At 48.5% G+C, this 51322-nt stretch overlaps 1 protein-coding gene across 1 annotated transcript; it reads right to left on the bottom strand.

Annotated features, from left to right (window-relative positions):
• Positions 1-3917: 3917 nt before the first annotated feature.
• LOC147913703 (uncharacterized) lies at positions 3918-48219 on the bottom strand. The gene is made up of 4 exons (XM_087448808.1): positions 48085-48219; positions 6144-6380; positions 5094-5158; positions 3918-4253 (listed from the first exon to the last, which is right to left on the bottom strand). The coding sequence occupies exons 1-4, from the start codon at positions 48140-48142 to the stop codon at positions 4194-4196; spliced, it is 420 nt and encodes a 139-aa protein (XP_087304934.1). The 5' UTR covers positions 48143-48219; the 3' UTR covers positions 3918-4193.
• Positions 48220-51322: the final 3103 nt, after the last annotated feature.

Below are 51322 nucleotides of genomic sequence, written 5' to 3'. Positions count from 1 at the left end.
AACCACTACTCCAGCCACCTCAATGGCAGAAGTGTGTACAGAGCAAAGAGGGAGGCGGGGGAAGAAGTGAATTACTTGGGGTGGAGAGGAGAGCGTGCCCAGGAGGGCTTCACGGAGGAGGTGGCAGCCTGAAAGAGGAGGAGTCGGGGGAGCACAGACATCCCCTGCAGTCCTGAGGTGCCTTGTCCACATGAGGACTAAAGCTTTCCAAACTGGACCACAGTTGCTGGCCTCCGTTTTCAGTTTAGTTCCTACATACACTTATTAAGTGCCTACTGTGTGTGCCTACGCTTATTAAGCACAAACATAAGTCATAGTTTTGGCCTCAATATGCTCCCCGTCTCTGGAGGAGAACAGAACCCCCAACAGGATTTCCAGCTGCCCTGAGTGAGCGAAGGTGATGGGCGAGTGAGGGGAGGCCCCTGGCCTGGCGTGTTTGGTCCTGATGCTCAGGAGCCATCGCCTGTGCATGACCCCCAGGCTGTACTGTGGGCAGCGGTGCACAGGAAGCAGAAGTGCGGTGGGAAGGGGAACGCTGTCCTCTGGTCCCCCACTGCGGGAAGTCGTTTCCTTCCTCCCCACAGACTCCTGCACCAGGAGGAGCCCACCAGTTGGAGGGCCCCTCAGAAAGACCCTCTGCACGGGCCTGGCGGCTGAGGTTGACAGCTTCTCCCTCCTTTGGTCCTTGGGGGTCTCTGCTGCCCCGGGGGTTCCAGGGGTGGATCCATCGGCTCCTTGTTTCCTCCCATCCTCTCCCTCAAGCAGCCTCGCATTGGAGAGGGCGTCCCCTCCTCCCTTCCTAGCAACTCCCAGCTTTGCCTTCGGGGTCCCCCTTTCTGCACCATGAGGGGTGCTGACCCCTGCACCTCCCTCTGGCAGAGGACTGGGACAGCCCTAAGCCAAGAGGTGTGATTCAGCCCCTGAGAACAGGCTGTGACTCTGTGGAAGGAGACCCATCTAACGGTGAATGGGGCCAGCCCACAGTGGACGCCTCCTTTCTGGGGAGGGAATGGGCTGTCACTGGAGGTGTGCAAACCCACCTGGAGGCCGCCCGCCCTGCACACTGTTGGGAGATTCCTGCCTGGGCTGGAAGGCTGACCTGGCCCCATCCCCAAAGTCCCTTCTCACTTCAAGCTGCCCTGTATTCTCGCCTGTTTATTAAGTGTCTGTTTCATGCAGACACGGTTCTAAAGGCTTGTCGTGTATTGACTACTTCAGGCTTCCCAGAAACCTCGTGGGGGTGGGTGCTACTATTGCCCCTGTTTTACAGAGGAGGAACTTGAAGTTCAGAGAGTGTAAGCCACTTGTCTGAGGCCACACAGAGAGTAAGCAGTGGACAGGGACTTGAACTCCCGTGAAGGCCCTTCGGATCACAAAGCTCTCCCGCAATTCACTGATTCTCCCAGCAGGGCTGATTCTACAACCTTCATCCCACAGATTTAGTGACGGAGAAAAATAGAGAAGGTGGCCTGCTTGGGGTCACAGAGGGTCATCAGAGGTGTAGCTGGGACCAGAGTCCAGGGTTTTCCTATTGGACACACACCCAGAATTAGATAAGACTTTCCTGGCTAACTCTGAGTGTGTGTCAGGGCGGGGGGGTGGGGGCGGTGGGCAGCAAGGAGCTAGTGCCCCTCCCCAGCCCCTGTCACACTGAAAATAATCCTGAAGATCTGAGAAAACAGAAGTGGCATTATTTTTCAACATTTATTCCATGTTCACCAGGTGCCAAGGCCTTGTTAGGTTTAGGCCCTTGGTACAACTGGTCCCTGGGAGAGACAAGCACCAACCATGAGGCTTGTCACTGGAGGTCCTCGAGTGGCAGGTGCCAGAGCTTTGAGGGTCCGGCACTAAGGGTGCCACCCCCTTCCCCTCTCGCCCGACCCGCACAGCCCGGGTTGTCCTGTGCCAATGGCGCCACCTGGTGGCACACATGGGAACGCTCTCCCCTGAGATGCCTTCCTCTCCGGCTAGGGGTCCTGAGCTGCCCAGAGGCCACGACCCGGCAAGGTCCGGCCAGGGCTTGAGAGGCGACGTGATGGAGTAGTGGAGGGAGTCAGGGGCAGGCAGGACGAGGAATGTGCTGGCTGGCCTGTGGGAACGGGGTGCGAGGTGTGCCGGCCGTAGGACCCCACCCCGCCTCTCTAATCCCTTCCTGGGCACCCACGGGAACCTCCTCCAGAGCACGCCCACTCTGTTCTAACAAGCTGTGTTGATGGGGACACTTTATACACGCCTCTTGGGGAACCTTCTTCTGAGCTGGTTATTGGCCCCCAGGCCAACCACTCCCAGGGCTTTGCAGTGACAACGGGGGACTTTCTGGACAGAGCTCCCCGTAGTGAGTTCAACCAAAGGAAAAAATTAGCCTCCCCTGAGGCTAATTCACACACTGTCACCCCACACAGCCCCACGTTCTGTGGGACAGAGGGCCTCGGTCCCAGGTGGGAAGTGGGGTGTGTGTGGCAGCTGCTAATTATGCACATTCCTGGCCCCGCCCCAGAGATTCAGCACTGGAGGCTTCGAGAAGCCAGGGGATCTGTATCTCAATAGACCCTGGTTCTCACACTTGAGAAACTGTCCGAAGCAATTCCTAAGGCAGATTCCCAAGGGGCTTGGGCAGAGCGATGGCGGTTTTCCAGGAGGCCTGCTCTGAAGGGGCCACCTGCCAGGAGGAGCCCTTTAAAGAGATGTAGTCCTCCCTCCTTCGTTCCCTCCTTCCTCCCTCCCCTCTCTCTTTCCTCCCTCACTTGTCCTTCCTCCCCTCTCCCTCCCCCATTGGCAAGCCCGTGGCGTCCTGGGAATCTAGAGAGAGCCCCCTCAGTTTGCATCCCCACCTTATCTCCTAAGCCAGTGGGGGCAGGTCCCTCACCTACAATATGGGGGTGAAATATCTACCTTGAATGGATGTGGTGAGGAACAGTTGGAGGAACAGAGGTGAAAGCACTTTGCAAAGAGTGAGATGTTGGTTGAAAGTTGCCGTTCTGCCTTAAAGCTTTACTGAGCCTGTGTAGGTCTCCTTATGAGGGGCCTGGGGGATTCACAGAGAACGACAGGGTCCAGCAAAGGGAGACAGGGCAGGTGCAGGCCCCGAGGGTGTGTGTGAAGGATGAGGAAACCTGTGGGGGGCTTCAGGTCTGGGGGGGCAGCAGGGAGACCTTCGGGAAGGGGGAGAGTGGAATGGGAGGAGGGGTAGGAGGGGAGGCCCTCCAGGTCCGTGGAGTCTGGTCCTGGAGCTGGCCCCTGTCAGGGCTGCTGAGGCGGGTGCGGGGGGCTGGGTGGAGGCAGGGATTTACGTGGGGACTCTCCAACCAGCTTGGCCGATTCCTCAGGGAAGCTCTGCTCGCCTCCCCTGCTCTCCCCTCTCTGCCCAGCAGGTTCTTCCTCTCACTTCTCTTCCCATTGCACTGTGGCTGGGCCAGCTCCCTCAGACCCCATGGGGAGACCCGGGTCAAAGTCAGAGGCCTTAGGTTCGCAGAGAGCAAAGAACCGGGGCCAGCACCTCTAATCCCTACAGGAGTCCTGAAGTCCCTCCAATGACCCACAAGGAGCTTTGTTCATTCATTCAACAAACCTCTCCAGGTTTGTTGACTCACTGCTGTGGGCCAGGCCCTGTCCTGGGCGCCCTCCACCTAGGGCAGAGCTTGACACCCACACATCTAAGTCACAACCTAGTGGGAACCCGGCATGGAGGGGACACAAGCCCAGAGCAGGCCATGCCTGCCGTGGACACCAAAGCCACACATTCCCAAAGGCTCGGTGAGAAGCTTCCAGGAGTGGAAGAGAGAGGCCAGCAGGAGGGGTTGGGCTGTCAGGTCCTGGCTGAGAAGCTGAGGCAGGCGTGGGGCCCGGGGGGCCAGATTTGGAAGGCCTCCCTTCTCCCCATCCTCTGATGAAAAGACCTTCTCTCTCCAGTGTCAACAGTCAGATGAATAAAACCATTTATTTTCCTGTTAAAAAATTACTGGTATTGCAACTAGAATCAATTCCTACTGTTTTCCTTTCACGTGAGCAGATCCTCAGCCGCACTCAAGTTAAGCAGCTTTCTGGCCGTTCCTGGAAGCCGGGCACCCTTTATGATATGGTTTCCGAGTGGAAAGACTTTCTCTGGAAGACAGCTCATCTGGAAGTTAAGAGACTTCTGCCTTTATTGGAGTGAAAAACTCGTTCTGTAGAAAATGCCCTGCACTGGACCACTTTTAGGACCAGAAATCTCCAAGGGACGAGCTGACTGACAACAGACACAGTCTGTCCTTCGTCTGGAAAGAAAGGGAAAAGTCAGCCGTGCCGTGTATTTCCACTCGGTCCCAGCAGACGAGCAGCCGCCCGGGGCCCGAAGATTTCCTGCACCCAGGAGCCTCCTCGCCGGGAAATTCCTCCACCCCCTCGGCGGACCAAAGGGAAGCTTTTTCAGGCTTTTTCCTCTGACTTGGGTGAAAGGATTCCTGAGCAGAGCCCTGCCTGGCGGGGAGCCCGAGCCTGAGTCACGGCCTCCCTGCGGCCTGCTGGCCATTACTCTTCCTTTCTCTCCTCCGCGCGCCTATCTGCTGATCGTTGTGTCAGCACCTTCCGGAGATGAGACGCACAGAGGGCTCGGCCATCCCTGAGCTGCCGGTGGGACTGGGGCTGGGCTCCTTGCCAGATGCAGCTGACTTCAGAGTGGGCGGGAGGCCCTTGTCCCCGGGCCCAGGGCCTGGACCCAGGCAGGGGTCCCCTCACTCCTCACCACAGCCTTCCTGCCTCCTCTGACACCAACACCCTGCCGTGTCCAACTGCCCGCTACTGGGCCTAACCAGTGTCTGGGGGTAGAGGGGTGGGGTGGCGCAAGGATGGGATGGAAACTCATCTTTGCCAGATGCTGGGCTTCCCTCCATTCCCTCAGCTACCCTGCTAGCAGGTTCTATTGTATCCACATCTTGCAGATGGAAACAGGCTCAGAGAAGGGAAGTCACTTTTCTAAGGCCACATAGCCAGCGAGGGCAGAGCGGGGGTTTGAACCCAGCTCCACCCTCTCACAAGAGCTGCCATGTAACACCGCTGGGGCGTCTGCACTCCCGGCGAGACTGTGAGCTCTGCAGCCTCCTCTCCCAGCAGCTTACCTGCTCCCCCTCCAGGGGGATGACAGCTCCATCCCTGCAGGTACTCAGGCCAAGCACACGGATCTCTGGAATGAATGAATGAATGAGTGAGAAACTAGGAGAGGAGTCCCTGCGCGAGGCCCTTTCCCTTAACACTGAGGTGAAGAGGGCCCCACAGGGAATTCCAATCAAATCAATAATAGATAATGTGACTTTGGTCACATTACACATTTGTAGAAAATGGATGTCAGCATCTGAAAGCACAGACTTTGGCCCTCCTTAGGAAAGAAGTGGCCACCATGGGGAATTATAAAGTGACAGGAAGGCTGGCGCCAGAACAGAGTGCTCCCTTCAAGTCAATTCCGCAGGGGTCTAACGGGTGCTCCGGGGACAGGGCCCTGTGCTCGGTGCTGAGAACACCGCCCGACGCTTCCCTTCCTCTCGGCGGGATCCCTGACCCCCAGGTCACAGACATCACCATGTCACTCCCAGGGACACAGTGCAGTGTGGAAGGGAGGGAAGGGGTCAGGCAGAGGTCAGCAGGACTGTGGCCCCTCCCTTGTTCTGGACAGACGCCTCCCAAGAATCCCCTCTGAGTTGGGGATGCAGCTGACCAGCTGCAGGTTGACCCCCTGCTACAACCCTCTGTGCCCCAGGAAGCCCTTCCGTCCCCTGGGCACGTGGGGCCACCCCAACGTGGGCCCTCTTTCATGGTAACCCGTGATGCTGACTAATGTCTTCTGCCCACAGGGCCGAGCCCTGTCCTGCCCCTCCCTGAAGAGCCCATCGGGATGGCCCCGAGTGAGAGGGGCTGCTTTGGAAGACCCGCTCCATGTTCCCTCCACCCTATCTTATCCCAACCCCCTGCATCATTGGCTGAGATGGTCCACGGGTCATTTTGACTTAGAAAAAGACTCTCCAAGGCTCTGGGACCTGCTCTGTGAGGAAGCTCAGAGTTTAGTCAGGGATAATGCCCTGGCACTTAGCCTGGCCTGGGGGAGGAACCGAAACCATCTTTGTGGGACCCTTTTCCATCAGGAAAAGATGTGGGAAGGGGACCAAGAACGGCACCTGCTAAGGACTCAGGGGGCCTAAAGGCACTGCACACACTCAGCCTGACAGCTCCCAGGAGGGACACGATCATTCGACAGGGAAAGAACCGGGGCTGACAGAGGCGAGTCAGCCAGCATCCCAGAGCGAGGACGTGGCGGGGCCGAGCCTGTCTCTTCTCTAGGAACTGGCTGTGTTCAGCAGAGGAAGTTGGGTCTGAGGCTGACACAGTGTTGAGGAGGCTCTCGCTGCAAAAACCTACAATTATAAAACCAAAATTAGGTGTGACAGTGGATATTAACTTCCCCTTCTAATGAGAACAGAACTCACAAGTTACACATTTTAAAAGACTGACAAATACCCCAAACGTCAAGCAACCGAGCAAAGTAACAGGACGTCTTGTATTAAGTGACCAGCCAGCTCTGTAAAACACCTTCCCTGTGAGTTTGTACATGCCGATCACCTCTGCCAGACAAGGATTCCGGAATGCCATGTTCCACAGACGGAATACAAACTCTGAAGGACCACGTTTCTTTCAGAGATGAGCAGTAAGAATTCAGGGCATGTCCAGTCTTCTCCTGCAGGGGCTGATCTAAAATGCTCCTTGGATGGAGGACATTGGTTACCCAGTGTGGTTTCCATGCCTTCGCTGTGGGGACCTATTAGGAGTTTTGTGTTATCTTTGTTGATGTCAATATTTCATGTCAAATCAGCAAGAAATTTCAGTCTTTTTCCATCATGTTCGTAGGGTTCACTCTTCTGCGTTCATTGAAGGGAGGATTCTTGGAAGCCATCCACACCCACGACAGCCCAATAACTGAACTGCACATGGATGTAACTGTGAGCCACATAAACGATCCCATAATCCCAAACTGAATGCATTCCCATATCAACTTCCCCAAAATGCCCACGGCCAGCCTAACACCTGGAAGAGAGGTGGGGAGGAAGGGGATCGGAGTGGAAAGAGATTTAACTAACTGAGGTTAAAATGTCTCACATTTGCAAACTTTCCCGAAACCCATGACCATGTGAACACGTTGCAACCACTTATTGCAATGCAGTGGCAAAAAAAAAAAAAAGAATTTGCTTTTACTGAATGGCACTGACTTAGCAGGCACATGCAGGCAGGCGGAGCCAAGCCACTCTCTGGCTGTTCCAGGGAAAGTGCCCCAAAGAGGATGCAGCAGCCAAACTCCTGCTAGTTTTTGATCTCACTCAGAAGGCCCAACCCTTCCAGGCAGGGGTGGCCTCTGCCTCACAGGAACCTGAGTCTAGACTTGGAAGCAGGAGATCTGGGTCCAAGGCCTGACCCTGCCAAGGCCCCTGTGGGGCTTTGGGCCAGTCGTGAGCCTTCTCGAAAGGCTGATGGGAGAGGAACTGTCATAAGAAGCAGAAAAGCGCCTGTGAGTGTAAGAGGCCATGGATGGGTATGGGACCCTTCTCCCTGGTGAGGCCGCCAGCTGCTGGCTGGGGAATACTGCTGTTTAGGGCTCTGCTGGGGGGCCCCAGGATCCTGGTTTGGGGAGTTCATCTATCTCCCCAGGCATGGAGAAGGGGTGGTGTTTCTGAATCAGGATTCTGACCCAAACTCCAAACTGGGCTCTGGTTTACCAGCAAACTGGCCCCCCAGAATCCCCATGGCCCTGGCCCGAGCCTGCCCCTGCACACCGTGGGCGCTCTGGCCGGCCGGCCCATACTACACCAGCATCCGGGCTCGGAGAAGGAGAGACGGAGAGGCCTCATTTCATTTTCCCTTTCCAGCTTGATGGATGACGGAAGACTCCTCCTCCAGCTGTCAAGAACTCCAGCCCGCACTTTGCCTCCAACTTGATCGTACAGGACCCAGCTCCTTTTCATCCTGGAATCAAATGTCTATTTGATGAGCTTTTCATCCATTTTCCAAAAATGTGGCAATTTAGGATGTTCTGAATCTTGCAGGACTGTATGTGTTGCACCCTGACAATATACCAGTGGGGCCCCAAACCTGACATTGGTGGATGCCTTGCTCTCTGCCAGCCCCTTTATCCCCACCCCCACCCCTGGCCCCCATGGCCCCTGGCTCTCTCTGCTTTGCCAGAGCCTTGGTGAGGGATGGAGGGTCAGCTGAGTGCTCTTGGCAGAGGGTCAGGAGAGGCGCTGGGTGGAGATCTGGTGCCCTGTGGAGGTCAGACAGGAAGGGCGGGGTAGGAGGGGAGGGCGTTGGGGTGGCGGGGAATAAGATGGCATCAGTCCTGACATCCTGGATTCCAGGGCCCCTACGCTCAGCCTTCCTGACAGTAAAGGAGATTGATTGAATGCTGGTTAAATGTTCTGCATCCCACGTCTTCAGTAATGAGCTTTCTCGTTTGGTAGCAAATCTAGTTTTACAGAGCATTTTTTCAACCATTTTCTCCCTTGAGCATAAAACTCTGTGGGGTGGCAGCTCTCTGTATTTTCAGAGAAGGGAGCTGGGATCTGAGAAGCTGTGCCAAGTTCGTGAGTCACTGTGGGGGAGGGCCACAGGGTGGTCAAGCGACAGGAAAGGCCAGGGGCACCGGAGAGGGGACCTGCAGGTGTCAAGGCCAGGGAGCCAGGGGCCCTGGCAGGCAGGGCTGTGGGTGGTGGGGGTGGACCCTGGACCAGGGCTCATGATGGAAGCCCTGAAATTCCAAGGGTGAGGAAGGAGGCGGAAACCAAGGGCCCAGTGAGGGTTGCTGGGGGCAGAGCGAAATCAGAGCTCAGAAAGTGCAATAACCAAAGATCCATAAAGGAAGAGCTCATCGCCCCCTCCCTCCCACAGTAGTCTCTCTCCCCTAAAGGTGTCTACGCCCTCAAGCTCACCTGCAACCTGCCTCGCTCTTCTGACTCTGCAAACACACAAAGCCTAGAGCCACAGCTGGGGAATCTGGGCTAGTTTCTCTTACTGCAATAGGGCCATTTGTACCTGAATGCATCCTGCTTCCCCTGGTGGGCAGGCCACTGTCAGCTAAATCAGGAGGAAGGGCCAGGCAGGGCTGCAGAAGAGCAAAGATCTGCTCACCACCTGCAGTGGGGAAGGAGAGAGGCTGGCCATAGGGTGGGAGGCAGACGGCAGGGAGCTGAAAGAAGCCAGAGGGAGGAGCTGGGGGTGGGGACAGCCCTGCCTGACTAAATGACCTCAGGGGGACAGGAGCCCCCCACCGAGGGGACTGTCCCCAGGGGTGGGTGGTGGGCGGTGGGGGAGGATGCTGGGCAGGAAAAAACTGGCAGAACTGCTCCACTCATAAAAGGATATATTTTTGTCAGGCGCTTTTCTAGATCCATAATCACCTTCCTCCCATTTCTCCAGTCAGAGGCCAGTGGGGACATCGCTGGGAGAAGGAAGGAGGGAGAAGCAATGGGGTTCATGAGGATTGGTGAGTTTGTGACTCTGCTGCTAAGTGGCAACTCCCGATAACCTCCTCCAACCCCCTCCCCCAGGCCCGACAGAGGAGAGAGGGCAGGGGAGAGCGCGGGGCAGCCTGCCTGAGGTCTAGGGGCGACTGCAGAGGACAGCAAAGGCTGCAGGCCCTGCCCGCCCCCCCACCCCCACCCCGAGCACCAAGGCTCCAGCTTGCCTCTGCCCTCTCCAAGCAAGTCTTACCGAAATGGGTTGAATTGTGTTCCCAAAAAGACGTGTTCGAGGACTAACCCCCTTTTCCTGTGAATGTGACCTTATTTGGAAATAGGGTTTTTGCAGATATAATTAGTTCCTTTCATCTCGAGATGAAATCATCTTGGATTTAGGGTGGGCCCTAAATCCAATGGCTGGTGTCCTTATAAGAAGAGGAGAGCGAGGCCGGCCCAGTGGTGTAGCAGTTAAGTTCGAGCGCTCTGCTTTGGTGGCCCGGGGTTCGCAGATTCAGATCCCGGGCGCGGACCTACGCACCACTCATCAAGCCATGCTGTGGCCGTGTCCCATATAAAGTAGAGGAAAATGGGCATGGATGTTAGCCCAGGGCCAATCTTCCTCAGCAAAAAAGAGGAGGATTGGCAACAGATGTTAGCTTAGGGCTAATCTTCATCACAAAAAAAAAAAAAAGAAGAGGAGGGGACATACAGGGACACAGAGGAGGAAGGCATGTGAAGACAGAGGCAGAGACAGGAGTGATGTAGTTACAAGCCAAGGAACACCTGGGGCCACCAGAAGCTGGAAGAGGAAAGGTAAGATTCTTCTCCAGAACCTTCAGCGGGAGCACGACCCTGCTGACACCTTGATTTTGGACTGCTAACTTCTAGAACTGTGGGAGAACAAATGTCTGTTGCTTTAAGCCACCTAGTTAGTGGTACTTTGTTATGGCAGCCTCAGCAAACGAACACACTGAATAAAGAAACCAAACAAGGATCATGAGCAAGACTGGTGCCTCTCCTCAAGGGGAGGCAGGCCAGAGATTGTAAACACCTCCGAGCCACGACGGGAGCAACCCTTTACAACAGAGAGTTATAGGAGGGAAATAAAGTAACCTTTTATTGTAAAGCCACATAGCCTTACGAAAAGTCTGGAAAATAGAAAAGAGCATTTACCCGTTATCCCATGATACCCTTTGGACCTTGCAGACCCAGGTTCAGATCCCTGCTCCATCATCTTCCTTTTGACTTGGACGTAATTCACTTCTCTGAGCCTCAGTTGATTCATCTGTAAAGTGGGGATAATAATCCTGCCCCCCCCAAATTTCTTAGAATTAAATGAGAAGACACACATGTGGTGCCAGCATGTGCCCGGCTACTCATCAGATCTTAGTAAGGTGCTCATTCACTACTGATTCCTTCCCGTCTCTGATGAAAGACTCCAAAATGATGAAATTGTTATAAAATCCCTAAATTTGGATGTATCACAACTTTCTTCTTTCTTTATTTGGAAATAACAAGGGTTTTTTCTTTATTAAACTTTAAAAAACTTAATGTTTTACAACTAGGATATACAACCATGCTCTGGGGCTTTAGGGAGGAAAAAAAAAAGGAAGATCGGCAACAGATATTAGCTCAGGGCGAATCTTTCCCTGCAAAAAAAAATTTATTTTTAAATTTACATACAGTAAAATCCACTCTTTCCGGTGTACAGTTCTCTGGGTTTTCACAAATGCATAGAGTCGTGTAACCACTCCCACAGTCCATATAAAGAACATTCCATCACCCCACAAATTCCCTCTTGCTGCCACTTTGTGGCCAGCCCTGCCCTCAGCCCCTGGCAACCACTGGTCTGTCCTCCTTTTGCCTTTTCCAGAGCGTCACTGAAGTGGGATTGCGGCAGGTGGCCTCTCAAGTCTGGATCCTTCCCTTGGCATAATACGTTCGAGGCTCACCGTGCTGTTGCGTGGATGCCCTCGTATCGGATGTGATTCCCACCGACGGCGGAGTGCGCCCCACTGTGTGCACAGCCATGGTTTGCTGTCCCTTCAGGTGAAGGGTGCGGGCTGCTCCTAGATTTTGGTGGTTATGAATAAAGCTGCTGCAAACATTCACATCCGGGTTTTCGTGTGAACATAGGTTTTCATTTCTCTTGGGTGAACACTGAGGAGTGGGGTTTCCAGGGCCCCATCAGGTTTCCAATGACCCCCGAGCCAGACTTGCTAAGAGGGTGGTTGCGGAGAAGAGGCGATCAGCTCCGGGTCCCTGTCAGCAGGCCGGGGATGACAAAGGGTGATCCACAGAGGCGCAGATGTCAGCTGTCGCTTGAGCCTCCTCCTGTTCCGTGCCCTTTCCCTCGAAAGTAAAATTCTTGTTTCGGTTTCGTTTCCTGATGTTTCCACTAACATTAGGAAGTGCCCAAGAGCAGTGAAAGAATGAAGTTGTGGATCAAAACAGCCCAGAAAAGGATTCCACGGTTTCCACATCAATGATCAAATCCCAAGAAATTGGGAATCAACCTTAAAAGCCAAAATAAGAATTAAAAAAACAAACCCTCGTTATATCCTTATTTTTCTTTGTCACAAAACATTATATGTACCTCCATTCTGTTCTTCACACAGCAGCAGAGGGAATTCTAAAGGTGGAGGGGCTGTGCCCCCCGATCAGGTGAAGGTGCACCGTCTTCCCCTCAGTGCACCCCTTGCTGCCCGGGGCTGGGCAGTCTCTGCAGGGCCCTCCTGGACTAGGAGCCTTGGTCGGCTGGACTTGCCCCAAAACCGCTGCAGGGAAACCACAGCCACTCTACCCCATTACCTCGAGCCCCAATTCTGCCAACGTAGCCCTGGCATGGCTTGGGATTGGGGCACCAGGCCTCCCTGTCTCGTCTGTCTCCACTGACCATTTCTCAAACAGTCTTTATTGCTAGAAGAGTCATGGAGACTGTATTAGTCTGGGTTCCCCAGGGAAACAGAACCAAGAGGAGATGTATATATATCAAGATGTATTATAAGGAATTGACTCATGTGACTGTGGAGGCTGAGAAGTCCCAAGATCTGCAGTCAGCAAGCTGGAGACCCAGGAGAGCCGATGGTGTAAGTTCCAGCCCTAGTCTGAGTCCGAAGGCAGGAGAAAACCAACGTCCTAACTGGTAGACAGGCAGAGGGGCAAACGCTCCCCTCTCCACCTGTTTCTTCTATGCAGGCCTTCAGTGGACTGGATGAGGCCCACCCACATCAGGGAGGGCAATCCACATTACTCAGTCTGCTGATGCAGATGTCAATCTCATCCAGAAAAACCCTCACAGAGACACCCAGAGTAATGCTTGATCAAATGTCAGGGCACCTGTGCCCAGCCTAGTTGACGTGTACAACGAAGCATCACAGAAACCAGGGAAGAACAGCCATCATCCCCCGAGCTGGTCCATAGGTGGGGGAGACCTCCCCAGGACGGTGTGGCTGCGCGATGCCTCCTCAGGCTTGGCTGCTGGCCCTGGGCCTGGGTCTCCCTGCAGGACGCCAGGCCAGGTGGGGAGGAGGGCAGCCGGTGACTGACTGCTGGGAGTAAATGCTAGTTTTGCAGAGTATTCCATCAGTGTTCCACTCCAGGGGGGCTGTGTTTCCTCCTAGTCCTGGTGCTAGTGGGCCTGGAGATGGGGTCTGTGCCATCCTTGCTCCTCCATGCTGCTTCTGGAATATTCTCCTCCCTCCTCTCCACGAAGCTGACCCCTGAACCTCTTGTCAGATCTTCCTACCTGTTACCTCTCCTTGCTACAGTCATCAGACCTCCAGGCCATTCTACGCTCAATCCTTGAAGGTTCTGGCCTACTGTCTCCTCCACCAACCACTCCTGTCTCACTTCTTGGTGATTCCGGTACCTGTGGAAATGGCCTTTCGGCCTCTGAGTCCTTCACCTCCCCTTGTCCTTTGTCCTCCTTGAAGCTCCACGTCCTGTTCCCAGAGCACACTCCAGACCTTGCAAGCGCGCCCAGGTCCTTCAGACCCTCAATTTCCAGCACCTTCAGGTCACCACCTCCTACCATCCACTCCCTGCTTCTAGATTCCTGCTTCCAACAACCTGTGATCACCTGACGGCCTACGAGCCGTGGTCCCAGCTCACCCTCACCCATCCTCACTCAGCGGCACAATGGCTCTGACACCTGGACCCCCTCTGCATTCTCCCTACTTGCCTGGGAAAACACCAACTCTGGTTGGATCCCACCCTCCGCCCACCCTTGCACACGCCTACACTCCTGAATGTGGCTGGAGACAAACACACAACACCATTGATCGGGCTCATTCACCATCAAAACTGCTTCCTCAATGGGCCCTCCCACCACCTTCCTGCAGCCCCCTGCCACCCGGTCCAGTCCCTGCCCCCTCCCCTCCTTGTTCCTCAGTGAATAGTCCCACAACCCCTCTCTCCTTCCCCAAGCTGGCTTCTATTTTACTGAGGAAAAGGAGAGCCCAACAGCAAAGAGCTCCCTGAGGATCCCTCGGCTCCGTTCTTCCGTTTGTTCAGACTAAGCCTTGCAGTCATCCTGCTTCCTCTCTTTCTCTCACATGCCCAGCCGCCTCTACCTGCAAAATATCACCAGAATACAGCCCCTTCAAGTCACTTCTGCCGCCACAGGCCCACTTGGAGCTCCTGCCTCCCCGCTGTATCATCGGGGGAGGCTCCTTGAAGGCTCTCTGTCTCCGCCCCTGTGTCCTTCCCCAGTCTGTGCTCAGCACTGCAGCCAGAGGGATGGAGTTCAGCATAAGCCGGGTCACATCGCCCTGCAAACCCTTCCCATGGCTTCTTGTCCTCGGGGTCAAAACCAATGTCCTTGAGTGCCCCCAGGTTTTCTAGGACCCACTACTGCCCCATTCTGTTACCCTCTGTCCAGTCCCCTCCCCTTCTCTCCCAGCTCACCCACTCACCACACCGGCCTCCCTGCTGGTTCTCCAGCCAAACGCGCTCCCATCTGAGCCCCCACACTTGCTGCTCCCTCTGCCTTGAGCCCTGCCCTGCCCCCATACCCAGGAGAGTCCCTCCTGTCACGTTTCCTGGCTTCACTAAAATGTTACCCTCCTCAGGAGGCCTTTCCTGGCCACCCATCTAAAATGGCACCCCTCCCCAGACTCGGCATCTCCCTCCCTGCCTTGTGTCCCTCCTTGACACTTAGTGCGGTATCTTTTTTTATCTTTATTTACCTCGTTTTTTGTCTGTCTCCCCATCCTGTAATGGAAACCCCACGAGAGCAGGGAGTATTCGTTTATTCACTGCTGAGTCCCCAGCCCTACAGCAGCGCCCAGCACGTGGCAGGAACTCAACATGATTCTGTTCTATGGCGCCTGTGCCCACCCAGGACCTCCACTGGGGCCACACCCCCTCCCTTCTCGCCAACTCAAGCCTGCTGCTTCAGCAATCCCCCCGCTCCTGCATCATTTCCCCTCCACTACTGGATCATTTCCATCAGTGTACAAAAGTGCAAATACACTGTAATATCTCCCTTCTTAAAAAATAACAACAAAAACCCCCCACAAAAGCCTCTCTTGGCCCAGCATCACTTTCCAAGAATCGTGCCCTTTCTCTGACCCTCCTTCTAGCAGAACTCTTTGAAAGAAAGTCTGTATTGGCTGTGTCACCTCCCCTCCTCCATTCTCTCCAGAAGCCACTCCGACCAGTTCTCCTCTCCTCCTCTCTCTGAAATGCTCCTGTCAAGGTCCAATGACTTTCGTGTTGTAATCCAGCAGCCCTGTCCCAGGCCGCACCCCGTCAGCTACGTTAACACAGGATGCCCTCCCAAGATCTGGGTGACAGGACCTGCCCGCCTGGTTTCTCCTCTCTCGCCGGCTGCTCCTTCTCAGCATCCTTTGCTGGTTTCTCAGCGTCCCAACCTCTAAATGGGGGCAAGTCCCAAGCCGTCCTCAAATCTTCTCGTCCCTGTCCACAATCACTCCCGCAACGATCTCACCTAGTCTTGAGGCTTTAAATCCCACTAGAGGGCTTGGAGCCTCAGCCTTGGACCTCTGGACAGGACTTCGCCCCTGACTTGAGACTCAACTGTCCAGTGTCCAACTGCAAATCTCCACTCGGGGGCCAGTGGGCTCCTCAGACCTTCCACAGCCACGTCCGTTGTCTCGCCCTCCCTCACCAACCTGCTCCTCCCACCCCCGCCCACGTCTGTGGAGGATAAGGCTCCTTCCTGTCGTGTCATTGGTGGTGGCCTTTGCCCTTCTGTTTCTCTCACACTCCCCACCCAACCCTCCGCAAATCCTGTTGGGTTGACCTTCAAATACACTCAGACTAAGACGCTTCTCACCACTCAGGTCTTCACTGCCATTTCCTCTCCCCAGTTCATTGTAATAACCCTTAGCAGGTCTCTGCTCTATCTCCCCCAGCCTGCCTGCCCCAACTTCTAGTCAATTCCCCACAGAGCAGCCAGGATGAGCCCTGAAAATGTAAGTCAGAGGCCAGGGCTCTGCTCAGAACCCATTAGTGGCTCCCTCATCACGCAGCATGGAAGCCAAAGTCCCCTGGCGGCCCAGCTGGCCCCACGTGCCCTGACTCCCACTGCCTCTCCAAGCCCCTGTCATCCTCCTCTCCATGCTCTCTGCCTCGTACTTTCCTCCCCCACACCGCCCTCCTCAGTGGGTTGGAACATGCCAAACATCCCTGCTTCAGGGCCTTTGCACTGCTGTTCTCTATTTCCCGAATGCTTTCCCCCTACCCCTGCCTATATCTGCACGGTTTGCTCCCCCCTCCTTTAGGTCGGTGCCTTCTCTGTGAACCTTCCCTGCTCCTTCTATTGAAAATTGCAACTTCTCCACTCCCCACCTGGATGCCCCACCCCCTCCTTGTATTTCCTCCATAGCAGCTGTCACAAAGTCTCATCCTATACATTTGATTGATTGTCTGTCTCCCCCTACTAGAAAGTGCTGAGAATATTCTCTTTTGTTCACTTCCTGAACAATATCTGGTACATAATAGACCTTCACGAAAGCTGTACTAGATGAAAAAAAAAAATAACTACAAATGCATTGAGAATTTAATGTAAATGCCTGAAAAGTATTAAACACCATGCATCTCTGCAGAGTCCACACACTGGAAGGGCAAAGTTTTGTCTTTTTGGATTAACTCAGACATTAGAGCTCCAGAAAATGCCATCCAGCTGCAATTCCCTACATCCTTGACAACGATGTTGGGGACCGACACCTCATGATGGAAATCCAGAACTGAACATAAGTCACAGAAAAATAGGGACTTGAGTGGGAGCTAAGCTGAGTCAGGTATCTTGAGATATATCATCTGGGTGGGGGAAAATCCAAGACACTTTTATTCAAGTGGCTTGTGCACACCGCAGAACCAATGCTGAGAGCATCCATACAATCAGTACTGATACTTTCCTGGAGCCAGGCTGCTGGGTTGAATCCCAGCTCTGGCACCTCCTGGCTCTGGGGCCCTGTGTAAATTGCCCACTCTCTCCAGGCTTCATTTTTCTCATCTGTAAAGTGGGGATAGTAATACCTCCCTCATGAGGCTGTTGTGATTGTTAAACAAGGTAAAGTATGTGTAATTGGCACCTCCTTAAACTAACTGATCCCCGCCTCCTGCTGTTCACACCCTTGTGTCATTTCTCCCCTTGTGCATGGGCTGGCTTCACTGCCTACTTCTATCCAACAGAATATGGCAGAACTGGTAGGGTGCTACTTCTGAGATTAGGCTGTGATAGAAGGTGACTTACTGACCCTCCCCCTCCCCGTCTTCTCGCCCCCTCCCTCTCCTGCTCACCTGCTTACTCTGATACTATACTGTGAGCTGCCCTATGGAAAGGCCCACGTGACAAGGAATCAAGGGCAGCCTCCAGCCAAGAGTCTGCCAGGAACTGAATCCTGCCAACAACCAGGTGAATGAGCTTGGACATGCTCCTTCCCCAGCCAAGCCTTGGAATGACCGCAGCCCTGGTGACACCTCGATTGCAGCCTCATGAGACACCCACAGCCAGAAGAGCCAGCTAAGCTGTGGCCGGACTTCTGACCCACAGAAACTGTGAAATATTAATGTCTGGTGCTTTAAGCTAAGATGTGGGGTAACTTGTTACACAGCAATAGATAACTAACACAGCGTATAAAATGCTCAGTACAATGCTAGGTCATGGCATGTACTCAGTAAATGACCAATGATAACCATTCTGTGTGTACAAGGGGAGTTCAAAATACTTAGAAAATTGAAGAATATAAACCTATTCACCAGGCTCGACATCTTAACAATGAATCAGTGTCCTTTGCCACCTTATAAAGTCATAAAACAGGTGCAGCATCAATGTTAAGAGACCAGAAAAGAAAAATGCGTACAGTATGCTACCATTTCACTAGGAAGGGGAGATGGTCCAGGTATATGAAGGTATTGTTTATATTAAACAAAAAAAGGAAAACGTAAAAACTAGGATAGTACAAAGTTACAGAGAGGGAACAGGATGGAGAGGCTGGGGATGCAACGAGACTTCTCTAAATACACCTTGTTCTGCAGTTTTGACTTTGGAACCATGTAAGTGCTTTATTTAACTATAAACCAAAATTAAATTGAAACGAAAAAAATCTTCTAAAAAACAAAAACAAAATGAAACAAATAGATGTAACTGTGTACAGTCACGCACCACATAATGACGTTTTGGCCAACGATGGACTGCATATACGACAGTGGTCCTGTAATTAGTACCATAGAGCCTAGGTGTGTGGTAGGCTTTACCACCTAGGTTTGTGTAAGTACATTCTGTGATGTTCACACAATGACAAAATCGCCTAATGACACATTTCTCAGAAGGTGTCCCCATTGTTCAAACGATGCATGGCATATAAAGTTGGTGGCTCAACCATTCAGGTAGGAACTATTTCAGGAGTAATAATTTTAGTACATACCAAATGAGACACTCTAAGATGAAAAGAAAAGAGCAAATAAATCTTAAACTGTTTTCACTAATCATATTGTTAGCAATAATATTGGTACTTTTCTGAAATATATAATATAAATTAAATATACTACATCCTAATATATATTATACAATACATATTACATATAATTATATATATAAATAAGACAAATAAGTAATTATGTTAATGTTTTTAGGAACCAAGATTTTCAGCATGAGAGAAAAAAGAAATAAATATAAAATCAAAGAAGATAAGTAAAAACCCTATCATCTTAAATTTCAGTTGGAAATATAAGCATGAACTCATTTTGCATTTTCTCTTTAAAACAGAAAGTATTTCCCAGCTCTGTCCACTAAAAGTGCCTAGAAACTAATAACCAACCAGTAGCAAAGCTCTCAGATCCCAGATTGCCGTCTCTAAACACCATTTTCCACTAAAAGGAGTTAGGGCTCCTTGTTTGATTCCAAGTCTGGGCAAAAAGAAAGGATTAGATAAGCCTGAAATATCTGGTCATACTAGAAAGCAAGAAAGCTCTCACAATCTATTGCAGCTCTTCCTCTTCCCTTTCCTGCTTTATAAAATACTTATTGGCTTTTTCCTTCCTTTCTTCATCAAAAAGCCACTAGGCAGATGTAAACAAGGTAGGTTGTTGGGAGCAGGCAGACCCTAATCGGGTTGGGGTATATGCGTCAGGCCCCACATTCAAGGTGAATGGCAGCCCACAAAGTCAGGAGATTGGTGTCAAACAGAGGGATTGAAACAATGGGAGCCCAGTTTCTCTCTGTCAGAGAAGAAATACGGAAAGGCAGAAAGCTAGAATGAGCCCTGTAGTATTGGAATGGAATTGTAGGTAATGCTGAGAACTCATGGTTTTTTAACAGTTGGGAGGAGAGAAGTGGAAACATACTATTGTAAGATGAAGTGGTATGTTATCACTTAAATGTATAACTATAAGCCCCAATGCAACCATTAAAATAATAAAAGAGTTATAACTAATAAGCCAACAAATGAGATATAATAGGACCATAAAATATTTAATTATCCCAAAAGAAGGTAGAAAAAGAGGAAAAGGGAAACAGAAAACAGGACAAATAGCAAGATGATAGCTTTAAATCTAACCATATCAACAGTCATGTTAAATATAAATGGTATAATATCCAAATTTAAAGGCAGAGATTGTCAGATTGGATAAAAAAGCAAGACCCAGCTACATGCTGTCTATAAGAAACATGCTTAAAATATAAAGACACAAATAGATTAAAAATAAAAGGATGGAAAAAGATATACCATGCTATGCCTAATCAAAATAAAAAGCTGAAGTAACCATATTAATATCAGACCAAGCAGATTTTAGAACAAGATATTATCAGGGATAAAGAAGGTATATAATAATGATAAAGAGGTCAATTCATCAAGAGGACATAACAATGCTAAATGTTTATGCACCTAATAACAGAGCTTCAAAATGCTTGAAGCAAAAACTGATAAATCTGCGAAGAGAAATAGACAAACTTATAATTATAGCTGAATATTTCAATACCCTCTTTCAATAATTAATAGAACCAGTGGACAGAAAACCAGTAAGTGTTTAGAATATTTGAATAACATTATCAACCAACTTGACCTGATTGACATTTATAAAACTCTTTACCCAACAACAAATAATACCCATCCTTCCCAAGTTCACACAGAACATTTACCAAAATAGACAATATTCTGGGCCATTAAACAAGTCTCAGTGCACTTAAAAGGATTCAAGCCATACAAAGTATGCTTTCTTACCACAATGGAATTTAACTAGAAATTGATAGCACAAAGACCTTGGAAAATGCCCAAATATTTTGAAACTAAATAACACAATTCTAAACAACTCATGGGTCAAAAAAGAAGTCAAAAGGGAAATAAAAAGTATTTTAAACTGACTGAAAAGGAAAACACGACATACCAAAATTTGTGAGATTACTAGCAATAGACTTTTTGTAGATACTCCTTATCAAGTTGAAGAAATTCCCCTCTAGTCCCAGTTTGCTGAGAGCTTTTCTTTTTTAAATTATGAATGGGTGTTGGATTTTGTCAAATGCTTTTTCTGCATTAATTGATATGATCATATGATTTTTCTTCTTTGGTCTGTTGATATGGTGGGTTATATTAATTGATTTTTGAATATTGAGACAGTCTTGCATACGTAGAATGCATCCCACTTGGCCGTGGTATATCACTTTTCTTTTTTTTTTTTTTTTTTTATAATTTTATTTATTTATTTTTCCCCCAAAGCCCCAGTAGATAGTTGTATGTCACAGTTGCACATCCTTCCAGTTGCTGTATGTGGGACGCGGCCTCAGCATGGCTGGAGAAGCGTTGCATTGGTGCGCCCCCGGGATCTGAACCTGAGCTGCCAGTAATCTGAGCGTGCACACTTAACCGCTAAGCCACGGGGCTGGCCCCTCACTTTTCTATATATCGCTGTATTTGATTTGTTAACATTTTGTTGAGAATTCCTCTAAGTTCATGAGAAATATTGGTCTGTAGTTTTCTTTTTTCATGCTGTCTTTGTCTGGTTTTGATATCAGGGTAATACTGGCCTCATAAAATGAGTCGATAAGTATTCTCTCCTCTACTATTTTCATGAAGAGATTGTGTAATAGTGATGTTAATTTTTCATTAAATATTTGGTAGAATTCTCTATTGAACCCACCTGGACCTAGAGATTTTCTTATGGGAGATTTAAAGTTACAAATTCAATTTCCTTAGTGGTTACAGGACTTTTCAGATTATGTATTTCATCTTCGTTGAGTTTTGGTAGTCTGTAGTTTTCAGGGAATTGATCCATCTCATGTAAATGATTGATTTGTGGGTGTAAAGTTTGTTGTACTATTCCTTTATCATCCTTTTATTGGCTGTAGGATCTGTAGTGATATTCTTTGTCTCATTCTTGATCTTGGTGATTTGTGCTTTCTCTCTTTTTACCTTGTCAGTCTTTCTAGAGGTTCATAAACTTTCACAATTTTTTTCAAAGAACCAGTTGTTTCATTGATTTCCTCTTTTGTTTTCCTGTTTTCAATTTCATTGATTTCTGCTCTTTATTATTTCCTTCCTGCTTGTTTTGGGTTTATTTTGTTCTTCTTTTTCTAGTTTCTTGAGGTAGGAATTTAGATTACTGATTTGAGACTTTCCTCTCCTCAGATGTAAGCACTTCATGCTGTATATTTCCCTTTCAGCTCCACCTTACCTGCATCCCACAAATTTTGCTATCTTTTCATTTTCAGTTCTATGTAGAGGGCCATTTTTTTTTTTTAATTTTATTTATTTTATTTTTTCCCCCCAAAGCCCCAGTAGACAGTTGTATGTCATAGCTGCACATCCTTCTAGTTGCTGTATGTGGGACTCGGCCTCAGGATGGACGGAGAAGTGGTACCTCGATGCGCACCCGGGATCCGAACCCGGGCCACCAGCATCGCAGCGCGTGCACTTAACCACCAAGCCACAGGGCCGGCCCAGAGGGCCATTTTTGAAAGTGACACCAAGAGATGTTTGGAGGAGACAAAGCTACTTACCAAAAGTCGTGCTCCTCCCCTCAATAGCATAGAGGTGTTGCTAGGAAGGGGCTGTCCAACCAGGGACTCTGTTTCCAAGTTGTCCTTGCCTCTGGTGAGGCATAGGAACAGTTATGGCCAGTGGAGTGCGAGGAGAAGCACTGTATGTCCCTTCCGAGCCAATGCGGTTAAGAAGTAAATACTCTTCCTCTACCCTCTCCCTTTCCACTGACGGAGGCAGGCAACGATGACAAAGCCTTAGTGGGGAGTGGAGCCAAGAGATGGGAAGGGAAGCTCCTGAATCACGGTGTGGAGGAAAGCCTCCCCCAACCACGAACACTCACACTGGTCTGTTGTTCTATGGGTGAGAAACATGTCTTTTGTGTTAAGCCATCAATAATTTGGGATTTATTTTGTAAACCACAGCTAGCATTTTTTTACTGTTACAGCAGTGTAACTTGAAAGACGCCTTCTAAGAACCCATCAAGAACATGGCATCCATGAATTATGGATTTTATCCAGAATTGATTCTTGGGTATTAAAGGCCTTAAGTTTATTGCCTTGTTATACCTACTACACTGAGAACATAAAAAAGTAGAACATTTTGGACACGAGACCTGACCGGAAATCCCAGTTCAAAAGCATCTGGGAGCGATTCAGAAAACCACAGCCCCAGAGCTATCATCTCTGCCAGTGCCAGCCTGGACCCTGCTGTTCCCCATTAGTGTCTGCTGAAGACGAACGACTGGAGAAATGTGGATCTGTGCGCTGTCTCAGCAGACTTGTGTGTCCTGCGTCCCCATAACGGGCACATGGATGCTTCTGGGAGGAGCAGATGCTCTTCAGCACTGAACCTGTTCTCAACGTCTTTATGTTTCATGTTTGTGTATCAGAGAGGATGTGGTCTGGAACTGTATACAAAACAGGACCCCAAACTGCCTCTCCGTGTGTTTCCAATTAAAACAAACAAGACCGAGACTAAAACAAATATGACTAAGACTGCTCGAGTCTTAGATCTCTTTCATATTGTTTGCTGTATCCGTCTCGTTGGCCTCCTCTTTTTTAGCAAAATGTACTTGTATTTAAAACAGAAAGTGAATGGTTATATTTTTAAAAGCTAAATATCTTCCCTACCAGGCCAAATGAGGGTGCTTTCCCCCATCTTTTTTTTTCTGCACTTCCTCTCACACAAAGCTATTGAATTTGAGCTCTATTGACGCCCATCTGGCTTATAAGCTCTGATTTATAGAACAAATTACCTATGTAGCACTCAAGAAGGAACTTGTCTGTCAGATCACACTGGAGTTTGACTCCACCGCCCCGCCCCCACGCCCGTTTATTCATTCACGGCATGGAGAGATCCGGAGGGCCAGAGCAATTTCATGAGCCCTTGGAATTCACGTACCGCGAGCCTCCTCTCCGCAGACCACAGCGCTGCCATAAATAGACATCACGTGCCTTCCTTTTATGATAAGGTCAGAGGAAACGAGTGCACAGGGAGCGGCCGTTAGGAGAGTCGGAGCTCTGAGTTTCGGGTATAAAGTGCTAGTCCCCTTGCCTGGGGGCGGGATCAGAAAGGAGGGGCGAGGTGCAAGGTTCACCTCCCCAGGCGACTCCTCTGGATGCCTGAGCGATTCCGGGACACCCAGCCGCGGTCTCTGCCCTCGGCCTTCTTTACCGCTCGGCCTGCAGACTCCTCCGCCCCCCGCACCTGCCTCGCCAGGTTCGGTGGCTCCCCCGGCTCATCTTCTGATAGAGCTGTCAGTTTTTATTGCTGATAGGAGAAATCATTTTCTCTCTTAGCTGCGTGTTAATTGGCCTTTCCCCCTCTCCCATTCAGTTAGCACATACAGTCCCCGAGTTTTTCCCCCTCCGAGGGAAAGGCACCTTAGTAGAGAAGCATTCCAGAAAGACAAGGACGGGGGTGCTTGCAAAATTGCTAATTGGTAATTGCTAAATCAGAGGTTAAGAAAAAGCTAAAGAGGAGCGCGAGGAGGGGTCTCAAGAGCGCCTTTCAGTGGGTCCACATGAGCTTTACCGAGGACACGCTCATTGGCTGCTGTGCCTACACGATGCGGAGGGCTCACGTTCCATGGGGGAACCATGAAGCCAGCTGGGTCTAATTGAAACATCTACTGAGCATCTTCGAGGTGCCAGGCACCAAGACAGAGATGACTAAGATGCAGTCCCAGGAGACAAACTGAGAAACTGGAGCCATTGGTTCCATGTGACCAGAGCAGTGGTGGAGGTAAACCAGGACACTGGGACTCACAGAGGGTCAGAAGAACGTCCTGGAGGAAGCCAAGCTGGAGCTCAGCCCAGCGATATAGGATAACTAGCGGGCAGCAGCAGGGGCAGCCCAGGGGGAGGAGACAGTCTGTGCAGGTGTGTGGAACAGGGCGGTGCATGGGAGGAGCAGGGGGAGGTTTGGTCAAGTGGAGGGCAGGTCACAGTGGGGCTTAGATGCCCAAGCAGGGTTTTTCCCCCCTATAATTTTATGCACTTAAAAAAATAGCCTTATTAGAGATTTAATTTACATACCATAAGGTTCACCTGCTTAAAGTGTACAATTCAAGGGGTTTTAGTATATTTACAGAGTTGTACCCCCATCATCAAAATCTAATTTTAGAACATTTTCATCACCCCCAAAAGAAACCTTCTGAGCCGGGATTTTGATAGGGGCCTGGCTGGGGCAAATGATGCCTCACATCAGTTTGGCAGCAGAGCAGAGAGGGGTTCGGAGGGGCAAGCCTGGCCCCCTCATCGAGCCCAGAACATAAGCAATGAGCACAGCAGTGACTGTGCACAAGGACTCAACATTTGTGACAGTGACAGGTGAAATTTACTCCAGCTCTTAGATTCTTCTTCCTTAACAGAAAAAGAACTGAGTTATGAACATCAGGCCATTTTTTGCTGGCTGGCTATTTAGTGGCAGTGATACAAATCAGTATTATAGATGGATGTTGCCTATTTACAAAGAAAAATGGACAGAGAGGCCATATCACAGCAAAATCAAGAATTCTGATGTTTCTGCAAAATGGGAACAGCACAGAGTGCCATCCATATGTTTCATGCAGCAAAAACCACAGCTGATCTGTACCAAAAAAATGACAGGGGCTCCGTCCTCGAAGGCTCTGTAGGGTGACTGAAGTGCAGTCACCATCCAGGGTCACAAGCAGGCCTGCTTCTGTGTAGTGCAGGTGGCCCAGTCAAACCCAAAGTCCTTAGCAAGGCAGGAACCAGAGAGAATGGGTGCACCTCTGCAGTGGCTTTGGGGGCAGATGGGTCTGATCTGAGCATGATGCCACAATAATTGTATCAGTGAGGTTCTTTTTAATTGCAAGTAAGAAACAAAACAAATTAAAGCAGCTTTCACAATCAAGGGGACTTAGTTCTGACAAAATCTTGACGAGGATAATGTGAAAAAACTCTCCCTACAAAAACGTAGAAACATATGATAAATATAACCACATAAATAAATTGTGAGTGCAAGGCTGAGTTAGCAAGCAAGAAAGGGATGTCCCCAGGGGCCAGAACAAACAGGGAAAAATCAGAGTGGTAATCACATGATTTGACCCCACAGCTGCCTCTGGGAGTGATGCAAGAGAGGGGTGGAAGGATATCAGAGCCGATAACCCAGGGGCTTGGCTTTGGTCTCCATGTTGAGATGAGATGTGGAGACAGGAGCTAAGATCTTCAGCTGACAGGAGGTGGAGAGTGGAAACTGTGACTCCTTGCAAAACCAGGCTCCTCTAAGGGCTGATCTCTCAGTGAAAGAGTGAGCCAGGAAAACCCTATCCCCTAGCTCAGGGGGATAACAAGGAAACACCAGGGAGATAACAAGGAAGCTTGTCTATCACAGCATGGGCAAGAGCAGTGGGGGGCTTAAAAAAGGATCCTCTGAAAAATGCAAACTGCGTGTCTGTGCTTTGAGTGGGTTTGAGGGCCAAATTTATATTGCATGCATGGTCTGGGACTCTTATGTCAAGAGAAAAAAATTGGTCCCATGCTGGTGATAACCCTGGACCACCTAGTAAAGCAGATGCAAAATGGCTTTAGAGGGACACACTTACAACTCAGGTAGCAGGAAATTCCCATGGAAAAAACAAGCTCCTCCAAAGATGAGCTCACAATATAGAGTCCCAGAATACACAAAGAAAGAGGTAATCTTGAATATGTCAGCAGATACCACAAACAGGAGGATTAGAGCCCTTGGGCTCCAAGATAACAGAACAGCAGGCCAAAAGAGATTATGCAATAAGAATATTTATAATAATGATTAAAGGCCAAAATGAAAGATTCAAACACTCAAGAAAATAACATACATTCTGAAAATAAGAATAGACAGATTTGAATGATATTTACAGATGAAATGATACGGTGTCTGAGATTTGCCTCAAAATAATCTCAGGGTGGGGAGCTGCGGGAAGAAGGATGGATAAAACAAGACTGGCTGTGGGTTGATACTTGTTGAAAGTTAACAATAATAAGTACATAGAGGTTTCTTATTCTAGTGTCTCTAATTTTATATACATTTTGAAAATTTCCATAATAAAAAAAACAAACAAAATAAAAAGCTCCAAATAGAACTTCTAGAAATGAACAATATAAACAATGAAATTTAAAACTCAGGACAAGTTTAACAGCAGATTGGACACAGATGAAGAGAGAGCTGATAAACCAGAAGATATATAAAAAAAATCCAGAATGCAAAGTAGAGAGAGAAATATATAAAAAACTTGAAGAGAGATTAAAAGACACAGAGGATAGACCATCACTTTAGAGAGGAATTGGACATTATCTAGTGATATGCTATGACCCAGCAGTTTTACTTGTAGGCAAATATCCTAAGGAAACTTTCATGTATGACACTAGAACTATGTGTAAGAATGCTCACAGCAGCATTATGTGTAATAGAGAAAAGATGGAAATAAGCTAGGTGTCCTTCAGTGGCAGAGAAGATAAGTAGATTGCATTTTATTCACATAACAGACTACTATAGAGCAGTAAAAATAAATAAACTGAAACTACATATATCTACATGAACAAATCTTAGAAACATAAATTGCAGAGGGATACTTCAAAATGATAACTTTTATTTAAAGTTTAGAAATGTTAAACAGTACTACATATTGTTCAGGGATACAGACAGTTTTAATAAAATGCACTATTAGGAATAAGCAGGATTGTTACACATGATAATAGGAACATCAAGAAGATGTAATAAGTCTGAATCTATATGCACCCAACATGTCAAGAACTGTCAGAATTACAAAGAAAAGTTGACAAATCCACTGTAGGCTAGTTTGGATCATCCAAGGAACAAATGCCAAGATGGAATTAGATACACAAGGAATTTATTGGGGGAAACATTTGTGAAGCATATAGGGGAGGAGGTGCAGAAGCAGGCTAAGAGCACCTCAGACCACTTATGCAAGTCTGACATCGGTGAAAGGAGAGAGGGAAGGAAGGAGGAAGCGTCACACTGCAGTTTGACTCAGAGAAGGCTTTGGCCAGGCTGATAGGTAGTTAGAGGACTGCCCGTTAGAGGAGTCTTGCATGGGGCAGAAATGGTCCAGTTCTAGTACCCCCAGTCATCAGTCATTGGCTGGAAGCAGCCCAGGGAGGTGGGAGGTGGGAATGTGGTTTTGGCGTAAATGTCGCTGTGGGTCTAAAAGCGTCCCAGTTGAAAGCTATAGGCCCACTGTAGCGGGAGGTTCCTTTGAAGGGAAATCCGAGCAACATTCATCCATGGGTGCCATGTATACCATCGTAGTAGAATACCATAATATACATAATATACAGCTCTCAGTAATTGACAGATCAAGCAGGCAAAAATAGAGATATTCTCCCAAAGATTAATGGACAACAATAGACTCCTATACCCAGGAATTAGAGAACATGCCTTTCAAAGCACACATGAACTTTTATAAAAGCTGCACGTGTGGTAGGTGAGAAAGCCACTATCAACCCAAACAAAGAACTGATATTTGGTGATGATGAAACAAGATTAGAAATAAATCATAAAACTGTTTTTTTTTAGTCCTTATGTTTTTAAATTTAAATTCATAGATCCCCCAATATAAGGGTCAAAGATATCATAACGGAAATCAGAAAATATTTAGACCTGAAAGAGAATTAGATCACTAGGTGCTAAAACTAGAAGGGGGCATGCAGAGGGAGATTTACAGCCTCACATGCACACGTGAGAAAAGAAGAAACATTCAAAATGAGGGAGCTAAGTGTCCGGCTCTAGAAGTAATAAAGAGAATAGTATAAAACAGCAAAAACAAAAGTAGAAGGAAGGAAGTAAAGAAACAATAAAGAACAGAAATTAGAGGAAAAAAATGAGGATCAACAAAACCACAGCTGGATCTTTGAGAAGACTGATAAATAGGCAGATCTCTGGCAAGAGTGGCTGAGGTTATGAAGGAGAAGGCACCAGGCATGTTAGGAATGAACAGAAAGAATGTAACACAGCTAGAGATTCAAAAGTAACGATGGCTCACGTTTACGGTCTTTCACACCTCATTCTATAACGCAATGTTTATTTACAGTTTAGGTTGAAATATAAACCCTTTCTACAGAATACTCTGCTTGGGTGTAGTAATAGTGATGCGCTAACATTTACACAGAGCTTACTATAAGCCCTTCCCTGCACCTGTCATGTGCTCTCTTGCCTCTATCCCTTTGGTCAGGCTGTTTCCTCGGCTCAAAATGCCCTTCCCCTCTTATGCGTCCTGCAAGGTTCGCCTAAAATGCAACTCCTCTGGCTGTTACTGCCAATGGCATGCCCATTATACATTCTGCCCTTCTTCCTTACCAATAAAACCATAATTTTGTTCGAGATAATAATATACCCCATTTAAACTGACCACAACTATAATATTTTATTTCCAGCTTTCCCTGCATCTCAGTGTGGCATCTGATACAGTTTTGGCCAATGTGATATAAGTGGAAGTTTGCTAGGTATATTTTTTGAAGACTTTTTATCTCTCCACCCACCCACTCATCCACCACCCATCCTTTCACCCATTTACCCATCCATCCACCCATCCATCCACCCATCCATCCATCCATCCACCCATCCACCCATCCAACCACCCACCTATCCATCCATCCATTTCTGAGAACCTATAAAGTGCCAGGCACAATATTTACGTACTCGACATAGAAAATGAGTGATATTTGTCCCCTGCCCTTAAGTAACTAGGCTCTATTTGGGAAGACAGATAAGGAAACAGTTTCAATACATTTGTGGTAAGTGCTATGCTAGGGGTAAAAGAGGAATAAATTGTTTAATGTATTAATATTTTTCTTTCTATTATTCAACCAGAGGCATCTGTTTGCCTCAGGGAGGATTGTGATTTTCATAGTAGGAATGTTACGAGAGAAAAAAAGACCCTTTTACCTTTGAGTGTTAAGACCGACTCTGAGTGCACATGAGACAATAGTCTTGAAACTGAGCTTGGTTAAGAGAAGAAAGGGATTTTCTAAATTCCAAATGCTCCCCGTTAAGAAACGATAACCAAGTCTGGTGGACACGGAACATAAGCAGGGTACAAGGTCAGAGGATGTGACTTGGGGAAATTCCCATCTGGTAGGGCGAGACAGGAGATCAGACCTGAGGACGCTGGTTCCCTCCTCCGGGTCAAAACAGCCATGGGAAGGCCAAGGTGAGGTGACACCAGAACCTCAGGTGGTGGGATCCCTGGGCAGGATGGCCTGCTCAGTGGGCACGGGACAGGCAGCTGGGAACCACCTCAGCCGACCCCATCTTGGGAAGGAGCAGGGAGAAGGAGCCCCGGCAGGGAACCCGAACCTGAATGTACTTGAACTATTATCTTGATGCCTCTGAATTAACGGCAGAAGGAGTTTTTGAAGTCTGAAGAGACCTAGTTAGCAAGTTCACGGTGTTTTAAATTTTTTTTCTATTCTCTGCCCTTAGCAGGAACAGGGACTCATGAGCAAGACGGAATCAGTTATAGACCATTTCCAGTTATATTTCTGTGCACCTCCGCTTCCAGCTTGCAGAGTTTTACCCCACGATGGAGGCGTGCAGAGGGTGCTGAGGAGCCGGAGGGGCAGGGAGGGGGTCGGGGGGGCCGGCTTCATGGGCACACAACCGGGGCAGCAGCACAGGGCCCCATGCTCAGAAGAGCCCCATATTTAGGGTTTCATACTCCGTGGTCACTGTCTTGAAATTCTTAATAACTTTACCTTTGAATTCGTGTTTTGTAAGTGAAGTCTGATGGGACAATGGAAGTCTGGGGGCTCATAGGCAGTCCCGCCTCCCACTGGCTTAGGGGACTAGATAGTTCTCCTCCACCTGTTCCTAGGCCTTCCCCTCCCTCCCCCCGGCCTACTGCTGCCCTCAGCTCCCGGCAGGGACCTCAGAGCAGGCATGGTGACAGTGGTCCTTGCCCCAGGCTGGCTGTGCCATAGTGTGTTCTGCACGTGACTTAGTGGGGATGAACCCCTGCCCATCCCTTATCCAGGCACCAAGTGTGTCCGGACACAGAAGCTGCATTCCTTTGCGGAGGCCCCATCCACCTTGAGCTAGGGTGGCAGGCCCATGGGCAGGGGAGATTGACTGCGAGCCCCCAGCCAGGGCACTCTGGTCCAGTAGCTGGTGGGAGGGGGACTCTGTGGGCCTCTGAGGGTCTGCACTTTCCCTTTGAGTAGCCTCATGCCTGAGGGAGCATGACATTAAGTAGCAAATAAAAAACCTTATGACGGGGCCGGCCCCATGGCTTAGCGGTTAAGTGAGCGTGCTCTGCTACTGGCGGCCCAGGTTCGGATCCCGGGCGCGCACTGACGCACCGCTTCTCCAGCCATGCTGAGGCAGTGTCCCACATACGGCAACTAGAAGGATGTGCAACTATGACATACAACTATCTACTGGGGCTTTGGGGGTAGAAAAAAAAAGAGGAGGATTGCCAATAGATGTTAGCTCAGAGCCGGTCTTCCTCAGCAAAAAGAGAAGGATTAGCATGGATGTTAGCTCAGGACTGACCTTCCTAAAAAAAAAAAAAAAAACCTTATGACGGGCCTTGGAAGAAAGGAAAAAGCCTTCGTATGGTAGTATCTTTTTAACAGCACTTTTTCCTGCTCTTTGAACAAGAGGCCTGCATGTTCATTGTGCACTGGGCCCCACAAATGCAGCCGGCCCTGGCATCAGGGAAGATTTACCAGGAAGGAAGTCTGCTGGGCTTCAGCCGGGCTGGCCCACCAGGCAGCAGGCCTCCCTGATGACCAAAACCCAAAAGTATCACCCCATTTCCTTGGCTACCCCAGCCTCACAATCAAAGTGGGGCTACGGTTTCAGAAACACTGAGGCCTGATTCTGGCCCCACCAGCAACATCTCCAAGGCCCTTCTCACCAAATGTTTCAGGGTCTCCAGGGGCATCTCATTTATTTTCTTTTTTTTTTTTTTTAAAGATTTTATTTATTCATTTTTTTCCCCCCAAAGCCCCAGCAGATAGCTGTATGTCATAGGTTCACATCCTTCTAGTTGCTGTACGTGGGACTCGGCCTCGCGCTGGACGGAGAAGTGGTGCCTTGGGGCGCGCCCGGGATCCGAACCCGGGCCACCAGCATCAGAGCGCGCGCACTTAACCGCTAAGCCACGGAGCCGGCCCTCATTTATTTTCAAACACGATTTTCTCAGCGACCACATGATTTTTGCCAGGTTCCTTCTCTCCTTCCTGGGAAGGCTGCCTTTGGAGCCGTCTGCAGCCCTCAAAGCCTGAGAGCACATTCCACCACCGCCCACCACTGAGCACCTCCAATCCTGTCTCCTCTGATGGATTAGCGTATGAATAGCTGTCAACTAGGTCCACCATGCGCTAGGTACTTCTTTAAGCTCTTGACTCAGTTAATCCTCACATCAACCCAACGAGGTAAGCACTTAGCACTGCCATTTTTCACACAAGAAAACAGAGTCACAGAGGGCAAGGATTGAGGAAGGGGTGGAGTTGGGATTTGAACCCAGGCAGAGAAAATGGTAATATTATTGATGAAACACAGGATGGCACATATACCTGAGATGGCTGCTGAAGACCTGAATACAGTAGCTGAACGTGGCATTTAACCTGCCAGAAAGGATTCTTCCAGCCGAGAGGAAGCACTGACTCATTGACGTTACGGTGATAATGCACCCAGTTTACAGAGCTTCAGGGAGGTTGGGGGTCCCCCTTGTGAGGAGAAGGGCAGGGAGGGCGTGTAGGACAGAGGAACATGGGGTGGGACTCGGGGGCTGTCACATGGCTGATGGTACATGATACCAGCTCAAGACAAGGTTGACATAAGGGAAGCCATATTGTAGAAAAGAAAAACTCTACTGTAACTTTGAATGACCTCTGACACACTAACCCAGCTGGATCTGCACCCTCCAGGAGATCTAACTGCTCTGTCAATTTTACGACCCCTGCTTGTGCATGTACCTCCCAGCTGCGGTAAGATGATAACTGTTTTTTGAGTTCCTTAGGAATGTGATAACCCCCGAACAGAGAATCTATGCTGATAGCCATCATCAGTGAAAACTGAAAGATCTGGTGTGGTGACTCCCAGTCTGTAACACCAGAAGGTCAACATTCCTAACCCCCTCCCCAATAACCCAATGGCCTATGTAACTGCTGTAAGATTTCGTGCCCCCTTAAGATGGTTCTTTTGGACATGAGTCGGCCGTCATCCCCCTTGCTAGCGAGCTGTAATAAAAAGGCCATTTTCTCCTACCATCTTGCCTCTTGACTATTGGCATGTCTTGCGGCGAGCAGAAGGCCCCACGTTGGGCGGTAACAGTACAGACACATCTGAAGCCTGTGTCAAATCGCTCACCTCTGCCCCCTGACCTTAGGATTCCAACCCAACATAACCCAGGGGAGCAGCCCACAGGAGACTCTCAAAGCCAGACCCTAAGTGTAGTCTAAAAAGGACGGTGGCAGAAAGTCATATGCTAAATCTTGTTGGTTTAGAAGCCAGGATTAGATTTTTAAAAATTTTCTTTTCCTCGGGGAGATTGGCCCTGGGCTAACATCTGTGCCAATCTTCCTCTGCCTTATATGTGGGTCGCTGCCACAGGGTGGCTGACAAGCGGTGTAGGTCGGCGCCTGGGATCCGAACCCATGATCCTGGGCTGCTGAAGTTGAGCACGCTGAACTTAACCACTATGCCACGGGGCCAGCCCCTAGATTTTATTTTATTTTATTTTTATTTATTTTTTTTATTTATTTTTCCCCCAAAGCCCCAGTAGATAGTTGTATGTCATAGTTGCACATCCTTCTAGCTGCTGTATGTGGGACGCGGCCTCAGGATGGCCGGAGAAGTGGTGCGTTGGTGCGCACCCGGGATCCGAACCCAGACCGCCAGCAGTGGAGCCGAGCACTCAACCGCTAAGCCACGGGGCCGGCCCAGCCCCTAGATTTTAAATTTTGAATAAAAGTGTTATGTACTTGGCCGTAGCTGATTTATTTGAAGGTTACTTTAATTTCGTTCAGTCCACGGAGACCGAATTCAATTTTCAAGGTTGATTAACTCTTCCCTCCCTCATGGTGACTGTAACTTCATGAGCCCTCTCCCTCCTCGTCTGACCCCGGGGCCCCTCTCTGTGTTTCTCTTCCAGCAGTATCTAGAGCCTTCGGTGTTTCTGCCCACCTGTGGTTTTTGATCATCACAATCCTTGCTAGGAACAGATAAGGACCTGTGCTACCCAGAACCTGCAGCCTCCCCAGCCTGGAGCATGCTGGAAGTCTCTCCTAGTTTCACCCCCTCAAGGCAGGTGCTGCCCCCTCCCGAGGAACTGGCCACCCCTTCTCAACCAGACAGGGCAGGGGTTCCACTTTTAAGACAACTCTGCAAATTTGGAACCATGACATTTTGGATACAGTCGCTTATGGGAAAGTGCCAGCATTTTGTTTAGACACACTTTTATTGAGATCCTTGCCAAAGAATCCTGGAATTAAAATTCAGTCATTTGCAAATTAAAACAAATTTTAAAAATAATATCTAACTGCGCTGCCTATATGTGTATGATACACACACACATATTTTATGCACGCATGCTTGTGTATTTAAGTGTCACTAGTCCTCTGTTAACTGTGGAAATAAATGAAGACCAACCAAACGAGAAAAGCAAAGGCTGTTTATTCTGAACTTGCTATAGCGAAGGAGTGGGCCCATGTCACTTGTGTTTTGGCCAAGACGCAAAGGCAGGCAGAGTGGGAAAGCTTTACAGCGGGAAAAAGGGAAGGCCTCCCGTGTGCCCTAATTGGAGGCTGTTGGCCTGGGGAAGCTGGTGGGCTAACTAGAAGCGGGGTGTCCTATGTGATGGGTTAGGGGTGCATTTTGGCTTTCTCTGATTGGTCCTAAGCTGGAAGTGGGGACAAAACTTAGGGAAGCTGTTGGTTATTCTAGATCTGGTCCTTCGGGTCGATTGTTATAGAAGTTGTTCAGCCTCTTGGATTGTCACTGGAGACAGGAATCACTTCCTCTAAGTCTGATTTAGAGCAGGCTGGCTCCCTGGCCTGTTTATTATAGGTGAGGGGGCTGGGTTCCTGGGCAGGCTGCTGCAAATTGTGGCTCAAAATTCTATTTTTATATAGGATCTGGCCATTGTCCATTTGTATATTCAGTCTCTCACGAAAATTATGTAAGAATTGGTCCATTAGGGCCGGCCCCGTGGCTTAGCGGTTAAGTGCTCGCGCTCCGCTGCTGGCGGCCCGGGTTCGGATCTCAGGCGCGCACAGATGCACCACTTCTCCGGCCATGCTGAGGCCGCGTCCCACATACAGCAACTAGAAGGATGTGCAGCTGTGACATACAACTATCTACTGGGGCTTTGGGGGGAAAATAAATAAATAAAATAAAAAAAAAAAAAAGAATTGGTCCATTCAACAAGCCTAAAAGGTGACCTTATCTGTGAGTAGGAATTATCTGCTTAATACTGTCTGATCTCAAACAACTTCATAGAACAAATGCGTAAGAATCACACGTTATTAAAATGCAGCTGCCTCACGCACAGAACCAAGCTTGCGTTTGACAATGGCATGGAAATCGTACATGACCTAGATCGGGAGAGAAAACCACGGCATCTCCTCAGAAACTACAGGCAGCTCCTCCCTTCCCGCCTTCCCTGTCCGGGCTGCACTCAGTGGCTCCCCATGCGGCGCTACTGGATGAATTCTGACGGAGAGCAGCAACTAAGGAAAAGAAAGTAACAGCTTGTTAATGCAATTCAGAAAAAGGCGTGCTTTCCTCCTCAATTATTAGGACAAATCACTCTGGTTGGCAGGACTGCCCTTCTGCAGTCGGGCTGCAGTAGGTACTTTGGAAGACCCATCGCAGTCTCCTCTCTGTCTGGATGGTGGGGACAGAGGCGACGCTCCTGATTCTTTGGGGTCTGGCCCAGTTCAGCGCCCTTTCTCATATCAGGAGCACCCCTAGATTTTCTCTGTGAAATCATTGGTGCCTCTGCTTTCTAACTGTGGCACTTCCACGGCCGTTACGTCACTGTGGTACCAAATGTCAAACAAAGGCCAGGAAAGGGACCAAGGGTGTGAGGCAGAGAGCCCAGGGAAGTCACGGCCGGGTGCTGCAGAGGGGCAGTCGGAGGACCTGGGTTTGCGCCCCTCCTGAGTCAACATTGACTTTGGGCAAACCACTTATTTAATTTCTTTTGTTTCAGATTTCTTATTGGCATAATGAAAATTAAAATACAGTTCCCCTCCACTCATTCTTTCACTCAAGATACGTCAAATGCCTACTCCGTGCCACACACTACAGGCTGGGTGTGAGCAGGACAGACGAGGTCCCGCCCCGTGGATCTTCTAGCTACAGAGACAGATGATAAGCACATAAGCAAAGCAGCAACCTATAGACTCGGGAAGTCTATGCAGGAGACGAGAGGTTACCCTCGGCTCCTCTCCCTCACCCCGCTTCCTGTCTGAAGGCAAATCCTTTCGGCTCCACCATCGGACTCCGTCTCCCTGCATCCCCTACGCAGGGGTGCTTGGGGATCCTGGGAGCCTTCCCTGGCCTCCTGCCACTGCCCTCTTGCCCTAAGGGTCAGTTCCCACCACGCTGGCTAGCGCAATCCTTTTAAAACACAAACCCAATCATATTATTCTGCTCAAAACTCCCCCCTGGTTTTCCACCTCCCCCGGGGTAAAAGCCAACGTTCTCACGGTGGCTGCGTGGTTGTACCAATCCCGCCCCCTTTCCTCTTGGACCTCATTTCTACACCACCGCCCCAACCCCCCATTCACTGTGATCCAGCCACCTGTCCCCGCTGCTCAGGGACCCTGCCCGTGAGAGGTGGCCTGTGTCCGAGTTTATGCCTGTTACTGCGGCGCGGTTACTGACAGCGCAACCTCCCCCTCAGCAGGCCCAGGTTTGGATGATGGATTCGACGGCCATGCCGGCCTCTGCACTTGCCGTTAGGTTTCCTCTCCTCTGCCTGGCCTGCTCTTTCCCTGGATAGCTGCTGCCTTCCGTCCTCTGCTTCGGGTCTTTGCCCACCTGTCACCTTCAGTGGCACATTCGGTGACCGTGCCATTTACACAGCCACCCCCCGACCCCAGCACCCCTGCCCTTCTCCCTGGGTCTGCTTTTCCTCCCGAGCATGTCTCACCATCTACCACACCGTTTATCGTTCTTCTTTGTTAATGGTGTGCCCCCTCCTCCCCACATAGGCTCCACGAGGGTAGGGATTTTTAATGTCACGTTCACTGCTGTATCCCCAGAGCCTAGAACAGTGCTTCGCACATGGGGGTGTCCAAAGGAGTAACCAAGTAAGGGGGTGCTACTCTGGATAAGGGGGCCAGGGAAGTCTTCTCTGAGGGTTGGCACTGAAGCCAAGACCCTGTATCAGTTTCTTATTGCTGCTGTAACAAATTACTACAAACTTAGGGGCTTAAAACAACACAAATTTATTATCTGACAGTTCTGGAGGTCAGAAGTCCAAACTGGGTCTCACTGAGCTAAAATCGAGGTGCTGGCAGAGCCGCATTCCTTTCTGGAGGCTCCAGAGGAGAATGAGGATCCATGTCTTTTCCAGCTTCCAGAGGTCGCCCCCCTTCCTTGGCTCGGGGCCCCTGCCTCCACCGTCGAAGCCCACAATGGTCAGTCAAGTGTCTCACGAGGCCATCTCTCTGCTTCTGAACCTCCTACCATTCTCATCCTCACTGAAGGACCCTTATGATTACACTGGGCCCAGCCAGATAACCCAGGATAATCTCATTATCTTAAAGTCAGTTGATTAGCAAACTTCATGCCATCTACAACCTTAATTCCCCCTTGCCATGGAACATAATATTCTCAGGTTTCAAGGATTAGGAAGTGGACATCTTGGGGGGAGGGGCATTAATCTGCCTACTACCGTGGGGACACTACTTTGGAAGAGTGGTCAAGGAAGACTTCTCTGGGGAGTTGGCATTGAAGACAAGATCTGAGGGACAAGAAGGAGCCAATCATGTGAAGAGCCAGAAGAGCTTTTCAGGCAGAGGGAGTAGCATGTGCAAAGGCCCTGGGGGGGGCGGGAAGAGCTTGGTGTCTCAAGAAGCAGAAGGTAGCGCAGATTGGCCACAGGATATTGAGCAAAGGGGAGAGTGGTCCTAGCGAGGTTGGGGAGGGAGGCAGGAATCAGAGCAGATGCCATGGTTTTCTCTCCCCATCCAGGTCACATATGATTCCCACACCATTGTCAAACACAAGCTTCATTCTGTCTGTGAGGCAGCTGCCTTTTAATGACGTGTGATTCTTGTGAGCTTGCTCTACGAAGTTGAGATCTGACAGTATAAAGTAGATCATTGCTGCTTAATGATAAGGTCACCTCTTAAACTTTCGGACTGATTTACCCTTCAAAGAGAAGAGGTGGGGTTTTTTTCAAATTATCGGGATGCAGGGAAATCAACAGAACAGGACCTGGGGTGACGCTGGGTGTTCTGCTGGGTCACAGCAAAGCACCGGCCAGCAGCAGGCTCTTCTGCTCTCTGCTGTCTTGTTCCTTATGACGAGGCTCCTATTAGGCATCAACTTGAAAACGTGCCCCGTCCACTGGCCGCTGCCACCTCCCTCTGAGCTCTTCGGGTTGTGGAACCCCCTGCTCAGAAAGCAGGTGAGGTGACTGTGTGAAGTCCGTGAAGAGTCGCCTCCCGCCTGGGGAGGGACTGGGACTCCTGGAGTGACTGGGGGGCCCAGGAAGTGAGAGGCAGACATGTCCTCCCAGCTCACCTGAAGACTCTTCCTTCTGTATTAGTTTCCTACAGCAGCCGCCATAACAGGTGAGCACATACTGGGTGGCTTGAAACAGACATTTATTCTCTCAGTTCTGGAGGCTGGAAGTCTGAAATCAAGGTATCAGCAGGGCCGTGCTCCCTCTGAAGGCTCTAGGGGGGGACCCTTCCTTGTCTCTTCTAGCTTCTGGTGGTTCCCAGCTGTTTGAACTGAATGTGTGTCTCCCAAAATCCATATGCTGAAACCCTCACCCCCAATGTGATAGTATTAGGAGGTGGGGCCTTTGGGAGATGATTAGGGTTAGATGAAGTCTTGAGGGTGGAGCCCCTATGATGGGATTAGTGCCCTTATGAGAAGAGGCACAAGATCTCTTTCTCTTTGTCTCTGCCATGTGAGGACACAGCAAGAAGGCAGCCATCTGCAAACCAGAAAACAAGCCCTCAACAGACACAAATCTGCTGGCCCTTTGATCTTGAACTTCGCTGCCTCTAGAACCATGAGAAATAGATGCCTGTGTAAGCCACCCGATCTGTGGTGTTCTATTACAGCAGCTTGAGCTGACTAAGACACCAGCCTCAGCTTGTGGTGGCATCACTCCAATCTCTGCCTCTGTCTTCCCTCTGTGTCAGTGTCTCTGTGTCCAAATTTCCCTCTTCTTATAAGGACATCAGTCATTGGATCAGTCACCTTAATCTAGTGGGACCCCATCTTAACTAGATTACATCTGCAAAGACCTTATTTGCAAATGAGGTCACATTCACAGGTTCGGGATGGACACGCATGTTTGAGGGACGCTGTTCAACAGGACCCCTTCAGTTCCACATGGCCCTCCCTTACCAGGCCTGTCCAGACCAACTTTTCTGGGTTGTGGGTTTGCAAATAAGTTACCCCTCCTCTCCATCCCCATCGCCCTTCCCCCAGCCTTTGACTGCAGCCACAACTATTTCTTATCAATAAGTCTTTCTACGATGCGGTTTCCCAGCCGACTGAATGCAGTTCAAATCCTGCAGACACATGCTTTCAGGTCCATTTCTCTCCGTAAAGTGCGTATCTTAGACAATCTGGGTAGAATCTGAGTTTGATCTTTATACCAATTAATTAGGATACACACAGTCTTGCTCTACTAAATGGTTGCAGCTACCCTGAGCTTCGGGCTGACCTCAGGCCATATGCAAAGGAGGCTCGAGGAAGGAGGAACCCAACGCCCCTGTACACAGTGTATTGTTCTCCGTCATCCTGGGGCGGACACTCACTGCTGCCTCCTGCTAGTTGGATGGCCTTAGAACCCAAGGAGGCCACTGGCCAGCCTCCACTGGGAAAAGGAGATGGTTGGGGCCCTGGAAGTTTACAGGACTTCCCCAAGGCCACAGCAAGTATATGGTAAAAGGAAGACTCTGGAATCCTGCCCCCACTTCTCTTTCCCATCTCCCACCCTGCCTGAGCTAGGCCATCACACCCGAGTCTTGGAAGGACTTCCCACCAGCCAGTCTTCTCAGATGACAGCAGCTACACACTGTGCTTGTAAGAGCCCAGGGTCCCACCCCCAGTTCGCTCAGGTCCTGGAAAATGTGCCGGCTACGTTGGGCCACAGGCGGCCACTGCAGAAGGGATGTGGGATACCATCGCCCCTGCGGTGAAAAGTAAAGGGTGTGGGAAGAACTTACCAGATGTTTAAATTATGCCGCACCCGCTCAAACACTCCGTGGCTTTGCCTCGGTAGCTCCGCGGCAGACAGTTCCCATCTTTTAGGTCTCCTAAACTTGCAAATGAACTGCGCGGCCAAGTCCCTCCGCAGTCAAAGCCATGATTTCCTCAGCAGGTGCATGCAGAGCGCTCGGAGCCCTGTGATAATCTGCGCTTTGCAACAAGCACTTTTTCTTCCTGCTCATTATTGCCGCGCTCTGAGAGGAGAAGGGAGGAGCCGCCCCCGCACGGGTACAAAGAGACACTTGGAAACATGCTGCGGGAGGCCGCGCTGTCGTCGGGAAAGACAATGGAACACATTTGAAATGTCTTTTCCTGGCGCTCTGCTAAGCAGAAGCATCGGAACCCTTCGGGGAATTCACTCTCCAGGGAAAGAAAACAGGCCCGCGTCTGCGGCCCGGCTGTCAGCTCCACGTGCGCCCCCTCCTCTGGGCTCCCGCCCCCGGTCGCCGGTGCCCGAGGTCGCAGAGGCGGCGGAGAACGCGGGCTCCCAGGGGTGGCCGTGTTGGACCGCGCTCACAAAACGCTGTTGTTCTCCGCAGCGCTCGTGGCCCCTTCTGTTTTGAAGGCGGCTCTGTTTATTCCCATTGACCCGCACTCCGCAGAGGATGAGCACGATTACAGAGCCCTGAGGGCTGGATTTCGCTCTTCTTTCGTCCCCACTGGACAGGCCCTCAAGGCTCTGCGTGCCTCTGGCGCACAGCAGAGGACCTGGCGCGGCGGCCACCCTCACTAATGCTGAGGGATGGATCCCCACGCTGTCTCCAGCATGAAGTTCCCAAGGGAACCCCCAGTTCTCATGCTTTAAAATTTCCTCTTAAAAAGAAAAGCCACCAAAGATTCCAGCCAGCAGGAACTTTAGAGATGGAGAGCTTGAATTAATCACTTGTTCTGAAAGTATTGCTAAGCCAGCAGGGTCACTCTGATCCTTGATCTGCAACCCAGCTGGGTCAGGAGGCAACGCTGGTCCTTGTGCTGGTGACAGCGGTGCTGACAATTTGGCCAATTTGGCTCACCCGGGAGAAGACCAGTGTGAATCAGTGAAAAGTCTGAATTAAACACAGTGTAATACAATGTAACCGTTGTAAACGATCTCTTTACAATCTTATTTTAAACTATTCATGCACACTGTAAAGAAAGTGTTCATTACAGTAAATTTAGGGCCAGTCCCTAGCTATCAGAATTGAATGAAATGATGTTTTGACTCTTGCTATAAATACAGTTGAGGACTAAAGTAAACGATTTCAACTCTATGACTACCCAGGAAGAATGAAGATGCAATATTCATCATCAGACAATGTACTCAAGACAGTTTTTCTTTCATTAACTGAACTTATAAACCAGTATAATAAAAGATCTCTGAAAACATGACCAAATGGTCCATATTTGGCTATTTAGAAGCCAAAGCATCCTTCCAGAAAACATGACCAAATGGTCCATATTTGGCTATTTAGAAGCCAAAGCATCCTTCCAGAATCAGAATATAAGGTTCCTAACACCAGAAAAATCATTTTAACCATGATCTTTAACTATCTCTTACTAAACGTCCTTTGCAGCCAGGACTTTCTTTTTTTTTTTTAAAGATTTTTTTTATTTTTTCCCCCCAAAGCCCCAGTAGATAGCTGTGTATCATAGCTGCACATCCTTCTAGTTGCTGTATGTGGGACGTGGCCTCAGCATGGCCGGAGAAGCAGCGCATCAGTGCGCGCCCAGGATCCGAACCCGGGTCGCCAGCAGTGGAGCGCACGCACTTAACCACTAAGCCACGGGGCCGGCCCAGCAGCCAGGACTTTCTAAGGTTGTTTAGGTCTGGACCTAACTCGTGCTATTCAGAGTTCTGCAGGAAGGTTTGCTAAGGCAAAGTCAACCCTGAATTAGGACCCAGACTCTCACTCAGGTCAGCGGAGCCTCCCTTCCCCCTCCAGGAGTTACACAATATTGTGAAGCATCTTTGAGGGAAAATCGTTAAGTCTGCTCACATCATGCACCACAGACAACCTATATGGGGCACAGCCTTGAGTTTTTTAAATTTAAAAAATAGTCACATGCACGGGCCGGCTCCGTGGCTTAGCGGTTAAGTGCGCGCGCTCTGATGCTGGCGGCCCGGGTTCGGATCCCGGGCACGCCCCAAGGCACCACTTCTCCGTCCAACCCGAGGCCGAGTCCCACGTATAGCAACTAGAAGGAGGCGAACCTATGACATACAACTATCTACTGGGGCTTTGGGGGGAAAAAAATGAATAAATAAAATCAATAAAAAAATAAAAAATAGTCACATGCAAAAGAAACATTTTCCAGAATCCTTGTGCCTAATAATTGGGTAATTACAGAAAATGTGGGTCAAACTCTGCTTAAAACTGTTACCTTTGGAAGACATTTTGGATAAAGATTATGGGATAATTTGTATCTCAATACATAAGAAGCCCCAGGTTGTGTTTTTGGTCTCTTTTATTTTTTATTTGCAAAGTTGCTAGTCAGCACCCATTACGTAGTCAAAAGAATTGGAGCACAGAGGCCTCGCACGGAGACAGTGATGGACTCGGCGTGAACACGCCAGTGGTCCTCTTCTGTGAAGCCACGAGCCCTCGAGGGCTCCACACCCGCCCACTCCTCCGTCTGTAGGATAAATATTTAGATATGCATAGAGTTGAACAATACCATGTCTAAATGCAAACTTGTTTTAAAAGGCTGCCTTCGGTTCCAATAAGGTTTTTTTTTTTAATCTGATTTGATGTTTAATACGTAATAAATATTAAATATCAACCACATATCAAGGTTTTAATGAAAAGTATAATCCAGAATTCAGGCTTGCATGTGAATAAATGACACATAAATTGTTGAGTTAATAAATGCTCCCCCTGAGTAAGATCCACATTGAAGGATCCAGCGTGCAATTCATATACCAGGTGATCTTTTACGCTATTTCTCTGCATTTTAGGGTTTGGCACAGTATTCATTAAAGGAGGATTATCATATAATAATAATAATTACTACATACATGCGTTTAACATGCGTTTAACAGTTTTATAAACCTATAATTTTAGAAAAAATATTGCTAACATAATTTTTTTATTTTTTATTTATTCATTTTTTGTTTACTGCAGTAACATTGGTTTATAACATTGTATAAATTTCAAGTGTATATCATTATACTTCTATTTCTGCATGGATTACATCATGTTCCCATGTTCACCAGCCAAATACTAATTACAGTCCATCACCACACACATGTGCCTAATTATTCCTTTTGCCCTCCTCCCTCCTCCCTTCTCCTCTGGTAACCACCAATCCAATCTCTGTCTCTATGTGTTTGTTTGTTGTTGTTTTTATCTACTACTCAATGAGTGAGATCATACGGTATTTGACCTTCTCCCTCTGACTCATTTCACTTTGCATAATACCCTCAAGGTCCATCCATGTTGTCACAAATGGCTGGATTTCATCGTTTCTTATGGCTGAGTAGTATTCCATTGTGTATATATACCACAGCTTCTTTATCCATTCGTCCCTTGATGGGCACTTAGGTTGCTTCCAAGTCTTGGCTATTGTGAATAACACTGCAATGAACACAGGGGTGCGTGTATCTTTACGCATTGGGGTTTTCGCATTCTTGGGATAAATACCCAGCAGTGGAATAGCTGGATCATATGGTAGTTCTATCCTTGATTTTTTGAGGAATCTCCATACTGTTTTCCATAGTGGCTGCACCAGTTTGCACTCCCACCAGCAGTGTATGAGAGTTCCCTTCTCTCCACATCCTCTCCAACACTTGTTGTTTCCTGTCTTGTTAATTATAGCCATTCTGATGGGCGTGAGGTGATATCTCATTGTAGTTTTGATTTGCATTTCCCTGATAGTTAATGATGTTGAACATCTTTTCATGTGTCTGTTGGCCATCTGTATATCTTCTTTGGAGAAATGTTTGTTCAGGCCTTTTGCCCATTTTTTAGTTGGGTTGTTAGTTTTTTTGTTGTTGAGATGTATGAGTTCTTTACATATTTTAGAGATTAAGCCCTTATCAGATGTATGGTTTGCAAATATCTTCTCCCAATTGTTAGGTTGTCTTTTCGTTTTGTTGATGGCTAACATAATTTTTTTCAATTGGGAATACATAATAATATCTCATAGAACTGATATTCCAATGAAACAGTTTGGGAAGTGGTGTTTTTACATAATTCAAATGAGTTTTAAGAGTATAAAAATTTTTTCCTGTTTCTCCAAAGTTTAAAAAATCAAATCAAGAATACATTGGACATGCTATAGGAGAAAAACCTACAGGTTGAAGCCAGGAGATTCTGGGCAAATCATTTCGTTTCTCCAGGCCTTAATTCCTTGCTCCCCAAGGTCCAGGTTTCAGCTCACACCAGGATTGTGACCTAGCCTTTCGCTGAGCATTCTGTCCAACCCCAGAGCCCCACTTGAGAAAGCCCCTGCAATTACTTTCCTTTCTGTTTAGAGTCGGCCTTATGTTATAGGGCGTCTTCCACAGCTCCAAGGCTGCTCCATGTGGGCTCAATGCATTTTTCCTAAATGAATCAATGACCCTAGAAAGCACACACAAATTACTATAATGTGGCAGTGTGGTGTTCTGAGGAAAAAGGAACAGACAGCTCCCTATAAAGCGCTGCCGTTAAAGAGAACGTCTGTCAGACTTTTCAAGTACTTTGCCTTTCCTATCTGTTATCCGCCTGTTAATATATTTAGTAATATCCTGTTTGAGGCTGACTTGCAGAGTTTGCTAGGAGCAAAGGAGAGAGAGATAGTGGGAGGTAAAATCCCACACTGCTATCTACGTGCCTCTACTGACACCAAAGGTTGATTGTGAGACTGACGCCCGGAGCCTGGTCTCCGCTTGCCACAAAGATAATAAAGTCTACATCTGCTCTGGCTAAGAAAGGCACATGAGGGGCTGTCTTTAATGGGAAAACGAGGTGTACCAACTACTGACCAAGTCCTAAACAAAAGTTGATTCCCCATTGTTTCCGGTCTGCATCTAATTTTGCAGGCATGTATTAGAAGAACATCCCAGCAGTCACAAAATCCCCATCCTCCCCTTTCCAAAGGTGTAAAGGAGAAAAGGAATTAATTATGATGAAAGTAGAGCCACAGACCCTCCATGGGGACAGCAGTAGGGGACCAGGACAATCTATTTAGGATCAAATAGATGGCTTCAACCTTCCTGCTAAAACTTTAAATGTATGACCCCCACTAAAAAAAAAAAACAATAGGGGCCGGCTGGGTGGCGCAAGTGGTTTTGTGGCGGCCCGGGGCTCGCCAGTTCGGATCCCGGGCGCACACCGACGCACCGCTTGGCAAGCCATGCTGTGGTGGCGTCCCATATAAAGTGGAGGAAGATGGGCACGGATGTTAGCCCAGGGCCAGTCTTCCTCAGCAAAAAAAGAGGAGGATTGGCAGATGTTAGCACAGGGCTGATCGCCTCACAAAAAAAAAAAACAAAAAAAAAACAATAACCCAAAACAAGGCTGGCCTGGACACCCTAGGAGGGGCACTAGACAGGATGCTGTTGCCTAGCAATTGATGCAAATACAAAGAAGCGCGTCACAGGCGCATTCTCTGGCTGGGAGCATGTGTCCTGGGTCAGCGGGTCCCTTCCCCCACACAGCTGAATGGCCACAGCCGGTCCTGCCTCTGTCCTCTGGCAGCTTGGGCCCTGGCCCGACATGGTGCTCACCTGGGCCTCCAGTTCAGCGGAGAGAGCTGTTCTGAGCAGTTTCCACAACGCTTTGCAGAAGCCTCACCGTGAAATCAGTTGGAGAATAGTTCTTCAGCCAGAAGTAGCCCCTTTGGAAAGAAATCCAGAGGCTGATGGGGCCTGAGGGCACCGCCCACTGTTGTTAACTTGCAGGTCCCAGGAGAAATCAGCCTTAGCACGTGGCCTTGGTATCTCTGATCCAGCAAGGTGGCGATGGGAGGCCAGCTCAATAGTGAGGGCACCACATGTCTCCCAGGCTCACGGCAGAGTGGACACACTTGTGCTCTGCAGTGACCAATAGTGGGCCTCCTATGTGCGCAGGTGCCAACACGTACCTAGGCACAACGCTGATCTTTTCCAAGAACCACCCTCCTCCCCTCGCCACGGTAGAAACCGAATTCAGTAGCAATGCCACTGACCAAAACTTTTTTTTTCTTTTGGTGAGGAAGATTGACCCTGAGCTAACACCTGTGCCCATCTTCCTTTATTTTATATGTGGGACGCCTCCACAGCTTGGCTTGATAAGTGGGCCATAGGTCCGCCCCCAGGATCCGAACCTCCGAACCCCAGGCCACCGAAGCAGAGTGTGCAAACTTAACCACTATACCACTGGGCCAGCTCCCTGACCAAACTTTTGAGAGCTGCCTTTAGAGCACACGGTACCTAATTTGAGGATCTTTACCTTTTCTTTAAGTTGTACTGGAGTCTAATTTAGACCCCAAAATGTGTGCTCATTTTTTAGTGCACCCTTTGATGAGATCTGATAAATGCATGCACGTACGAAACCAGCACAGGGCACATCTTTTACTGTCCTCAATACTGGCAAGTTTCCATCTTTGGAAGGTGAATTTAATTTCTGGAAATATGCAAAAGTCATTAAAACCCAACCTGATTAATAAGGATATTGATCAAAATAAGTAGCATCATTTAGAAAAACAAAAGAAAACTCAAATACGGCCGCAAAGTTGTTGTGTAGCTCTGACTACCTCTGAGGGGTCTTTTTAAGAGAAGTTCCCAAAGTATTTCTTGATCAACCATACGACCAATGTAAACATTCTAAGATCACTGATGGGGATAAAGTACATTGTCTATTTCATTGGGGAAAAATACTGAGTCGCTGTATTTCATACTTTACACATAATTCTAGGGAATTTTCAAAAGCCTTCCAGAAACAAATCTTCTAAATCAGATATGCACTCAAGCCTCAACTCCTGGTTACAACACAGGCAGAGCACAGTCCTCTGTGACACTAACACGATTAATTATAAACTTTCCAGAACTGAGGCCTGCCCAATCTGAGGAGGCCCTTCACACCTCACGCTAACACAATATTCATTACCTTTCAAGTCGAAATATAAATCCTTTCTACAGGACCGTGTTATTAGTGAAGACAGCCCAAGTGTATAATTGAACTTACCACGTGCCCCCACACAGCGTCAGCCTTCATGTGAATTAGCTTGTTCAGAATGACTCATCCCCACCCCACAGTGAAGGCTCAGAGAGGTGAAGTAACTCGTCCAGAGTCACACAGCAGGCACTTGCTCAACCAGGATTCAAACCTGGGCCACCTGGCTCGTGAGCCTGAGCACGTACCCTTTGCTGCACCCTCACAAAGACAAAGTTACTGCCGTTCAAAGTGGGGAACCGGAGGCAGAATGGGCCAACAGCGACTCCCACGGGGGCGCCAACGTGGCAGGCGGTCGGCAGCACTCAGCGGATGTGTTTGGGACTGTGCTGAGTCAGGCACGCCTAATCTTTTGTGGGTCACGGGTCCTCTGAGACTCCAGTGAGGGCTCTGGAATGCCCTCTGCAATCATGCACATGGGTACATGCACACAACTTCCACATAGTCCACAGGACCGTCTAAAGTCCATTAGGAATATGCCCTGCTCCTCTCCCCAACCCGGGGGGAGTTTCTCCTTATGAGAAATTTTAGAATTTTTGATTCTCTAATTCCAGTAATTGCATGTTTGGAATAATCAATCACTTTTTTATTCAAGACCAAATGCCCTGGAGGAGGAAGTCAAGATGGCGGCATAGGCAGACTCTGAACTCACCTCCTCCCGGGGACACAGCCAATTTACAGCTACTAGTGGAAAAATTACCCCTGAGACAGATAAGAGGATAAGAGGAACTCCTGCAACAACGGACAATCCTAACTGGGGTAGAAGAGGCAGAGACTCCCTTCTGGAGAGGAAAAACGCCGCCTTCACAAGCCGCAGCGCCTCACGGCCGCGGGGAGCAGCTCACAGGTACACAGCCCTCCCTGGAGGCGCGGGGCCCTGAGCCGGGGAGCGCCCCCGCGGTGGGCATTTTGTGGACCCAGCACAATCGAGACCAGCGGCATAATATCTGACTTTGCCTGCTGCTAAAACATTGGGGAGTACCCCCAGAAAAGCTGGTTCACAAAGAAATTAAAACTGGCTCTTAAAGGGCCCACGCGCAAACTCACCCGTTTCAGAAAGCAACCTAAAATCACCAGAAAGAAAGGTCCACAGTGCTGTGGTGAAAAGAGACTCACCTAATAGGCCCTGAGTGCATCTCGGTGAGGGGTGAGACCTCTCCAGGGACTGGGACATTGGCGGCGGCCATTGTTGTGGCCTGGCGTGGGCGTGCTGGCACAGACGCCATTGGAGTTCTCCCTGGGGCCTGCTAGCCCAGCGTCTGCCCCACCCACTAGAGCACCGATTTAATCCAGCTCAGCCAGGGCAGGCAGCCCACCCTAGAGACTGGCCCCACCCAACAACAAGCCCTCAGGCAACTTGTGGGCCGGCATAGATTGGTGACTGGATTCTCTGCAGCCTGGCAACTGAGCCGACTTCAGTGGGGCAGGACGTGCACAAGGAGTGGGTGGAGAGTGTGGGCCAGTGGTGGAGTTTGTGGGGCTCCCACCGTGGAGAGACTGGGTCCGCTTCGGGAGGTTGGGGCATGCACACGGGGCAGGACTGTGTTGACTGTGTGTGTGGACCTGTGGGCGGCAGGGCTTGTCAGCTGCAGAAGACTTGTGCTTCTCAAAGACCCACATAGGGGGTTTGCCCCACCTTCCAAAGCCTGAAACAATTGGGTGCTCCTGCGCCTGAGGCCAGCCCCACCCAGCTGCAATCCTCAGAGAGCTGACAAGAGACCTAACGGCTGGAGGCTTATAGCAATTGTAAGGCCCTGAGCCTAACAACCTGCCACACTGGGGGCCTACTCATTTAAAAGAAATACTGCAACACAAATGTGGTATTAGAACTTGCAGCCAACTGTGCTGGGGCTCCCCACACCTGATAAAGAGACTGAAGGGCCCACAACAACTACAAGCAGCTGAGCATTACAACAGCTGGCCAGGAGCATAACTCGGCCTCCCTGGGCACCTACAGGGAGAGCAAACAGGCCACAACAGAAGGACATACGTAGCCCACATAGGGGTCACCCCTGGAACATTGAGAACTGAGGGAAGCACACTGCAGGCCTCCTAAGCCATCACTTACATAAGGTCACCTATCCAAGAGCAGGAGACGTAGGTGACCTACCTAATACGTAGACACAAGCACAGGGAAAGAGGCAAAATGAGGAGGCAAAGGAATACATTCCAAGTAAGGGAACAGGACAAAACCCCAGAAAAGGAACTAAGTGAAACAGAAATGAGCAACCTACCTGACAGAGAGTTCAAACAAAGAGTGTTAAGGATGCTCACTGATCTGGGGAGAAGAATAGATGAACTCAGTGAGAATGTCAATAAAGAAATGGAAGATATAAAAAAGAACCAATCAGAAATGAAGAATACAATACTGGAAATGAAAAATTCACTAGAGGGACTCAAAAGCAGAGTAGAGGATACAGAAGAACGGATCTGCGAGCTGGACAAAAGACTAGAAGAAACTACCCAAGCTGAACAGGTAAAAGAGAAAAGAATTAAAAAGAGTGAGGACAGTCTAAGGGACCTCTGGGTCAACATCAAGTGCACTAACATCTGTGTTATAGGTGTCCTGGAAGGAGAAGAGTGAGACAAAGGGGCAGAGAATCTATTTCAAGAAATAATAGATGAAAACTTCCCTAACCTAAGGAAGGAAACAGACATCCAGGTACAGGAGGCACAGAGAGCCCCAAACAAGATAAACCCAAAGAGGCCCACACCAAGACACATCATAATCAAAATGTCCAGAATTAAAGATAAAGAGAGAATCCTAAAAGCCACAAGAGAAAGTCAAGTTACATACAAAGGAAACCCCATAAGGCTATCAGCTGACTTCTCAGCAGAGACCTTACAGGCTAGAAGAGAGTGGCAGGATATATTTAAAGTGCTAAACGGAAAAAACTTACAGCCAAGAATACTCTACCCAGCCAGGTTATCATTCAAAATGGAAGGAGAGATCAAAAATTTCCCAGACAAGCAAAAATTAAAGGAGTTCGTCAACAAGAAACCAGTGCTACAAGAAATGTTAAAGGCACTGATTTAAGGGAAAAAGAGAAGACCAAAAATAGGAAAAATTATCTATTTCCATGATAAGAACGTAATGGATACAAATGCACAAAAAGAGGTTAGATATGATATCAAAAACATAAAAGGAGGGAGGAGGGGAGTTAAAGAGTAGAGCTTTCAGACAGAGGTCAAACTAAAGAGACCATCAATTCTGTATAGAAGAAAGGAACAGAGAAGGACTACTAAAACACTGAGAAAAAAAAAAAGTTAAAAAATGGCAGTAAGTATATACTTATCAATAGCTACTTTAAACGTCAATGGACTAAATGCTCCAATTAAAAGGCATAGGGTGGCTGATTGGATAAAAAAACAAGACCCATATATATGCTGCATACAAGAGACACACTTCAGACCTAAAGACACTCCCAAACTGAAAGTGAAGGGATGGAAAAAGATACTCCATGCAAATGGCCATGAAAAGAAAGCTGGGGTAGCAGTACTCATATCAGACAAAATAGACTTTAAAACAAAAACTGTAAAAAGAGACGAAGAAGGGCATTACATAATGATCAAGGGAACAATCCAACAAGAGGATATAACACTTGTAAATATCTACGCACCCAATGTAGGTGCACCTAAATATATAAAGCAATTATTAACAGACATAAAAACAGAAATAGACAGTAACACAATAATAGTAGGGAACTTTAACACTCCACTTACACCAACGGATAGATCATCCAAACAGAAGATTAATAAGGAAACATTGGCCTTAAATGACACACTAGAACAGATGGACCTAGTAGATATATACAGAACATTCCACCCAAAAACCAAAGAATACACATTCTTTTCAAATGCACATGGAACATTCTCCAGGATTGATCACATATTAGGCCACAAAACAAGTCTCCATAAATTTAAGAAGATTGAAATAATATCAAGCATCTTTTCTGACCACAACAGTATGAAACTAGAAATCAACTATAGGAAAAAAATCAGAAAAGCCACAAATACGTGGAGATTAAACAAAATGCTACTGAACAATGACTGGGTCAATGAAGAAATCAAAGAAGAAATCAAAAAATACCTGGAGACAATGAAAATGATAATACGACATGCCAGAATTTATGGGAAACAGCAAAAGCGGTTCTAAGAGGGAAGTTTATAGCAATACAGGCCTATCTCAATAAACAAGAAAAATCTCAAATAAGCAATCTAACAATGCACCTAAAGGAACTGGAAAAAGAACAAACAAAGCCCAAAATCAGTAGAAGAAGGGAAATCATAAAAATCAGGGCAGAAATAAATGAAATAGAGACCAAAAAAACAATAGAAAAAATTAATAAAACCA

This window comes from Ceratotherium simum, chromosome 25 (assembly GCF_057802395.1).
Source record: "Ceratotherium simum simum isolate JZ-2026a chromosome 25, ASM5780239v1, whole genome shotgun sequence".
NCBI classification, from domain to species: domain Eukaryota; kingdom Metazoa; phylum Chordata; class Mammalia; order Perissodactyla; family Rhinocerotidae; genus Ceratotherium; species Ceratotherium simum.
This window is presented reverse-complemented; position numbering and strand designations above follow the sequence as displayed.

Bases quoted from the DNA above. Each gene is read 5' to 3' on its own strand.
- LOC147913703 (XM_087448808.1), bottom strand. From the start codon at position 48,142: ATGTCCCAGTCCCTGGAGAGGTCTCACCCCTCACCGAGATGCACTCAG. The intron at 6,381-48,084 runs GTGAGTCTCTTT...TTATAATTGTAG, and splicing joins ATGCACTCAGGGCCTATTAG to GTTTTTGCAGCGAGAGCCTC. The intron at 4,254-5,093 runs GTAAGCTGCTGG...CTTTCTTTCCAG, and splicing joins TCCCCCTGGAGGGGGAGCAG to ACGAAGGACAGACTGTGTCT.